General features: G+C 32.7%; 1 protein-coding gene and 1 long non-coding RNA gene across 2 annotated transcripts in view; both read right to left on the reverse strand.

Moving 5' to 3' along the window:
* The window catches only part of LOC139425904 (uncharacterized), an 11,605-nt gene extending 1,093 nt beyond the window's left edge, over nucleotides 1–10,512 (reverse strand). The window contains exons 1-2 of the long non-coding RNA XR_011636997.2: nucleotides 10,418–10,512; nucleotides 5,448–5,544 (exon numbers count right to left, since the gene is read on the reverse strand). This is a non-coding gene — a long non-coding RNA (uncharacterized LOC139425904). The remainder of the gene's footprint in view (nucleotides 1–5,447; nucleotides 5,545–10,417) is intronic.
* Nucleotides 10,513–28,575: 18,063 nt separating this feature from the next.
* Nucleotides 28,576–35,074, reverse strand: LOC147812063 (uncharacterized). The gene is made up of 3 exons (XM_087162316.1): nucleotides 34,838–35,074; nucleotides 31,460–31,580; nucleotides 28,576–28,713 (listed from the first exon to the last, which is right to left on the reverse strand). The coding sequence occupies exons 1-3, from the start codon at nucleotides 35,026–35,028 to the stop codon at nucleotides 28,576–28,578; spliced, it is 450 nt and encodes a 149-aa protein (XP_087018442.1). The 5' UTR covers nucleotides 35,029–35,074.
* Between the last annotated feature and the right edge of the window lie 37,015 nt (nucleotides 35,075–72,089).

The raw sequence follows: 72,089 nt of genomic DNA on the forward strand, positions 1-72,089 counted from the left end.
CAAAATGTGTTCTACGAGATTCTGAGAAAGTCTAGTGCTTCAAAACTCATTGTCTTAGAAACGTCCATGTCCCATTTTTGAGCGTAAGATTACCAACGTTCGACTCCATACCTTTTTAAATTTGAACCTAATCCAGAAGACAGGGGAACTCCTGAATCGAGTATTGGAAGAAATTTGCCTTTGTGGAGAACTTTTTGTTAGAGTTAACCCGCATTTGCGTTACACGGAGAGAAAAACCACGAAAACCTCCCACGGGTAATACGATGGTAAAGGAACTCGAACCCATGATCGGTCTACTTCTGACGATATTTTACGTCAGCACTGTAGTCAGTGCGAACCGGGTGTAGAATCCTTATTGACCAGCCATCACTGGGATTCGAACCTGGTGCATCTAATTGGTTGGTGAGCGCTCTATCCTCTGATCCTTCACGGTTCTTGAATATTAACTGTATTTTTATATTATATTTTATAGTGAGCCCAATTTTTGGGTTTACAACTAATACTGCTCAACTTCATTGGCTTGTAATTTTGAACCCAATCCAGAAGACAAGGAAACTCCTGGATCAAGTATTAGGAAAAATTTGTCTTCGTGGAGAACTTTTTCATGGAACTAACCCGCATTTATGCTGCATGGAGAGGAAGATCAAGAGAACCTCCCACGGTTAGCCTGACGTCAAGGAGACTCTAACCCCTGATCTGTTTACCACTGAGGATATTTCACGTCAGCATTGTGGTCGGTGCAAGCCAGAGGCGGAATTCGTATCGACCAACCATCGTTGAGATTCGAACCCGGATCACCTCATTGGAAGGTAAATGCTCTATCCCTCTAAGGCTCTTGAATACTAATTTCGTCAAACCAATACCTGCGCTGGTTTTGATATGTGAATGGATCAGTCGTCGTGCTAGTTATAAATGGGCTTTCCCAGAAATATCGCCATACTTTTTGGAAATGAACATTGTCCAGAATGTCCAAATACATGTCAGAGTTTATGTATCCCACCACAAGAAACTAAGCTAACCATGAGAAACTTCATGAGGTACTTTAACCAGGAGGTACTTTAGTGTTCAGCTATTTTAGCTAGATGGTGTACTTCTACCGAAGATGCTTAAAGTCACGGCCATGCACATCAGTGGCGTACGCAAGGGAGGGGTTTAGGGGTTTAAACACCCCCCTTTAGCTCGGACAAACTGGCAAAAATAAAAATTTTAGTAGAAATTATGCGAGCTATTATTTTGTAAGACTATATATTTTTATGTGCCTTATGCCTACTTTTTTTTCTCATGGTATTTCTCAGAATACAGAAAAAACATTTACTGTAATAGGGTTGTACTTTTCAAACCAAAATCACGTGATATATATATATATATATATATATATATATATATATATATATATATATATATATATATATATATATATATATATATATATATATATATATATATATATATATATATATATATATATATATATATATATATATATATCACGTGATTTTGGTTATATTGCTGTTATACTGTTATATTGCTGTTAATATATACTTGCTGTTCTTGGATCTTTAGGATGTCAAAAGGCAATTTTAAATTACTTTGAGAAAAAATCACGACCTTAAATTAGTGAGGTGACAGCATCTACTACCAATGTAAGTTTTTCTGTTGTAAAGAAATGTGATACTTCCGTTGAAGAAAACGTTTCTAGCATAACAAAATCTGATGAATGTGAAAGTGGCCCTCAAAGTGTTACTTTTCACCCATATGACATTGGACTTTTTTCAGAAGATATTACATTATGTTCTTAAACTTAAAAAATTAAATCAAAATTTAACTAAACAATGTTGGTTAAATGTTGTCAAAAAGTCAAAATTGTCCAGCTGTCTAAATTAGGGAAATAATAGTGCTTTATTACAGACTCGAATTTCTTTCAGTAGTTTCAGAAAATTATGAACACCCCCCTTGAAAAAATTCTGCGTACGCCCCTGATGCACATGGATACAAGCAGTTACTTCAGCACTGTATGGGATGGATGGCATTATGTGCGCAACGTACAGCATTAAAATCCCAAAAACTAATTAAAAACTGAGCAGGATATGAGTAATTAAGGTAGTTCTTTTATGCTGCGCATGCGCAAAATGTTTTTTATTTTTTTTGGTCTTAATTTTGTAATGAATTGTATTCGGCAGCTAATGAAAGAAACGTTTGAATTGAATATCTTAAAAAAGTTTCAATCAATTTTCAAAGTAAGGTTTTGTATTTTTTAAAATAAAGCTCGAAAAGATTAGCGATTTCACACAAATTTAATTTTGTTTCATAAAACAAAATTTAATAACTAATGATAATACCTTGCAATAATGTGTTGGTATAAGGAAATTAAACATGAGAAAGAAAACATACATTTGTGGGGACTAAAAACATACTTTAATTATTTTCATAACTTGTTTTTTTATTTTAATTTATTATTTTCTTTGCAGTTATCTGTCTGTTGATGTGTTAATTGAAAATTGTCAAAATTTCAATTCTCAAACACAGGGAAAAAATTTCTTGCACCTTTTAGAAACACATATTGGTGTCAAACCTCTATTAAAATTTAAATAAACTAACTAACCAGGAAGTGATCGAAATTTTGGTTGACGATAAATTCTATTTAGTGATAAAATAACAATGCATTTTTCTTGCAAAGTTTAAAAATAGAATAATGAATTACAGAAGAAAATTTTTAACAGCATTTAAAAAAAAAAAAATTTTTTTTTGTTAGTTTTAGTATCGATTATACTTAGGTTTTCTAATAATAAAGTAGGAGAACTACTGACCTGCGAAAATAAATCATAATGCAAATGTAAAATTATATGAAATATTCTATTTTGTATAAGCTTGAAGCTGCGGTACTATTCAAATTATTATTTCTGGAGTAACACCTAATAATGTGTAATACCTAACACCTAATAGCGCTATAAGTCGTGTTATGCATACGGAAAACTTCTAAAATTTCTATGTTGTATGGATAATACAATAATAAGTAGAATATTGTGTTAAAGAAATATTTTAACAGAAGTGTATGACAAGTCCCGTTATACATGCGGATAATATCTCAGTTGTATGGATAATACAATAATAAGTTGAATATTGTAATAAAGAATTATCTTAATCGAAGTGAATGAAAAGTCCCGTTATACATGCAGAAAACTTCTAATTACTTTGTATGGATAACGCAATAATAATTAGAATATTGTATTAATGAATTATTTTACTTTTGGTGACTTAAAAAAATAATGATTAGTAGTAATGAATGATTTAATTTTTTGAATTTTGTCTAGTTTTCGAACACTGAGTGACGCAAGCGCCACTTCAGTCGCCCTTAGCAGGAGCTTACCAGCATTACAAATTTGAAAAGTGAAGTAAGTTTTGTTACGACTTAGCATTGACTCAATTTGAAATTTCCTTTTTTTTTCAAGTAACTAAAAATTTCTTTGGTTAGAATTTCTCTCAGATAAACTGTTAAACATTTCTCGGAAAAAATGGTTAGATAAGAATTTATTTGTTACCTTATTGGAACAAAACACTTAAATAACCATATATAAAATGGTATTCAAAATATTAACTGCGAGTAAAACAGTTTATTAACTAATTTCGCCTAATACGGTCAAGCAACCAGATTTTTCTACTTAGTTTCTTCTCAATTCCTAACTAAAAATTTATTTGGTTAGAATTTCTCTCAGATAAACTGTTAAACATTTCTCGGAAAAAATGGTTAGATAAGAATTTATTTGTTACCTTATTGGAACAAAACACTTAAATAACCATATATAAAATGGTATTCAAAATATTAACTGCGAGTAAAACAGTTTATTAACTAGTTTCGCCTAATACGGTCAAGCAACCAGATTTTTCTACTTAGTTTCTTCTCAATTCCTAACTAAAAATTTATTTGGTTAGAATTTCTCTCAGATAAACTGTTAAACATTTCTCGGAAAAAATGGTTAGATAAGAATTTATTTGTTACCTTATTGGAACAAAACACTTAAATAACCATATATAAAATGGTATTCAAAATATTAACTGCGAGTAAAACAGTTTATTAACTAGTTTCGCCTAATACGGTCAAGCAACCAGATTTTTCTACTTAGTTTCTTCTCAATTCCTAACTAAAAATTTATTTGGTTAGAATTTCTCTCAGATAAACTGTTAAACATTTCTCGGAAAAAATGGTTAGATAAGAATTTATTTGTTACCTTATTGGAACAAAACACTTAAATAACCATATATAAAATGGTATTCAAAATATTAACTGCGAGTAAAACAGTTTATTAACTAGTTTCGCCTAATACGGTCAAGCAACCAGATTTTTCTACTTAGTTTCTTCTCAATTCCTAACTAAAAATTTATTTGGTTAGAATTTCTCTCAGATAAACTGTTAAACATTTCTCGGAAAAAATGGTTAGATAAGAATTTATTTGTTACCTTATTGGAACAAAACACTTAAATAACCATATATAAAATGGTATTCAAAATATTAACTGCGAGTAAAAACAGTTTATTAACTAGTTTCAGCTAATACGGTCAAACAATCAGATTTTTTACTTAGTTTCTTCTCAATTCCCAGTTTATTATGCCGAGAGGACTAATTTGTCAATCGCATTACCGACAGAACTGAGGTTTGAGTCCCTGCGTTGGCACCACAACATTTCCTCTATTTTCTGCAATAAATGAAAAATTTCTCGTGTCCTACATTACTTTTTTTATGGGTTTTGAAACCATGCTATTCGTAAATTGGTAAAAAAATTATTTAGTTTTGTTCCTAAGGCTTTTTAACAATACTAGTTGTAAACGGTTTTAAGACAGTAAATGAAATGATATTCAAACTATTAACTACGAGTAAAACCGTTTATTAACTAGTTTCAGCTAATACGGTCAAACAACCAGATTTTTTACTTAGTTTCTTCTCAATTCCCAGTTTATTATGCCGAGAGGACTAATTTGTCAATCGCATTACCGACAGAACTGAGGTTTGAGTCCCAGCGTTGACACCACAACATTTCCTCTATTTTCTGCAATAAATGAAAAATTTCTCGTGTCCTACATTACTTTTTTATGGGTTTTGAAACCATGCTGTTCGTAAATTGGTAAAAAAATTATTTAGTCTTGTTCTTATGGCTTTTTAACAATACTAGTTGTAAACGGTTTCAAGACAGTAAAGGTAAAAAAATGTTTTTTACTCTAAACTTTACTGTTAATTAGAAGAACAGATAGCTGCCATTTTTTTTACATCAATTTTAGAATAAAAATTCTAAGAGTGTGAAGTATATTCTATAACAGCTCTATTTAGAAACCTGTTATGTTATAGTATATCATTTACTTATTCCTAACTAGTAAATCTTTCAAAAAGATGTAGCTTTAGTACATGTACCACATTTAAACAAACATGAAAGCAAAAATAAATAAATTACTCATACGTTCGCAAATTTTCTCCTTGTGAGGTAAGGGAAACTTAAGAGGAATGCAATAGTTGGCCAATTTTAATGCATCCAAAACGCACTTGAACACGCATTCCTGTAACATAAACAAAACAGACTTGCATTGTTATTTGTTTATGGCATTTGAAAGTATCTACAACAGTTTCTAGTTTCTTTTAACTTACGGCAAAAATAATTACAGTTCATGCCCAAATTATTACACGCACTATAAGACTTTATGTGAAATCTTAATTATCAGGTAATACTATTCCGCTTTATTGTTTTTACACGACTGAAACCGGTTTGAACTTAAATACACAAGTGGGCGACCTTTGTGCTAAAATACAAACTAAGGTAGACAACGTTAAAGAGCACAAAAATATTATTAAAAGCAGACAGCTGTTTCGGATGCTCAAAGGGCAACCTTCATCAGTGCAACAGAAAACAATAAGAGAACAGAGTAAATATATATAGAAAGATGACGTCACGAGAGGGTTTAGACCAACGGCTAATAGGAGGGAAGGGTGAATGGAAGACGACGAATAGGAAGCAAGGAACAAAAATATTTTTATATAATATGTTTTCTGTTGCACTGATGAAGGTTGCCCTTTGAGCATCCGAAACAGCTGTCTGCCTTTAATAATATTTTTGTGCTCTTTAACGTTGTCTACCTTAGTTCGGTTTGTACTTGTTTACGTTCGTGTATCAATTTGTAAAATTAGAGGATATATAATATAAATTCCACAATTGGATAAATTAGACGACATATTATATAAATATAGAATATTTATTATATCAGGTATTATATTAGTGTATCATAACAATTGCACCAAATTATTAGACACACTGGAGTGTTTTAATAAATGCATGTTTTGCACGAGTTTCTATGCATTACTCATATATTTAAACATACATGAAATGGGGTTTTATAGAGGAGATTTTTTATATACTTTTCATTTACATTTATTTTCAATGTATTGCATTACAATGTTAACCAATTGATACACTAACGTAATCAAGTGCAAACTAGTTTCAGCCGCATAAAAACAATAAAGCTGTATAGTATCACCTGATAATTAAGATTTTACATCGAATCTGACAGTGCGTCGAATAATTTAGCCGGTAACTATACCGGTAACTATAGCGATTGGTAACTATACCGGTAGCTATAGCGTTTGGTAACTATACCGGTAACTATAGCGTTTGGTAACTATACTGGTTTTAACTTAAATTTTTTTAAAGGCTAGTTATCATTTTTCAATGCTATTTATTATATTATAGTTAAAAGATTACAAAAGTTCAGACGGCAAAAATCAGTTTTAGTAAAATAAAAACAAAGTTTCTTCTGAATTAGTAATCCAGTCAAAGCAGTCGATGGGAAAAATACTCCAAAGTTGTAATAAAACAATACTTAACGAACGAAAAATATTCTAGCGCTTGAGTGAATTAGTGAAAAAACACGTTATATCCTATTTAGAAAATTATAGCTTATTGGTTTATGCGTGTCGTCTTCAGTTTGGGATTGGCTAGATAATATTTTGTATGTTTGGATCAATTTTGCAGTTTCGTTGAGTGGCGATAACATTTATTAATTTATACTCAGATACTGTGAATGATAATAAACTGTAAATTTCCGCTTATTTAATTGCAATAATGATTTTATATAATTTTTTTAACATAATTAGGCAAGGCAGAAAAAATTGGTCACATGCTCTCGTAAAGTGATTCTGGGAAAGTGCTTCTTTCGCCCGTCATGAGCATGTTAAGGACCTAGACATTTTTTTTCTATGTTATTGACTGCATTTAATATATTTACAAAACTCCAAAAGCTCAGGGAGAAAAATGTTCATTTCGGGGAGCCGATCAAAATTGAAGAACTTGATTGCAATATGTTCCAGAGCATGAAGGAAGTTTGCCAGCATGTTAGTTAACAACCAATAACGGATTCGAGTCAAGAAATGTGCAAATCAAGCAGTAGCTGGCTTTGTGAAAATTTACAGGAGTTGCATTTAAGTGCGGATAAAATTGTTTTAGAACATCTTTTAAATTCTTTTTCAAATTAGACTTTGTTTCGATGGCTTACAGATGACGAATTGAACACTCTCAGCACTGGAGAGCAGTCGGATTCATTGGAACAAACAGTTTGTTGCTCTTTACTTCGGCGTCCACCATTCCGTTATTTTACAATTATGGAAACAATTCCAAACCAACCCGAAAACCTGCAGCAAGTCTTCAAAATCGAGAGCAAAGGTTACGACTGTCACGGAAGATCGATATACCTATCGGCCAAAAGTCTCCGGACAGCCAGTGGTATGAACTTGAGGCACATATTAAAAGAATGTTGATCCCCTTTTTGCATCGATGACATCTTGCACACTTCTGGAAAGACTTTCCACCAGTTTTTGATGGGAGTTGACTTCCGCCACAGCTGATGTGAGTGCCTGCAGTGAGGAGGGTCAATTTTACTGGCTACGTAATCTGTGTTCTAGCTCTATAAGATTTAGATTGGGACTCTGAGAAGGCCAGTTCAGTTTTTGAGCACGCATTTCGTCAAACTACGTCTGTGCTAGACTTTATGTGTGAATGGAACAGTTATCCTGCTGGAAGAAAAATGGTCCGAAATATTTGCATAGAGTTGGGAGTGCAGCATTGTCCAGAGTGCCCACATACATCCCAGAGTTCTGTTTCCAACCACAGGAACTAACTGACCCTGGCCAAAACACCAGAAGCACCCCCACACTATTATGTTTCCACTACCATAACAACCGAGTGTCTGGATACTAATGGCCTGATAGTGTATTACTGCTGTGGCCAAGTGGAATCGTAGAGCGACCTACGCAAGTGTGACTTCTATGGCTACAGCAGTCATTGATAAGACGATATCTTCCACTGACTGTGCACTATGGTTGCAGAAAGAAACTGTTAATTTTTCATGTGCCCATAGGATATTAGATTGAACAGATTATTAAGTAAGTCGTCCCGCAGTGGACTGATCGTTAAGACACGGTTCCCAGCAGATCACCATCACTGGCTACGGTCAGTGTGCGGGTGGGTGACCACTTGGATCAGTCTGCGTAGGGACCGAGGGTGCGCGGTATCGGTTCTCGTTAAACTGTGCTACCGTAAAGTGCTCGACTTCGCGCGCAGGTCGTCGGGCTACCGAAGCGGGGGTGCCATCCCCTCCGCAGAGGATCAAAATTGTGATGGCATGTCTTCGGATCATTCTCCGGGATGTTTCCCAGACCGTCGCCAATAGCCCATTGTGCAGTTCTAGTGCGACGTAAAGTAACAACAACAACAACAATTAAGTGAGTCATGGTAAATGCGTTTGGAAGCCGTCAGACAAGCGAAAGTTTACTAACAATTTGTACAAGAGACGGTAGTTTGTTACTGCGTCGCATGATGCTGGACATTCCATTGAAAAAGTAGTAAACTGTGATAAATGGCTTGTATGTTTTTAGTTTCAAAATAGAGATAATTATATTTACATAAGGAGATTTGCATAAATCGTGCAATAATTCTGTAATATTTCTGTACTATTTGATTTCTATACGCTTCGGTTTTGTTAAACCTAGTCTGAATTCAAATTAATAACTATCTGAATAGGTAGTAAACTGTGATAAATGGTTTGCATGTTTTTGGTTGTAAAATAAAGATAATTATATTTACATAAGCTGATTTGAATAAATCGTTCAATAATTCGATACTATTTGATTTCTATCCGCTTCGGTATTGTTAAAAATAGTTTGAATTCAAATTAATATAATATCTGAAAAAGTAGTAAACTGTGATAAATGGCTTGCATGTTTTTAGTTGTAAAATAAAGTTAATTATATTTACATAAGGAGATTTGCATCAATTGCTCAATAATTCGATACTATTTGATTTCTATCCCCATCGGTTTTGTTAAACCTAGTTTGGATTCATAATAATATACAATCTGCGCTGAAGTTTACAAAGAGATAGCTTATTGAGCATTTATGCACGCTTTAAAGAGCATAGTTTCATTTCAACTCTAATAAATGGGACCAGATGTACGTATTTGATAAACAAACTAATTTTATTAAAAAATATTGTATACATAGATCCAAAATGAATGATTCTTACTTTATATTGTATCGTAAAATTAAAGTTACAGACACTTATGTGTACCATACTTTCACTGATACTTATGTGTCAAAAAACGCATGATACACTTAAGTGTCAGTAAAAATAGTATACTGACACTTATGAATGATTCTTTCTTTATATTGCATCGTAAAATTATTTTTACTGACACTTATGTGTATTAACTTTACTGACACTTATGCGTTTAACTGTAATTATAAATTTTAGGGGTACTGAATAACAAAAGTGATGGAGACTACTTTACACCAATTATTCATGGTGTAGTTGTCGAAAGCCATTGAGGTAATTTGGTGCGATTGTTCTTCTTTTCCAGTGACGCCATCTATGGCCAAGAATTCAACTTCTGATCCACTCATATGTCACACCCGTTTACAAGGCGGAGAACGACCAAAACCAAAGAACGATCAATCTCCAATTCAGTAGACCCGCAGGTATTGATTTGTTAAAGGATTATGAAAGACTTACGTGCAGATTTAACGTGCACCAGTCTCATTTACTATAAGGGGAGTCCTCAACCGGATGGATTCGAACTCCCGTTCTCATGAACGTGAGTCCAGCATCCTGCCAACCAGGCTGTACCGGCCCTCTTAGTGAAGTGAAACATCTAAATCCAACAGTTATGTATAGCGTTTCATTACACCACTTTGGAGTAAGGAAGTTATCACCATTTATGTTGTTGAGATACACTAAAACTTTTTATAGGGTACATTTATCTCCGAACTTGGAAAGGAAAAACAGGTTACATAGTTAACCAAATTTCTAAAACTTGTTTCCATTTTCAAAAGTAGAAAAAAAGTCTTATAAATATATTATTTAAAAATTAGGGTTTAAAAATAATGTACCTGAAAATCAAGAGGACCAGTTCCATTTCTATGCATCCATGAAGATAAATAGTCCGTGCAATTTGTGTCATAGGGAGATGGTAACAGGCTGGTTTGAATCTTCGGGGAAAAAAATATTAGGAAAAATTTGCATGCAACAGTCAAAAATATTTTGTTAAAAATAATACTCGATCTAACACTAGCTCTGTTTCTAATGGCCAAGTGGGAATAGTAGTTATCGACAATGTCAACTTACATCTATGTAAAGGTACCTCAACATTGAATCGAGTTAACGTCTTATATACTAGTGAATTTTGGGATTATATTTTTGTTGTAGTAGACACACTACAGTACTCCTCCACCAGAATTATAGCAGTGATGGAATTTGATGAAGGGATACCACTGGTTGATTCATTGCTGCTTTGTGAGAAGCCGGGAGAGCTGTATTAAGATCACAGTACTTTGTGAATGCTGATCGTACTTTTGAGTGCTGAGCGTGAGAATTGTATGTATTTACGCTGGCTCATTGATTTTATCAGTAATTTCGGTCAGCATATTAGGTGGCTCACTACTGGCCGCTAAAATAACTTGCATGTTGAATGGGAGTCTATACATCCATAATGTCTTAAGAATGTTGTCCTTTAGGTTACCGACGGCTAAGTCTGGCATTTTAGACAACAATTGAGAAAATCTCATGTCACCTAACTGTAAATCTTGCAATAGCTGCTTGTTTTTAACTGTTTCGGATCACGTCCGGGCCACCAAGCTGGGTATAGTAGCTATCGACAATATCAACCTTCATTTATGAAAAGGTATCCCAACATAGAATCGAGTAAACATGTCTTATACAGTAGGGAGTTGGAATTGTATTTTTGTTGTGGTAGACACACTACGGCCATAACCGTATTTCTTTATACTGTCTTTTATACGGGCATCTGAAATTCATATGAATTTTTCTAAAAATTGTACTCCATCTACAATTAATCAACATTTTAACAACTATCATAATTTCGTTAACTAGTACCATTTTAAATGAGCAACTAAGCAACTAAATAGAAATTGCAACAATTCTGGGCTACAAATGATAGCTTTAACCATGCTCTGACAACTTCTACATTCTTGCTAAAAAGTCATGAAACTAATCCATTTTCGTTGATGATTCAAGAAAGGTTTAACCAAATCAGGGGAAATTAATGTATGACAAGAAGATTATGAAAATGAAACGCATTTTTTGTTCGATATATTACGAAAAGATGGGCTAAAATATCAGTGTATGTAATAGGGAGTTTCTAGGGATGTTAGTATTATTTTTAATAAATATTTATCATTACTAACTAAAACAAACAAATATGTTGATGGATATCCTTGTCTGATGCTCTATTAGAACTAAATACAACTGTCTGGTTCACAGTTGCCTACAATTACAAACATTGATGAGCTTTTGGGGCCACTGCTCGATAAACCCTTGCTGTTATTCCTTACTCTGGTGTTTTATATTATTACTTTATATCCGGCGTTGAACACCTGACCCTGTTTTGGGTTCACTACTACGATTGTTCAACTCCGTAGCCTTGTAATTTTGAACCAATTAAAAAGACAAGGAAACTCCTGAGTCAATACCCTCAAAGGTATAAGTTTTTGTATCGGAACATAGAGGACTTTGTAACTCGACTTCTATTTACCTCTTTTTTAATGTTGTATGCACACTTATTCCCACAGCACAAAATATCTCCTGAATGGAATGGATTTACTATCTATCATGAACTACGATTGGTTATTTTGAAGCAAATTACTAACTACCTCTTATATTTACCTCTTTTTTAATATTGTATAAACACTTATTCCCACAGCACAAAATATCTCCTGAATGGAATGGATTTACTATCTATCATGAACTACGATTGGTTATTTTGAAGCAAATTACTAACTACCTCTTCTATTTACCTCTTTCTTAATGTTGTATTCATACTTATTCCCACCGTACTAAATATCTCCTGAATGGAATGGATTTACTATCTATCATGAACTACGATTGGTTATTTTGAAGCAAATTACTAACTACCTCTTATATTTACCTCTTTCTTAATGTTGTATACATACTTATTCCCACCGTACAAAATATCTCCTGAATGGAATGGATTTACTATCTTCCTTCTATCATGAACTGCGATTACAAGTCCTGGTTTCAAAAGCGCATTCCAATAGTCTGCAACCTCGGTTAAAAGTATCATTTCTACCCCTAGATGGAAAAAAAAGTAATATATGAATAATACCATGACAATGCAACCGGTTTTCCAAAAACAACACTGAGACCAAAAATAAACATAGCCGGTTTTCCGAATATAACAATAACAAAAATAACAATAAAAGTAAACTCACCAACTTAATGGGTAACAAAATTAAAAGTGAAAAAATTCTAAAAAAAATATCAAACAGCAGCGGTTGCCATAGCAACGCCTGCAATGACGACCCATGCTCTCTGTATGCTATTACTCTTGTATGCTGTTGGAAAGTGTGATGACGTCCATATAACGTGTGCACGCCATCAGCCCCAAAGCAATATCCATTTTGCCAATGGATAATAACAATTTTCTTTTTTTTTGTTTCCTGTTGCATATTTTTTAACAGATCTTAGATTCTTTTGTACTGTTGATTTCAAATAAGCAATCGGTTCTCTCTCTCTCCAAGAAACAATTTCTTAAATGACATTTTTAGTGTATATTTTCTCTCTCTCTGTCTTCAATACTATAATGGTTAACCGTCAAGTAAAGTTTGGTTCCCATGTACTAACAATCAACAATGATTCGTGATAGTTCCAATGGCTGATGGTTTAATAGGAATTCTTATTGGTTCTCAAGAATATACCATCAAAACTATTTGATTTTTTATGTCAGACCATCAAAAATCAGTCCCAAAACCTACATAGGTGGTTCATGATCGTTCCAACATTCGAATTCTAAGGAACTATGATGGTTATTTCTGATGGTTCACCATGAGCAAACCATCAAAACAAGTTGCTATTTTTATGTTGGATCATCATGAATCAGTCCGAATTCCAACATTTAGGTGATGGTTATTTATATTGGTAACCATCAAAACTATAATGGTTCATGATGGAATTATTGATGGTTACCATTAAGATTATGTTGGTTCATCAATGGAAAACCATCAAGAGTTTTTACTAGGGTAACACCTCAGGAATTTTGTCGTAACATTTAAGTGACACCAAATGTTTATGAAATTTTTAAAACATGTACATTTCAACAAAAAATAGGTTAAAAATGTCATTAAAAAAGATTAAGAAAAAACTGTGGCTTTAGGAACAAAACTAATTTAAGGTGTGAAATTCCCATCTCAGCCGAATTAGGCAAGGTCGAGTCTTTGTATAAATGTAAACAAAACTTTTTTTCACTAGTGTAATCAACGATTTGGAAAATAAACTGTAAAAACGGAAACAGGTAAAAAGGATAGTTTGGCACATTTTGTTTAGTATATTTAATTTTTTTACTCCTCAAGTTTCGAAATAAGTTGCAAAAGTTTATCAAAATATAGTTCTATTTCTTGATAATTAAGTATAACCAGAATTTACAACGATATTCTTGCATTCCGGGGTCAAAATTAACTGACACCTTTACTTCTGTTATAGTGATCTGGCATGCAAACGGAAGACATTGCTTTATAGTTTTTCCATTTAGCAGCGCCATCTGTTAATGAATTTCGGTAACATAAATTCATTGTTTCCGGAATTGCTTCACGTGTCACTAATAAATCTATAATGGATTTGGTATACGAGTGATCTGAATCGACTAATCCATAATTGGCACTTTGCACCAATAGTCAAAGGTGCTCACATTTTCCAACGTGCTAACAAGAACGCCGCTACATCTTTTTCTTTTGGTAGTTTTCAAATATTTTGCTTTTCTGGGGAATAATTAATTTTATAATTAACGGGAAAGCATTCATTAAATATGCAGAGTGATCTTAATAGCTCTGGCAATTAGAAATCTTAGTGAAGTGGTGTCAAAACAAATTTTTAAATGACACTAAAAAGGAAATGTTTCCTTTTTTATGTGATTTTTTGTACAAATCTCAGACATTTTCGCATCGCATATTTAATATTTTCAATCGTTTTACATCTGCCCACAAGCTATTGTTTAAACAGTGACACTTAAATTTGATTAATTGAAAGTCATACAATTATAGCTAGTCAATATATTAAGTTATAATCCGGGATAGAACCTTAATTTGCACCAAAAAATATGCATATTTCAAAAAAATCGACAAGTTTTGAGCGATCTAAAATAGGCACTCATTCTCTAAACTCACCAGACGTTAAATAAAAAACGCAAAATGAAAAATGGACCGCAGTAACTTTTTCTAATAATGACACCTTCACGTTCTTGGACTCAATTTTAATAGTTTGAGGGAGTAACTTCAAATATGCTAATTAATTAGTGCAGACGATATTTAAAGTTACAAAATCAGATACAAAAAAGTTATTTCTCTGAATAAACATAATTTTGTCTTTCTTTTTTTATGAATTCAACATTCCGGGAAATATGGTCCCCATTTCGTTCGATCAGGAGAGTATAGTCTAAAGCTGGGACCCTTTAAATGTTAATTTTTGTTTACGTATTTCTCAATATCTCGACGAGAACTTTTAATTCGAATCTAAAACGTTTTGTACACAAGTGTAAAACTGTTTTATCCGAGAATAATTCCATGTAACTTTAAGTAAATATTTATTATTTTTTATTACTTTATTTAATAGAGTAGTCAAAAAAATGTTAGTAGCAAGATATGCAATTTTTTACAACATTTTAAGGAATATAATTTAACGCAGTAAAATAAAAATTTGAGCGAAATCGATTGAATAGTACCTGAGAAATCAAATTAGGAGAAATAGTATTTTTTAAATTCGTTTTTTTTCAGGAACTATTCGATCAATTTTGCTCAAATTTTGTATTTTGTTATTTGAAGTTTCGTTCTTTAAAACTATGTAAAAATCTATATACTTCACCATTCGAAAGTTTCTTGACTTTTCTTAAATAAAATGATAAGAATCCCTTAGGAAAATTTGCCATAGAGAAGCCTATGGTAATCTATGGCAACCTATGGCTACCATAGAAATTTGTATGGCAAGATGCCATACGCCTATGGTTACCATAGAGATTTGTATGGCACAACCCCACAAGCCTATGGCTACCATAGAAATTTATATGGCAAGATACCATAGACCAATGGTAACCATAAGGATTTGTATGGCAGTATACCATAGAGAAAAGCTGATCTAGATCTCCACCAACGAAACAATAACTTCTATGGAGTCCTCAAAAACATCTTCTAAAAGAAATAAATATCCATTATTTCACCCCGAAGTTAATTAAATTCAACATGTAATCCCGCAACGCATTCATGGTGAGTCTTTTCCGGGTTCCGGGTGGCCAATTTTCCTATTTTTGAGTGTTTGAAATCCAATGTTCCATTCTTTTAGGCTTAGAGTATCAGACCGCCATGTTAACGTGTCATCCACTTCAAGTGGAATCTTTCGCTAAATTTGGCGACTTATTTTAATATTTTTTCAATCTCATTCTTGGTCAAAAACATTTTATTGCAAACGACTATGCGATTATTTTTCTGAATTTATTAAGTTTTTAATTTCCGGCAGTCTGGTACTTTTATTATCTGAATCTTTTTAAAATATGGTATAAGTTTGGTTTAGGTTTTCGCTATGTTAAATTTTGCCATTTGTTGACTTTGTACACTTTAATTAATATCTTGCTGTTTATATTTTTATCTAAATTTTTTATATTTCTTTCCCCCAACTGTTTCTGATTAAACGACATCTTTCTTTTTATTTTATTCTCTCCCTCTGATTTTATATAAATTTTTAAAGTCACATAACTTTTCCTTTATTAATGGTGTTCTATTCCCCACAGCAACTTGTAAACTATCTTCATGATGAAAAACGCGGTTAAGTAATTATGATCAAGCGAGATCATCATTTCTTTAATAATTAAAATTTTTTAATTCTTTTAATTTGTTCGGTGATAATTTCATTTTATTACTGTCATATATCAATATCAAAGTCAGTGTTTACATTCTCATTAGTTTCTGATTTTAATTCCACTTAGGTTCTTGCAATCCTTTTTTACATTATCTTACATACGTTAGGGTTTTATATTTTTATTTTGTGTTTAATTTTTGCTTGCCATTAAATTGTTTTTATCGTGTCTCTGTGTTTTACTATCTTACAACTAATATTTCTTAACTATATTATATATATTTAACTATATTATAACATATATTTGTACAATGTTCTGTCACATATTTATACATAGCTTAGGCTCATCACTTAACTAGATTTGCTGGATTACTGGTTGACAATTATTTTGCCTCAATATTATCAACAGGACAGTCCCTGGCCATATCATCTTCTGCTGTTACCAAAAATGCTTTTAACGATTTAATCGTTCCTTAAGCTTACAACTTTTCGTCATAGCGATGCCCTATACCCAATGAATTTTTATTTACTATCCCTGACCAAGTGTAAATAGCAATTATTAATTTTACCAATTTTAATCATGTCTTAAACATGTTTTGTATTGACCAATGTCTCTATATTGCGTTCTCTTTTCTAACTGCTATTCTTAGCTTTTCATTGTCTAATACCATCTTTTTTATAGATAAAATTTTGTTCTCATGCCACCACTGGTAGCACCGTTACATATTCGGCTTTTGTCCCGTTTGGTCCATTTTAAACTAATTTCGCTTCGACCACCGGTCCCACTTTTTATCTTTTAAGCTTTCATAGTATTTTATTGTTTTAGTAGTCTGTTTAATTTTTAGCTTAGTATCACATATCAAAATTTAAAAAAATTTCATACTCGCTCGGACCATCGGACCATTATTTAAATTTGCTTTCTTTTAGGTTCCTCTAATATCTGACGCTTATCTAACTAATTATGATACCAATCAATTAAATTAACGTTTTTTATACTCGCTCCGACCTCCAGACTCACTTTCTATTTTCTTGTTTTTTACAGTTTTAACAAATATTGGTTGCCTGTACTCAATATATTTTGTTCCTAATCAACATAACCAATACTTTCCCCACTCGCTCCGACGGCCGGACCCATTTTCTAACGGTTAGTACTAACCATTTAAAATTTATTTGAATAAGAACAGCATTCAGAAAGGATTCTGCAAGTGAAACAAGAGAAGTTTATCAAAGAAATTTAAAAAAAAAAAGCTTTCTGGATATATATTTATTCTACAATTATTAAGTTTTGCATTTTTAATATCCATTGCGAATGATTCTTGTAAGTAACTATTTCTTGATGTATGATAAAATATCAACGAGAAATGTTGCCATAGCTGCATGGCAAAGGTGTACCATAGCCTATGGAAAAATATTTCGTCATAAGCTGTAGCACATCTAAGTTTTGTGGCAAACATTTGCCATATAAAAAAATGCCATAGGATATTCCTATGGGGTTTTGCCTATGGTAAAATTTTGCCATACACTTTTGCCATATACGTATGGCAAAATTTTGCCATATAAAAAAAATGCCATAGGATATTCCTATGGGGTTTTGCCTATGGCAAAATTTTGCCATACACTCTTGCCATATACGTATGGCAAATTTTCGCCATATAAAAAAATGCCATAGGATATTCCTAAGGGGTTTTGCCTATGGCAAAATTTTGCCATACATGTATGGCAAAAATTTGGCATAGGATATTCCTATGGGGTTTTGCCTATGGTAAAATTTTGCCATACACTTTTGCCATATATGTATGGCAAAATTTTGCCATACATGTATGGCAAAAGTGTATGGCAAAATTTTTGCCATGGGCAAAACCCCATAGGAATATCCTATGGCATTTTTTATGGCAAACCTATGGCAAATTTTCCTAAGGGAAAGATATTTAGTAAAAGTTATAATTTGCATGGAATTATCTTTGGATAAACGAAATTTATAATTGTGTGCAAAAATTGTTCAATTCACTTGAGAAGTTTTCGAGATCTGGAGGGAAAAAAAATTACGTAATGGAGTTCAAGCTTTAGACCGCTCAGGTAACTAAACTATTGCCACCATATTTCCCAGATTGAGGCTTTTAAGGGGCAGAATTCAGAATTCTTCGGAAATAAAGGTACGTTTATTCAGAGAAAATACGTTTTTGTGTTTGATTTCATAACTTAAGACATCGTCTACGGTAATTAATTAGCATATTTAAAATCATCCCCAGAACTACTAAGACTGATTCTTAGAGAATGAAAATCCCATCCTTAGATCAAAAGTTGTTTAGAGTAGTCTGTTTTTTTATTTTGCGCACTGAAGAAGAAAAAATAGATAATAACTGAATGATTACAATTGGTAAGTTGACTGACAAATTATGAAATCTGTTTTTATTAAGGATTTAATCTGTTTCCCTCCTTCAAGTCTGGCGAGAATGGGAGCTTACCCAAGTGAAAATTCTTGAGGGTTCCATCAAATCATTTTGATGATGGTTTATGTTATTTTCAGTGTGATTCAAGAGGATCCAACATCATTTGATGGTCACCATCATCCAACATTTTCCATTATGCGTTCACGGTTTTTGTTATGCCATGGTTTACTATCAAGAGAAGTTTGATTCTCATGGACCATCATGATGATCCTTAAAGGTATATGATGGATCCAGCTATACATTTCCATGAAGGGAAATTCTTGTTGGTTCTTAGGAATATACCATCAAAATAATTTGTTTTATACTGATCCATCATAAATCTGTCCGAATTTCTACAATGGCATGATGGTTGTTCGTCTTCATTGATTTCTACGAAACAATGAGGGAAATTTTTCATGGTTTAACATGAACAAACCATCAAAACAAGTTGCTATTCTTATACTGGACCAGCATAAATCAGACCGAATTCCTACATTGGGATGATGGTTACTTATGTTGGTTACCATCAAAGAATGTAATGGCTCATGATGGAATTATTGGTGGTTAACCAATAATTCCATCAAATCATTAATCAAGGGAAAACCATCAACAGTTTTTACTAGGGTATTTTTTTTAGCGCAAAAAACGTTTTTAATTACCGTCTGCATATATTTAAGCAAAAGAAGTTTTCTGTCATTAAGTATATCTTTTCACTTCGGTTTCTTTAGTTAATATATTTAATATCAAGTTAAAAATCTAAAATTTCTTTTTGAAAAAATAAAAAATAAACACGTTATTTTCGAGATTTGTACTTACTTGCAGACCTGAGTATATGTTTGCCCCGAGCGTTCGAATTTCCGACTGCAGAATTAAAAGTGTAGCAGCTGGTTGGACGAATATCAGTTACGCCACGTTGAAAGGTTTCAAACGCCCTTTTTTCTGGTTTTAAGAATCTAAAAAGGAAAAAAATGAATATGTCACCATCTAAGGGTTGTCCAGCGATTTACTTGGCAATAATGTGTTTTAAATATTTGGTGTATTAGATAAATTTTTAATTCATCTAACACAAGACAATAGAAGAAATCACCTATTGAATTATCACTAAAACCGTTTCTAAAGGTTAAAAATACTGAGTTTTTTAATTTGAAGAAGCTAAATACACCGAAAATCCATTACATTATGACCACTCTGGTAATAACATGTAGGACCACCTTTAGTCCTCAAAACTGCTATCACCCGCAGTGGCATTGATTCCACGAGGTGCTGATAGATAGTCTGAGGTATCTGGTACCAAGCGCTCACCAACTGGTCCTGCAATTCCCTCACATTGCGAGAGGATAGCGTGGTAGCACGAATTTGGTTTTCCAAGTTGGACCACATATGCTCTATTGGATTAAGGTCAGGTGAATTTGGGGGCCAAGGCATGACTTGAAAGTCACTGGAATGTTCCTCGAACCAATCCAAGACGATTTGACCCTTATGACATGGTGCATTATCCTCTTGGTAAACACCATCCCCTGTAGGAAAAACTACTGCCATGAATGGGTGAACCTGGTCTGCAATTATGTTCAAGTAGCTTACAGACGTCAGGGATTGTTCTATGCGGATTATGGTTCCTAATGGGCCCCATGAAAACATTGTTTCTGGGCGAGAAACCGCTAAAATTTGGGCGAGCCCATTGTTATAGATGGAGGGTGGTCATAATGCAATGGCTCTTCGTAGTAAAAAGAATTAAATAGGCTACCATTTAACACCTAGTTAAAAAGATATTTCTAACACAAATCATTTGTTGCAGTATTATTCATCCTCCAACTGTGTCCTGACGATCATCGAAGACGTGTATGGAGACGCACAGAACAGAGGGAGGATCCTGCCTTCACTATTGCATGCTGCACCGGCCCTCAACGAAGCATTATGGTCTGTGGTGTCATTTCCCTTGACAGCGGTACCCCTTTGGTCGTCATTAGAGGTACACGTACTGCACAGCGGTACGTCGACGACATCCTAATACCTGTTTTGGTATCGTTCCTTTTGCAGCGTCCTGGACTGGTTTTTCAGTAGGACAATGCCAGACCACATGCGGCACGTGTTGCTATGAACTGTCTGCAAGCTTGTCAAACTCTTCCTTGGCCTGCCAGATCACCAGATCTCTCTCCTATCGAGCATGTCTGGGAAGGCGATTGCATCTGGCGCGGAATGTTGATGACCTCGTTCGACAATTGGATCGAATTTGGCAGGAAATACCGCAAGAGACCATCCAGGAGCTTTATCGGTCTATGCCACGCCGTGTGGCAGCTTGTATCCAGGCTAGAGGCGGGTCAACACCTTATTGAACTTGTTACTGTAACTCTGCAGAAATTATTCAATTGTTCTGAAATTTTAATCATTTACTGTTTTGTACATTGTCTTCTTATCCACCAATTTTTGTTTCAATCGGATAAATCCTTCTTGGTGCGTCGATTTTTTTTGTTATAGAGTGTATTTGCATCATTTTGTCTCGTTGCAATACTGAAACCAATGAGCCAGGTTTTATAAAACAATTAGGGATGGTTATGTGCAAATGCTCTAAATACTGACAAATAGCTTTTTTTAGTGAAAATTATGCTTTGAGGTGCTTTTTGATAATTTTTTTCTCTGCCTATCAGCGTTGTAGACAACTGCACTATTGATGTTTCACATGTTTTGCAATGCTGCAGTGTCTCGTAAAATCTGATACTTCATAATAGAGCAAATTTAAATTTTTGCCTTTTCATTAAAATTAATTAAAAAAATATTTTCAATATTCTTCAAGTATGACGATTTATTTAAGAGATGTAATATTTAAACTGAAATGAAAAAAAAACCGGTAAAATCCTGCAGAAAATAATTAGTTTAAGCTGACTTTTAAATTTGTGGACTGATGAAATTTTTTGGTTGGATAACCTGTAAATTTCCTCCTTAACAACCTAATACTACTTACTCGCATGTTTCCTTTCCGTTTTTAATGCTTTGAATATACAAATAACTCAATACTAATAAAAAATACTCTCAGTGTGCGATAAAGTTTCTACAAAAGAAATATTAATAATAATTAAGAAAATATTTTTAGTGTTTCCTGGGAATGATAATTTATTTAAGCTGGTAAGAGATGTAATATTTCAACAAAAAGTTACAAAATGGTAATATGTTGAGCCAATGACAAAACAATCTGTTAAATTTCACTTGTAAATCAAATTTAAAGGTTGATCAATGAAATTTATAGGTTGAAAAACCCGCAAATTTCTTCTTTGACGACCCATTACTGTTCGCAAGTTTTGTTTTCGATTCTAACAATTGCAAAATAAGAATAAAACGTATTGGGAGTACAAATTAATTCAGTCCGTTTTTTTAAGATGGCTGTGGCTGTAAAGAATGTTTCATTGTGGCAGCTGGTTTCGGTGGTTTCAGAGAGGTTAAACATCTGTCAATAATATTCAGTTTATTTCGCTTTAAGTTTTACTTTGTTGAATATGCCAAATTTTGGGATAACTAAACATCACTTGCGGGAGGTTTTATGTTTCTGCGTTAATTGGAAGAAAAGTGCAACTGAAGCACATCGAACGCTTGTTGAAGTTTATGGTGACAATGCTCCAACTCATAAATCATGTAGGAAATGGTTTCGACGTTTCAAAAATGGTGAATTATGTTGTATACTATGAGCTGCTACAACCAGGCAATTCCGTTACGGGCGATCGGTATAGGCTATAATCCATTGGTTTGAGCTGTGCATTACGAGAAAAACGGCCGGAATGCGAGCAAAGACATGACAAAGTTATTCTTCTGTGTGATAACGGTCGACCTAATGTCGCAAAATTTGTAAAAAATTATTTGGAAACGCTCAGGTTGGATATTTTACCGCACCCTCTGTATTCGATGGACATTTCTCCTTCTGATTACTTCTTGTTCCGATGGATGCAGCATGATTTGGCAGGTCACCGGTTCACTTCTTTTGCAGAAATCGAAAATTACCTGATAACTTGGATCACCTCAAAAGACGAGAAATTTTTTCGAGATGGAATTCGAAAATTTCATGAAAGGTGAGGATAAGTAGCAGTCAGCGATGGACATTATTTTGATTAATAAGTTCATTCATTTTGTTCTGAAATAAATGCATTTACGACCACTAAAAACGGACAGAACTAATTTCTACTCCCAATACTTTTAGTATGAGATTAGGTTTTAGCTGCATTCGGCAGAAAAATAATTACAAAATAGGTTTAATATTTTTTAAAGATGGCAATGTGTAAGAGCAACTTTCCAAATTTAAAAATAAATAAATAATAAAAGAATAAAAATAAAATTAGTAATAAATTTACTAAAGAACAGACATATTTAAATATCTAATTTTAAGTAGATTTTAGTGTAATTAAAATGAGTAAAAATCTTACTAAAAATTTTTTTGAAGCTTTTAAATTATAAGAAAATCACAATATGTCAAAAATGTATTTCATGAATTTTTCGCTTATAAATATAAACAGTGTACGTTATCTTCACCTTTAATATATCACACCCCGGAAAGAAACGTGACACAAGTAAAAAAAACAGCAATTTTGAGGTTATGCCAATAAAAAATATTTATGTGCAAAGTGCCCCATTAAACTCAAAAAGTGTCTCAACTCTAGATTGTGCTATTTCAGAATAAGTTGATTTTTCTCAAATGCTATTTTTTAACTTTTCTTGCCGGGGAACAATATATGTTAGAATTTTTACCTTAATATAAGAAATTAATAATCAGAGATTAATATGTAATCAAGAAAAAAACAATCTAGTCATAAAAAAATTGAAGATTTATTCACGAGGAAATCAAAATTAAACTCATCAAAATTGATTGCCGGTAAACTTTCACACTCTCAATCTCAACAATTAATTAATTTTACATTTAATTTAATTAATTTTACTTACTTTTACATTTCATTTTTTGTAGACATATATGTAAAATATATAGACACATTATATAGAAACATATAGACACATTATAAAACATACTTCTGCATCAATGACTGTTTTATTACTTAAATTTACTGCGGTATAATCACGGATAAAGGTTTATTATTTTTGTAAAAACTTTTTAAAGTGATTCCATATGAGCTATGATAATTTTGCAGACAATAATCAAAAAGGTTTTTGAAAGAAATTTTCGAGAAATTACTTCAGTAGCAACGAAATAATTGAAGTACAATGTCAAAATTTATCTATGAAAAGGTACTCCAACATAGAATCGAGTAAATATGTCTTATATACCAGTTAATTGTAATTGTGTAGTGGTAGACACACTACATTGTGTAACCCACAAATTTCATTTTAGACGATCCGATATTACTTACTGACATTCTTTTCGTTCGTTTCCAATGATTTCGAAATATGAATAAAACATGGTCTCATTGTGAGATAAAGTTTCAGCTGCATTCCAGACTTCAACTAGGAAATGGTACCCCAACATACAATCGAGTAAACATGTCTTATATACTAGTGAATTGTAATTGTAATTTTGTATTGGTAGACGCACTACATTGTGTAACCCACAAATTTCATTTTAGACGATCCGATATTACTTACTGACATTCTTTTCGTTCGTTTCCAATGATTTCGAAATATGAATAAAACATGGTCTCATTGTGAGATAAAGTTTCAGCTGCATTCCAGACTTCAACTAGGAAATGGTACCCCAACATAGAATAGAGTAAACATGTCTTATATACTAGTGAATTGTAATTGTAATTTTGTATTGGTAGACACACTACATTGCGTAACCCACAAATTTCATTTTAGACGATCCGATATTACTTACTGACATTCTTTTCGTTCGTTTCCAATGATTTCGAAATATGAATAAAACATGGTCTCATTGTGAGATAAAGTTTCAGCTGCATTCCAGACTTCAACTAGGAAATGGTACCCCAACATAGAATCGAGTAAACATGTCTTATATACTAGTGAATTGTAATTGTAATTTTGTATTGGTAGACACACTACATTGTGTAACCCACAAATTTCATTTTAGACGATCCGATATTACTTACTGACATTCTTTTCGTTCGTTTCCAATGATTTCGAAACATGAATAAAACATGGTCTCACTGTGAGATAAAGTTTCAGCTGCATTCCAGACTTCAACTAGGAAATGGTACCCCAACATACAATCGAGTAAACATGTCTTATATACTAGTGAATTGTAATTGTAATTTTGTATTGGTAGACGCACTACATTGTGTAACCCACAAATTTCATTTTAGACGATCCGATATTACTTACTGACATTCTTTTCGTTCGTTTCCAATGATTTCGAAATATGAATAAAACATGGTCTCATTGTGAGATAAAGTTTCAGCTGCATTCCAGACTTCAACTAGGAAATGGTACCCCAACATAGAATAGAGTAAACATGTCTTATATACTAGTGAATTGTAATTGTAATTTTGTATTGGTAGACACACTACATTGCGTAACCCACAAATTTCATTTTAGACGATCCGATATTACTTACTGACATTCTTTTCGTTCGTTTCCAATGATTTCGAAATATGAATAAAACATGGTCTCATTGTGAGATAAAGTTTCAGCTGCATTCCAGACTTCAACTAGGAAATGGTACCCCAACATACAATCGAGTAAACATGTCTTATATACTAGTGAATTGTAATTGTAATTTTGTATTGGTAGACGCACTACATTGTGTAACCCACAAATTTCATTTTAGACGATCCGATATTACTTACTGACATTCTTTTCGTTCGTTTCCAATGATTTCGAAATATGAATAAAACATGGTCTCATTGTGAGATAAAGTTTCAGCTGCATTCCAGACTTCAACTAGGAAATGGTACCCCAACATAGAATAGAGTAAACATGTCTTATATACTAGTGAATTGTAATTGTAATTTTGTATTGGTAGACACACTACATTGCGTAACCCACAAATTTCATTTTAGACGATCCGATATTACTTACTGACATTCTTTTCGTTCGTTTCCAATGATTTCGAAATATGAATAAAACATGGTCTCATTGTGAGATAAAGTTTCAGCTGCATTCCAGACTTCAACTAGGAAATGGTACCCCAACATAGAATAGAGTAAACATGTCTTATATACTAGTGAATTGTAATTGTAATTTTGTATTGGTAGACACACTACATTGTGTAACCCACAAATTTCATTTTAGACGATCCGATATTACTTACTGACATTCTTTTCGTTCGTTTCCAATGATTTCGAAATATGAATAAAACATGGTCTCATTGTGAGATAAAGTTTCAGCTGCATTCCAGACTTCAACTAGGAAATGGTACCCCAACATACAATCGAGTAAACATGTCTTATATACTAGTGAATTGTAATTGTAATTTTGTATTGGTAGACGCACTACATTGTGTAACCCACAAATTTCATTTTAGACGATCCGATATTACTTACTGACATTCTTTTCGTTCGTTTCCAATGATTTCGAAATATGAATAAAACATGGTCTCATTGTGAGATAAAGTTTCAGCTGCATTCCAGACTTCAACTAGGAAATGGTACCCCAACATACAATCGAGTAAACATGTCTTATATACTAGTGAATTGTAATTGTAATTTTGTATTGGTAGACGCACTACATTGTGTAACCCACAAATTTCATTTTAGACGATCCGATATTACTTACTGACATTCTTTTCGTTCGTTTCCAATGATTTCGAAATATGAATAAAACATGGTCTCATTGTGAGATAAAGTTTCAGCTGCATTCCAGACTTCAACTAGGAAATGGTACCCCAACATAGAATAGAGTAAACATGTCTTATATACTAGTGAATTGTAATTGTAATTTTGTATTGGTAGACGCACTACATTGTGTAACCCACAAATTTCATTTTAGACGATCCGATATTACTTACTGACATTCTTTTCGTTCGTTTCCAATGATTTCGAAATATGAATAAAACATGGTCTCATTGTGAGATAAAGTTTCAGCTGCATTCCAGACTTCAACTAGGAAATGGTACCCCAACATACAATCGAGTAAACATGTCTTATATACTAGTGAATTGTAATTGTAATTTTGTATTGGTAGACGCACTACATTGTGTAACCCACAAATTTCATTTTAGACGATCCGATATTACTTACTGACATTCTTTTCGTTCGTTTCCAATGATTTCGAAATATGAATAAAACATGGTCTCATTGTGAGATAAAGTTTCAGCTGCATTCCAGACTTCAACTAGGAAATGGTACCCCAACATAGAATAGAGTAAACATGTCTTATATACTAGTGAATTGTAATTGTAATTTTGTATTGGTAGACGCACTACATTGTGTAACCCACAAATTTCATTTTAGACGATCCGATATTACTTACTGACATTCTTTTCGTTCGTTTCCAATGATTTCGAAATATGAATAAAACATGGTCTCATTGTGAGATAAAGTTTCAGCTGCATTCCAGACTTCAACTAGGAAATGGTACCCCAACATACAATCGAGTAAACATGTCTTATATACTAGTGAATTGTAATTGTAATTTTGTATTGGTAGACGCACTACATTGTGTAACCCACAAATTTCATTTTAGACGATCCGATATTACTTACTGACATTCTTTTCGTTCGTTTCCAATGATTTCGAAATATGAATAAAACATGGTCTCATTGTGAGATAAAGTTTCAGCTGCATTCCAGACTTCAACTAGGAAATGGTACCCCAACATACAATCGAGTAAACATGTCTTATATACTAGTGAATTGTAATTGTAATTTTGTATTGGTAGACGCACTACATTGTGTAACCCACAAATTTCATTTTAGACGATCCGATATTACTTACTGACATTCTTTTCGTTCGTTTCCAATGATTTCGAAATATGAATAAAACATGGTCTCATTGTGAGATAAAGTTTCAGCTGCATTCCAGACTTCAACTAGGAAATGGTACCCCAACATAGAATAGAGTAAACATGTCTTATATACTAGTGAATTGTAATTGTAATTTTGTATTGGTAGACACACTACATTGTGTAACCCACAAATTTCATTTTAGACGATCCGATATTACTTACTGACATTCTTTTCGTTCGTTTCCAATGATTTCGAAATATGAATAAAACATGGTCTCATTGTGAGATAAAGTTTCAGCTGCATTCCAGACTTCAACTAGGAAATGGTACCCCAACATAGAATAGAGTAAACATGTCTTATATACTAGTGAATTGTAATTGTAATTTTGTATTGGTAGACACACTACATTGCGTAACCCACAAATTTCATTTTAGACGATCCGATATTACTTACTGACATTCTTTTCGTTCGTTTCCAATGATTTCGAAATATGAATAAAACATGGTCTCATTGTGAGATAAAGTTTCAGCTGCATTCCAGACTTCAACTAGGAAATGGTACCCCAACATACAATCGAGTAAACATGTCTTATATACTAGTGAATTGTAATTGTAATTTTGTATTGGTAGACGCACTACATTGTGTAACCCACAAATTTCATTTTAGACGATCCGATATTACTTACTGACATTCTTTTCGTTCGTTTCCAATGATTTCGAAATATGAATAAAACATGGTCTCATTGTGAGATAAAGTTTCAGCTGCATTCCAGACTTCAACTAGGAAATGGTACCCCAACATAGAATAGAGTAAACATGTCTTATATACTAGTGAATTGTAATTGTAATTTTGTATTGGTAGACACACTACATTGCGTAACCCACAAATTTCATTTTAGACGATCCGATATTACTTACTGACATTCTTTTCGTTCGTTTCCAATGATTTCGAAACATGAATAAAACATGGTCTCACTGTGAGATAAAGTTTCAGCTACATTCCAGACTTCTTCAGTTTTGAGTTTTTCCATTATTTCGGGAGAAAGACAATACTATTTTTTAAAAAAAAGAAATAATTTAAAAAGAGATGCATCAGATTTTTAAATTTCATGAGACATATAGATACAATAACGCAAAGAATTATTTTAAGAATTTATTATTCCGATAATATTTGAAGTAGGAATTGTAAATCTGTACTCAGCATTCAAAAATCTACCTAACAATGTTATTTTCATTTTTTATTTTGTAGAACTCATTAGAAGAAATTTGAGTCCGCTGAACAGACCCTTTGCTAAATATTTTATCTCAGTATAAATATTTTTTTAAAAAAAATACTCATTACTCATTTAAATAAAAAGAAAAGCATTTTGAATATTTTTGGTATTTTTCTAATATAATTTTATACATGACGTCGGTGATCTCGTTATTATTAGCATATTTTATTTCATGACGATAATAGCCATATTATCGTATAGTGGTAATATTAAACTCATCATGGATTTTTGGTCATTACCATCACATCTTAATTATCGCTGCAAAACTGATGATTGTTTCAAGGAAATAAAAAAATCACCTGGACAAAAATTTATTTCATTAATTATGAAAAAGGGCCCCAATTCAAAATAATAATCATATTAAAGAAGAGAAATCCCTTAAAAGGATCAAGTTTAAACCAGTGGCGGATTCGGCGATGGGGGGGGATGTCATAACCCTCCCCCACAAATTGAAAAAATAAATTAAAAATAATAATTTTTTCAATAGTTTGCAAGAGAAATGAAATATTTCAAAAATTATTTCAGGGGAGCATATACAACTATGTAGGTTGGAAAAGCGATTTTTTTTCAATCTAATTATGTTCTTCACTGCTTCAAGACTTGTACACGGGACTTGAAGTGCCCAACGATCTTTCCAAGATCATTATTGCCTGTGACATCGATTTGTACCCATCAATCAATATGTTGTTAAGAATTTTAATAACTCTGCCAGTTAGTGCAGCAACAGCAGGACGTTCCTTTTCAACTCTTCGACATCTCAAAACTTGGCTTAGAGTAACTCAAAATCAAGAACGATTAAATGGAGTTGCAGTATTAAACATTCATCGAGAAATTGATTTGGATGTTGAAAAAATCATTGACAGATTTGCCAAAGTTTCTAAAAAAACTCAATGCATTTATTATTCAAAGATTTTGAATACCTGAATTGTTTTTGTATTATTTTATCGTTCATTAAAAAAAATGAGAAGACTAGCATTAAAAACAATAGTTTTTTTTTTTAAAAATATTCAAAAAAAAAAATTATATTTTTTAAAAAATAATTGTGAGGGATCCTCCCCAGAAAAAATTTCTGAATCCGCCCCTGGATTAAACACTCTCCTATATCGAGAGTTTTTACAGCATGAATCATATTTTTAAGGGTTGAGACTAGCGAGGCCCGCATGCCACAAATCTGAAATTGAAATTAAATATTTGTTAGCAACGGAGAAGCATGGATAGGAGATCCAAAATTGGCTAATTATCAAAATATAACATAGCCAAAACAAAGCCAACCCCGCATAATCAATATTGGATTTGAAAATACTTTGGTGATCACGAATCGCCAACAAAACTGCTGAAATTAAAATAACCCTGTAACTGAAACGCTTCCTCGGGGTATTCATCCACTTTTCTTTCGAGGTTAATATCTTCCTTACGTGTACTATGCATGATTCTTTATCGCCTTACGGGATCATCGCCAACAAAATCAATTATTTTCATGTTACTGTGAATGACCGAAATCGGTGGTTGTTGACTTTCACCGGTGAATGTTGACAATCAAATTAGTCGCTTTGGTGAATGTCCGAAATATTTATTACATCCGATTTGATATTAATTTATTCGTGGATATAATTACATTTATTCGATATTTTAATACTTACTGACGATAGATTAGAACAAACATCAGTGTTTGGTGTGTCGAGCAAATATATACCGGGCAATGGCACTTGACTTTAAAAAAACATCAGTGTAGGGTAAACCGGGCGAATGTATACCGGGCAGTGGCACTTGACCTTAAAAACATCAGTGGGGTATCAAAAAGGGTATCTTCGGTCTATTGAGAGAGAGAGAGAGAGAAAGACGCAAAGAGACAAAGAGAGAGAGAGACAGAGACAGAGAGAGACAGAGAGGGAGAGAGAGAGACAAAGAGACAGAGAGGGAGAGAGAGAGACAGACAGACAGAGAGAGACAGACAGAGACAGAGAGAGACAGACAGACAGAGAGAGACAGGCAGACAGAGAGAGACAGACAGACAGACAGAGAGAGAGAGAGACAGACAGTCAGAGACAGACAGTCAGAGACGACAGAGACAGACAGACAGACACAGACAGACAGAGAGAGAGAGAGACCATAAATAAATGTCCTACATTCTGATGATGGTTACTTAAGTTCGATACCTTCAAAAAATTAAATGGTTCATGATGGAATTATTGATGGTTACCATAAAAATTATGTTGGTTAATCAATGAAAAAACATCAAAAACTTTGACTTGAGCATGGAAGTCAGCACCTATGACCTCCTATCTAAAACTGGTTCAAAGTCTCCCCAGATGTGCACAGACTGCTATCGATGCACAATGGGAACAAACATCATACTATTATATAACTCAGATACTCTTAACCACTGGATTTCTTAATATATTTTTGGCATGCTAGTTTAATAAGTGAACTTAAATATCGCCAGCTATGAACATTAGCTTTAACAAGATACTTCCATTTTAAAATATTTTCATTTTAAGGAATAAATAAGCTTATAAATATTTACCGCTTTAAATTTTTTAAAAGTGTCTTTGCATAGTTTGGGAAATTTTTTACAGGCAGCGTCTGCTTGAGGACCATAATTAAGGTAGCTGTCATTCATCTTGCATACTTCACTGTTCCGAAGCCTTTAAGAAATAGAAATAATAAAACAAAGCTCAAAAGATTAATATTGACAAACTAATATTATTTTTAAAGTCAGACATTCATTTTGATAATGCAGAGGACAGCAACCCAAATTAAAAAATTTAAGAGAGACATACAGCTGTTCTTTGATAACAAAAAATGCGTCGTTCAGTGCCAAAGTGATTGTTTATTGCTTTCTCTTCTCGTTTGGACAATTAAGGCTTGCTTATACGATCCAAGTTCTAGGACAAAGATAGATTGAAATTATTGGAAATTCGTTCTGCTTGAAGTTTGGCCACGTCCCTGGATGATAGTAGAGTATGTTCTACTTTCCACCCAAGTTTTTTCTCCCTTAGCCAATCAGCTTCTTAAGTTTTGTGACGTCAACAAGCAGGCATCAGATTACGTCAATTTACTGTCCGTTTTCATATATTTTAGTCCAAATAAAATTATCTGTTAGGGTCTATTTGTGTAATCAGGATTTCATTTGAATTTATTTAGTAATTTTGAATTCATTTCAGTATGATTTTACAGTGTTGAATATGAGCAATACGCATGCGCTGGTTTTTCATCCGACCAATCAGTGACATTCAAGAACTTAGATAGTGTCGACGAATCATCCAATTTCTTGGAGAGAGAAGTTCCTTCAAGTTCTAGGATTCAAGAATTTAAGTCGTGTAAACAGGCCATTAGAGTCTCGCGAAAATTTCAATTTTCCAAGCAGAATTGGAAAATTTAAATTAACCAATTTCCACCATCATAGAATTAAAATAACAAATATCCTTTGATAAAGGTTTTTTTAAATTCGATGAAAATCATTGAATTTAAATGCCATCGTTAAAATTCGTATTTTTAAGAATGAAAGAAGGTTGAACTCCGACCCACCTCAGGGAGGTATACGGAGATAAAAGTAAAATTATTACAATAAAATTTCTCTAAAAACTAAAGTTACAGTAAAATTTCGCCAAATGACAGTGGTGGTGATCAGTTAAAAGTGGATTAACAATAAAGTTTGACAATTAAAAACATGTGTTAAAGGCAATGAAACCCAATAGCGTAAATGTCGAGAATTAAATGATTATAATAATAAGGAAACAAGAGATAAAAAATCTCAAAACTAAAATCAATGAAAGCTAAAAGTCCAAATAGTAAATGTCTAAAAATAAAAGTCTGACTAGAAGTCTATGAAGTCAAAAATCAAAAGTAGATAAAAATTCAAAAGGTAAGGCTAAAAGTTGATTAGTAAAAATTGACGATGACATGCTCTATTGTTGGTTCATGACTGGGGTCATTTGATCTGGGGCTAGAATGTCCTCGAGGGTTTGTTTAATAATTTGAATCACAATTTTCCTGCAGGTCAATATAGCGAAGAATTGATGTTCCTCTTCGCAATTATTCATGTGGGTTCCACGAAGTGCCCGGAATCTTGGACAGTGCTTAAGTAGAATATTTTTAAGAATGAAAAAGAAATCACTTATTAAGTTTAACATAGCTGTTTCCATGCAATTATCCAACTCCGATAAGTCCGTGGTACGCAACGAATCAGATCGTTTTTTGACTTTAGTATGAATGCGCCTTAAAAATTCATCCCTCTACTCTCTTTTACGCTTTCATTTAATGTCTTATAACTTGGCAACTTAGTAACGAAAATAATTTTTTTAATAATTTATCATAATTGGCAAGTTATCTTTTTATTTATTTCTCTATTTTGTAAGCTTTGTTTTGTTTTTATTATGTTATTTTTACTTCATTTGAGATTATGTTAACGAATTAAATCGGTTTCATTATTAGTTTCATTTTTCTTTTTGTGTTTTTCAAACCTTTTTAACAATACATTTTTTTCCGGCGATAACAAAAGAGTAATGTTAGAAATACAAAGAAGACACGGAAAAAAATAAAAAGTTTTTAAAGAGAAGAGGAAATATTATCGATAAACAAAATATTAAAAAATAATATGTAAACATTTAGACGAAAAAAATAGTGTTAAATAATAAAGTTAGATATATAACAATAATATCAGAAACAACTCTTTTATGTGGTTATAAACGGGTGAGCGAATGACATGATATCTTCCCCTTATTTTGTTTTCAGGCTTTTCTATTTTTTTATCTTTTGTCTTGCTTAATTTTTTAAAAAAAATTCTTGAAATATAAAGTATAATTCATTTACTAATAATTTTTCTTGTCCTCCTTAAAAATTCATATATTTTCCAGGTTTTCTTTATATTTTACTTGCAGCTTATGCTTAGCAAATAAAACTTATTTTCTTATTTTTCTTCGTTAATCTCTCTTTTCTGATTTTCTTCTTTTGTCTTTATTACGTAATGCAGGTATATATATATATATATATATATATATATATATATATATATATATATAAATACATAACGTAATAAAGACAGAAAAAGAATACAAGAAAAGAGAGATTTACGAAGAAAAATAAGAAAATAAGTTTTATTTGCTAAGCATAAGCTAGTTATAAATGTGGAGAAAACAAGAGAAAAATTACAGAACAATGAAAAAAGGGGAAAAAAGAAAAATAGTAATAAAAATAAAAATAACAAAAAAAACGGGGGGGGGGGGAAATGGACAAAAAATTTCTTTAAAAAACCAGAAAATAATAATAGTCCGTGTTTTTAAAAAAAATTTTGTCCATTTCCCCCCCCCGGTTTTTTATTATTTGTTATTTGTATTATTATTTTTCTTTTTTCTCATTGTTCTGTAATTTTTCCCTTGCTTTCTCTACATTTTGAACTTGTTTTATGAGTTCTATTTACGTGCAGCGTATGCGCAGTGAATAAAACTTATTGCTTTTCGTAATTTTCTTCGTGTTTTCCTTTATTATGCTATATATATATATATATATGCTATATATTTATATATATATGCTATATATATATATATATATATATATATATATATATATATATATATATATATATATATATATATATATATATATATGCTATATATATATATATATATATATATATATATATATATATATACACACACACACATATATATATATATATATATATATATATATATATATATATCTATATGTGTCTGTATATGTATATATAATTTTAAAATTAGCTTTTTCTCTCCTTATACATGATTAAAATTGTCCATGCATCGTACATAGTTGGCACCACAACGAAAGCATCAATCTGTCAAAAGCTTGAGTGGCAGTTTCGCTGTCATGGCGTGGCACTAAATATTTGGTAAAAGCAATAGGAAAGATTAGAAACACTTACGAATCGACATTGCAGAATGAAATTGCCGGTAACTCCACGTAGTTTGGATTAGTAGAGAGTTCCTTCTGTTCAGTTTCATATGACAGATAAATCATCGAAAATTGGTACATTTGATACAGGAAACCGACCAAACATGACACAAATATGACGAGTGTGAAAAATCTTCTTTTCAGAGATGATGTCGTTGCCATTTCAGCGAAACTTGAAATATATGATTCCACAAACACATATTTAATCTTTTCTTTTAAAGAGGCCATATTTATGTACTTTTTTTTAATGGTTATTATTCAATATCTGAAAGACAAAACACATGAATGATAAAAATGAAGACTTGTGTTACAAAAATATGTTCAATTTTGCTTTTTAAGTTTCGTAGTTAATTTATTTTGGAAATTATTTCAATGCTTTGTTTTAAATAAGGAGCAATAAAATGATGCTTAAAAAATGTAAACAGGACCAGACACCAGTCCTTGGTCAAATTATTAGACGCATTATAAGATTCTGCTGCATCTTTTCTTTCATTTCGGGCTCAATTCGTCCCCTGACTCAAATTTACCACGTTTGTATTAACTTGCCTTCGTGTATGTCTCTACGGGTGGAATTTTGTAATCGATTTCAAACTTCCCGACTTCAAATTTGGCACATAGTTCAGACTTGGATAACAATGCATGAAAATGAAGAGAATACATATAAAGCAAAATAAATCTAAAATAATGAAAAATTAATATTTTCGCGATTGTCTTTTGTTGTCGATTCGATTATTTCAAATTAGTGTCACTTGTCAGTTGAAAAGTTTTGTGCACAGTGATTAAAAAAAGTGGGATTTTGGAAGTGAGTACAAAAAAAAATTAAAATAAAAAGTAATATTTTAAAAAACCACGTTTTTGTAGAGGAGAATAATTTGAAAAACGAAAAACGAGAGGCCTCATGAAATACATAACAGCATATATACACATACATATGCACATTTTCTTACTCATACACATGCACAGCCACATACACAAACATATTCCACATCCACATTCAGATACAATTACAGATATACATACACTAATATAACATTACTGTCATATATTTCATGCTCCCCACGTTTCTCGTTTTTCAAATTTTTATTTTTTAATTATTATTCTCCACTACAAAAACGTGATTTTTAAAAATATTATTTTTTATTTTGATTTTTTTTCCTTTTTATGCGTCGTACGCTAGCTTCAAAAACTTTCAATTTTCGTGAAATTTCGAGATTTGAAAATATTTTAGCATTCACGAGGGCCTTTACTTCAGCTTTCTAACGCGGGAGAAAGATCGCTCCTTTTGTTCCAATTGTTTAGTTACAAGCATTGTTCACAAAATAAACAAATAAGTGAGTAGTATTAAACTGCGAAACAGACACACACACACGCACAGCGCTTAAAGCAACAGAAACGTGTCCGCGACTGACGGACGCAAAAATGCTACCTGAAACCGGTTTGCATTTGTTTACGTTAGTGTATCAATTGGTTAACATTGTAATGCAATACGCTAAAAATAAATACAAATAGGAAGTATATATAAAAAATCTCCAGAACAAAAACCCATTACATGTATGTTAAAATAAAAAATTATTGAATACAAAACTCGTGTAAAACATGTAGTTATTGAAAAACTTCAGTGAGTCTAATAATGTGAAGAAGGACTGTAACTTAGGCAAAAGCGTTAGGGGAACCGAAGAACAAGGGAGGAAAATTCAGGTTTATGATTTATTTAAAAATAATAATAATAGAAAATAAGATTTTTAATTTGAATAATTTTAAGCTTTTTCAACCTATGGACTACATATTTTTCCTCTTTATTACACAATATTTTTTCAAGATAATTCGTCTCGTCAAGGTTTTTAAAATTGCGTGAATATATTTCTATAATAGTAATTTGCTTTACCTTCAGATTGAGTTAGGACTTTTCAATGTATAAAAGCTTTTAAAAACCATTTCATTATAGACACTCTGCGCACTACCTAATTTAATGAATGGCACTGTAACCTTCTAGTAAATAATAACTAGAAGACCTAATTTTTGGGTTTACGACCACTATTGTTCAACTCCGCAGCCTTGTAATTTTGAACCCAATCCAGAAGACAAAGGAACTTCTGGATCGATTATTGGAAGCAATTTGCCTTTTTGGAAGAACCCATGCTATCCCACTATTGTTCATAAAACATTAACCCATGATCCGTCAACCACTCAGGATATTTTTCGTTAGTTCTGTGATCGGTGCAAGCCTGATGCGTAATTCATATCGACCTGCCATCGCTGGGATTCAAACCCTCATTGGAAAGTAAACGCTCTAACCCCTGAGCCATCGTGGTTCTTGCTGCAGACATTGTGCAGGTACGGTCTGACTCTAAGAGAAAGAGATGTGTTTAATACGAAGATTCCGGGGTTTTAAAGCATTGCAAACGCCTTCAACGAAACATATTTAATAGCAAAACAAGGAATGGTGTTCATGTTATAACGCGGTAGAGGAAATTGGATGCAATTAATCCTTCTACGTTACTGGTAAGAGCGCCATCTGGTGGATTTTAGAAATTATTAACATTGAGAAATATTATTTACAATCTGATCAACCTACTGATCAGGGTGCGTATTATCATGCGTGTATTCTCATGACCTTATGCAATATCTACTGGACAACCTCTAAGAAAGAGGAGAGATAAGGTTGCAGGCAGACAGTTTCTTGCGCTTGCTTTTTCTGTGGTTTTTAGTTTTAAGACAATTAAAAACCAAATTATTAATAACATTCGACACGATCTTTGGACAGTTAGTTAGTTAATTAAGTATTATTGGCGCAAAAGCCATTTTTGGCCATACCGCACCGACAACTTGTTTTATAAGAAACATTCTGCTATAAGTTAAAGCTAAATTGATTTGTAAAAACCAATGTCCCTTAGATAATTAAAAATGTTTTTGTGGGGTTTATCTCCAATTAATAAAATCAATGTTGGATTAAAGCAACCAAAGTGGCGTTGTCTCTGTGTTTTAAATTCGTTACACTTTGTTAAAATATGTTTAATTGTGAGCTGTTCTCTACAATGACAACATTCGGGTGCAGTTTCGCTTAATAAAAGATGTTTATGGGTTAATCGAGAGTGGCCAAGGCGCAAGCGATTTAATATTACTTCCTGCTTTCGACTAATGTTCGACTAACTTTTATAAGATTTAATAGAAGGTTTAATGTCATGCAATTTATTATTTATTTCATTTTCCCAATCATTTTGCCAGTGTAAATATTGTTTATTATCAATTGCATTTTTGATATCTGTGTAGGTAAGGGGGTTGTTTGTTACATTGTTTGTTGACTTAGCACACTTTATCTGCTGTTGCATTACCCGAAATGCCAGCATGGCCTGGCACCCAACAAAAAATTATGGCATATTCTTTTAGGAGTAAATTGCTGTATAGGTTTAAAATATTATTTATAATAGAATGTGTATTCAGTTCTCTATTTTGTAGGGCAACTATGACACTTTTTGAATCTGAATATATTATCCATTTTTTCAACCTTTGAGAAGAAATAAATTGAAGAGCCAGATAAACCGCATGGCATTCACATGTAAATACGGAGCATTTTGAATGTAATTTTTCAGATATTGTGGATATAGGGGTAACAACAGCGCTTGCAACATGGTCAAGGCTTTTAGAGCCATCTGTAAAAATGGAATTAAAATTACTATATTGTTCTTGGTGTGAATTAAAAAGCTGTAAGTAAATGTCAGCAGCAGTTTGTGTTTTTGTCAGATTGTTAAAAATATCAATAGTTTAGAGAGAAATGACGTCCCAAGGAGGTCTTAATTCGCTCGCAGGTAAAATATTATAGTCTTCTAGGTTTAGGTCAGATAAAAGCTTTCTTACTCTCAAACCAAAAGTCGGTATTGCAGAGGGTCTGTTACTAAATAATCTTTCATAAAATGGAGTTGTAACATTTGAAAACATGGAATGTATATGATGGATTTTGACATGAAAATAGTATCTCAATGTTAACTTATTGCGTCGTTCAGCAAGAGTTGGTTCATGATATAAAACGTTGAGACTTTTTATGAATGATGTGCGAAATGCTCCTGTTGCTATACGCATGCCGGAATTATGGATGGTGTCAAGATATTTAAGAACAGATTTTCTTGCTGATCCGTAGACAACGCAACCATAGTCGAGTTTAGATCAAATGGTACACCTATAAATTTTGAGCATGGCATCTGTATCTGCACCCCAAGAGGTGTTTGTCAAAACTTTAAGTAAATTTAATTTCAGTCCACGGGTTTTTCTTAAGTGCTTAATATGAGATGTAAAAGTGAGTTAAGAGTCTAAGATCAAGCCAAGAAATTTTGTTTCGCTTAAAACGGGAATGCGGAAGTTTTTGAGATACAGTTCAGGATCGGGGTGGATCCCTCTTCGTCCACAGAAGTGTATACTCGTTGTCTTAGTTGTAGAAAAATTAAAACCATTTAACTCAGTCCATTGGGATAATTTATTAATAGCGAGCTGCAATTGTCTTTCGATAGTGTGCATCTGAGATGCCTTATAAGAGATCCGCAGATCATCAACAAATAGCCTGCCGTCCACTGTAGATGGTAATGTGGTTAAAATATCATTTATTTTTATAAGAAATAAGGTTACACTAATGACACTACCTTGAGGAACACCTTCCTCTTGATTAAAAGTGTCAGATAAAGTGTTATTCATTCTAACTTGAAATGTCCTGTTGAGTTTTGAATAAAATAAAACATATTTCCATTAATGTCATAATTTAAAAGGTCCCTTAAAATGCCGTATCTCCACGTTCGATCATACGCTTTCTCAATATCAAAAAATATCGTCACAAGATATTGCCTTTTTAAAAACGCTTCACGTATATCAGTTTCTAAGAGCATTAGATTGTCAACAGTTGAATTACACTTGCGAAATCTGCTTTGTCTCTTAGATAAAATACAACGAGATTCCAATAAATATATTAATCTTGCGTTTATTATTCTCTTTAGAAGTTTGCAAAGACAACTGGTGCGAGCGATTGATCGGTAATTGGTAGGATGTATAGGGTCCTTACCTGGTTTAGGAATGGCAGCTATATATGATTTTCTCCATATTGATGGGAATTGTCTATTCAGCCAAACTCTATTAAACAGTTTTAAAATTATTTCCAAATGGGTGTCAGAGAGGTGTTTAAACATACTATTGTGAATTTTGTCAGGCCCTGGAGATGTTTCTTTACATTTATTAATAGCAGATTTTAATTCAGTTATTGTTAGAGGAGAATTGTAATCATTGTGAGGTTCAACAGAGGGTCTAAGTACATTTTTTCAGTTTGAGTTTTGCATTTTTGGAAAGTTGGAGAGTAATTTTCTGTACTAGAGGCTCGGGAAAAGTTTTCGGCTAGGGTATTTGCTATTTCTTTAATTTCTGTTAATTTATTTCCATTTACTTCAAGATGCGTAATAGGTAAGGAGTTGTAATGACCAGATATTTTTTTATTTTTGCTAAATTTCTTTTGCTTTCGTATTGTTATTTATGGTACTTATATACTTAATCCAAGATTCTCTTTGGCTTTGCCTTCCAGTTTTCCTTGCAAATGCACGGGATTTTTTAAACAGGATTAAATTTTCAACAGTTGGGTGTCGACGGAATATTCTCCAGACTCGTCTTTGAGCTTTATGAGTTTGTCTGCATTCTTCGTTCCACCATGGTTTTGGGTATTTAGGTAAATTAGTTGAGGTACGTGGAATGGAATTTTCAGATGCGTTTATGAGAGTACTTGTAATATGTTGTGCAGCTTCTTCAATATTACCATTATCAACAATTTCTTCATTGAATGTTAGTGACTCTTGAAAAAGTGACCAATTTGCTAAAATGTGTTAGCAGTCTAGGAAAATGTACTGTATTAGTATTCCCAGGTTTAAAAATATTGATGATTAGAGGAAAATGGTCGCTATGATAAAGGTCATTCCAAACAAAAAATTGCAACAGGGTATAAATGCGTGGTGAACACAGTGTCAAATCAATGGTATGGAATGTACGAGATGGAAAGTGGAAATGTGTTTTTTCATCCGTATTTAGTAAACAGAGTTGGTGGTCGTCTATTAATGTATCAATTTGATTCCCACGAGAATTTGTAGTATCACTGCCCCAAGTTGTGCTATGTCCATTTAGATCACCTGTGATTATAAACGGTTCTGGTAATTCTGCTATTAGGTTGTTAAGATCTGATTGCGATATTGATTGATTTGGTGGAAGGTACAGGCTGCATATTGTGATGAGTTTTGATTGAAATGTAACTTGTGCTGCTACTGCTTGCAAGGTAGTTGTTAATGGAACAGTCGAAAATGGATAACTTTTTGAAATCAAGAGAGATACACCTCCGCATGCTTTATTTCCATTAATAAAGTAGTTTCTTAGGTGCGAATATTTTTGTATATTGGCCTTGTGGTTATGTTTCAAAAATGTTTCCTGAAGTGCGAAACAAACGGGGTTATGTTTTTCAATATTTTTGATATCTGGCAAATTAACATAAAACCCGCGACAATTCCAAGATATAAGTCTATCGGCCATTTTTAATTTTTATGTTTTTTGGTTTAAGGTTTTCTGGAGTTTTCATCCCTTTTTCTATTTGCATTTGAGAAGCATCTGAGCAATTTTCGTCGTCTGTAACCATTGTATCTGATGAAAACTGATCTTGTTGGTTATTTGATAATTTTTTCCGGTTTTTATTGAAACGATTTTGTCTGCTTTTAGATATGTATTTGGGTTTACTTACCAATGGGGATTGAGTTAATTTTTTGTGAAGAACATTGACAATTTGTGGGGTTATTTTCAGGTATTGACTGTTTTTACTAATATTTTTAGATAATAACTGATCAGAAGTTGACAGGATTGCGACTTTGGATTGCTGTGAAGGTTGTGCAGATTTTGATTTCAACGCATTGGTTGTCTGAGAAGGGGTTGTTGTCAGAGCTTTTGGACATTTGGGTGATATGCTACGTTTTGTATTCCGAAGCTCAGATTCATTATTTTCAGTCTGTATACCAATGGATTTAGTTGCTTTTGGAGTTTTGACCAATGAAGCATCTGAAACATTAAGTCTAGGTTATGAGTTTAAAAATTTGCTCTTGGCCTCAAAATATGACAAGTTTTGCATTACTTTTATATTTAGTATTTGTTTTTCTTGTTTCCATCTAGGGCATTGACGAGAATTTGCAGAGTGAGATTCGGAACAGTTAGTACATTTTTCTGGCTGATTACAGGTTTTAAAAGTGTGACCGGTTTCACTGCAGCGAGAGCAAGTCTCTTTTCCTCTGCAGTTGTTTGTAGAATGGCCAAATTTTTGACATTTGAAGCATCGGAGTGGATTGGGAATGTATGGGCGAATTTTACAGTTTCGGTACCCTGCTTTAATGTCATCAGGTAGTATAGAAGTGTTGAATGTTAAGATTATGTGTTGAGTGGTAACTATTTCTGGACCTTTTTTTATGGTTATGTGCCGTGCATCTATAACTCCTTGACTGGAGAGACCTTCGATTATTTCAGAAATTGGGAGTGATTGTAACGTCTTATCAGAGATCACGCCTTTAGATATATTTAGAGTGTTGTGAGAGGTTACTGAGATTTTAACGTTTCCGAGTTCAGATAATTTCAAAAGTGAAGCTGTTTGTTTGTTGGAATTTGTTTCGATTAACAAATCTCCTGATGGCATCTGTTTTACATTTTTAGGATTACCAATATTTGCTTCAAGTGTTTTTTGATCTAAAAATGGTGATATAGACGAAAGTTTCTTTTCTGTAGAGCTTAAGATCAGAAATTTTGCTGTAGTGGGGTCGTAATTTGTGCATTTAGAGAGATTGAAACTAGGAGAGAAAATTGTCCCGCTTTTGTTTCGGTGTGCGGAACTGAACACCATCTGTTCATTTTCAGCCATAGAAAAAAATAATCAACTTCCACTATCAACTGCACCACCCACCACGGAGTTCAACTTAGGGGATGTAAGTGACAGTAAAAAATCTGTTACTTAACACCGATGCTGGCCAATAGCTATACGCCCGAAAGTCACCCCTGAAGCTGCCTCCACCCTTAACGAGGTGCTCAGTAAGTGACCCCGGGCTTGACCCTAGCCATCAGATGACGTTTGTGACACGCTGATTGATGCATACGGGCCACTATGCACCTCCCGTTTACCTGGAGCAGGGGCCAAAGTAGTGTGTTGGGGTACCAAGATGCCCCTCAACTACCAGGATCCCCCTTTCCAGGGACACGGGTCTCCACGCACGGCAAACACGCGGGTGGTTTTCTTCCCATCAGAGTTTGATATAAAACCGAAATCAAGACGAAAAGCCCTTTACTAATCAATTTGGCAACCACGACAAGAGTGAAATTTTTTTATAAATAAATATAATACAAATGAAGAAGTGAAACATAATTAATAAATATACATATGTATATATAAACGTAACAAAAATAATCAAAAATATAAAAGCTCAAATAATTGCTCTCTAGGTCAATGTAATAAATAATGAAAGTTAGAAACTCAAAACAGGATCGTCGCAGGAGAGATATAGAAAAATGCTCAGGTCCAGCTGGGTGCCCCGGTGCGCCACGCCCGTCTCACAAGAGTGTGCCCCTGGGGGCGATCTTTGGACAGAGGATAACAGAATCACTCCCCGATTTTGAGCAGAATTATTACAAACCAATCCTATGTGGTGTCGTCTCCTTGTTGTAGAGGATAAGCTCTAAGTAAAGAGTGTCTCGAAAGCATCAGTAACTTGAAAATAAAATTATAAAACTTTTATTATCGAGTATTATATACATTTATTATTCACTATACTTTTACTATCCTCTTTTACCCATTGGCAAAATGAATGTTGCTTTGGGTTTGATGGCTTGGGCACCTTATTTGGACGTCATCACACTTTTTAACTGTCCTCAAGAGTTATAGTAAACAGTGCGCATGCGTCGTTATTGCTTGCTTTGCTATGGTGAGCGCTGCTGTTTGATATTTTTTTTTAGAATTCTCTTTTAATTTTGTTATGCATTAAGTTGATGAGTATATTTTTGAGATATGGGATCAGAGACATCCCATAAATAGTTCTTGAATTGTGATCATATGATACTCACTTTTTCTTATTTTTTTTTTTTTTTTTTTTTGAAGAGGATTTTAGTTCAGTTTTTTTAGTCCTCAGCACGGCTCCTCTTTAATATATAATAACTCTCGGGAGGGGGGGGGGCAGATTTTCCATGCTACTGATTTGCTAAAGCTCAGAGTTTTCCTTAAAAAGCAACAGATGGCAAATCACAATTTCTGAAGGAAAAGAAATAGACATTAACCGTTCTTCTCTCAGGGGTAAGTGAACGAAGCGAACAGGGGAAGGAGCTTCCTAGATTTTTAAAAAGATTCCAGACAGTTAAATAATTCAGGTGCATTTAAATTTTATTTTTTTTTTAGTTTCGCTTTTCAGTGTTTGATTATTTTTTATTAATGTTACAATGTTCTGTTGCAATGAACGCAAAAGAAAAGAAATTAAAAAAAAATACAAATGCCAACATAATTACTAAAAATATAAACCAAAAATATATTTTCTATGTTACAATGATCCATTCCAATGAACACAAAAGAAAAGAAATTTAAGAAAAAATACAAATGCTAACAAAATTACTGAAAATATAAAGCAAAAATATTTAAAGCTAAAATTTATTTTCATTGTTACAATGTTCTGTTGCAATGAACGCAAAAGAAAAGAAATTAAAAAAAAATACAAATGCTAACATAATTACTAAAAATATAAACCAAAAGTTTATTTTCTATGTTACAATGTTATGTTGCAATGAACACAAAAGAAAAGAAATTTAAAAAAGATACAAATGCTAACAAAATTACTAAAAATATAAACCAAAAATTTATTTTCATTGTTACAATGTTCTGTTGCAATGAACGCAAAAGAAAAGAAATTAAAAAAAAATACAAATGCTAACATAATTACTAAAAATATAAACCAAAAATTCATTTTCTATGTTACAATGATATGTTGCAATGAACACAAAAGAAAAGAAATTTAAAAAAGATACAAATGCTAACAAAATTACTAAAAATATAAACCAAAAATTTATTTTCATTGTTACAATGTTCTGTTACAATGAACGCAAAAGAAAAGAAATTTAAAAAAGATACAAATGCTAACAAAATTACTGAAAACATAAACCAAAAATATTTAAAGCTAAAATTTATTTTCATTGTTACAATGCTCTGTTGCAATGAACGCCAAAGAAAAGAAATTTAAAAAAATCCAAATGCTAACATGATTACTCAAAATATAAACCAAAAATTCATTTTCAATGTTACAATGTTATGTTGCAATGAACGCAAAAGAAAAGAAATTTAAAAAAGATACAAATGCTAACAAAATTAATAAAAATATAAACCAAAAATTTATTTTCATTGTTACAATGTTCTGTTACAATGAACGCAAAAGAAAAGAAATTTAAGAAAAAATACAAATGCTAACAAAATTACTGAAAATATAAACCAAAAATATTTAAAACTAAAATTTATTTTCATTGTTACGATGCTCTGTTGCAATGAACACAAAAGAAAAAAATTTTAAAAAAATCCAAATGATAACATAATTACGAAAAATATAAACCAAAAATTTTTATTCTATGTTACAATGTTATGTTGCAATGAACACAAAAGAAGAGAAATTTAAAAAAGATACAAATGCTAACATAATTACTAAAAATATAAACCAAAAATTCATTTTCTATGTTACAATGATATGTAGCAATGAACACAAAAGAAAAGAAATTTAAAAAAGATACAAATGCTAACAAAATTACTAAAAATATAAAACTAAAATTTATTTTCATTGTTACAATGTTCTGTTACAATGAACACAAAAGAAAAGAAATTTAAGAAAAAATACAAATGCTAACAAAATTACTGAAAATATAAACCAAAAATATTTAAAGCTAAAATTTATTTTCATTGTTACAATGTTCTGTTGCAATGAACGCCAAAGAAAAGAAATTTAAAAAAAATCCAAATGCTAACATGATTACTCAAAATATAAACCAAAAATTCATTTTCAATGTTACAATGTTATGTTGCAATGAACACAAAAGAAATTTAAAAAAGATACAAATGCTAACAAAATTACTAAAAATATAAACCAAGAATTTATTTTCATTGTTACAATGAACGCAAAAGAAAAGAAATTTAAGAAAAAATTCAAATCCTAACAAAATTACTGAAAATATAAACCAAAAATATTTAAAACTAAAATTCATTTTAAGTGGAAAAAAATAATAATAATATAATGCAAACCAATATAACGTACTTTAACACTTACCACAAACAGTCATCGCAATATTTAACCTATGATGTTTCTTTCTTGGAAAAAAAAAGGCATGATGAACATTTCATGAGCTTTATTCATGCAAAAAGTACTTTTTAAAATAAATTTATTTAAATGATTTTTTGCTTTAAATGATGTTTCGAATTGCCTTTGAAAATATGAAAGAAAGAAATCATTCAAAAAGCTAAATAAAAGTGAAAGCCTTTTACTTAAATTGGTTCCTTTGATGAAATAACGGGAACACAAATATATTATAAATGTGCATGTTATAGACTAAAAGTATTAACAAAGAATAGTTTTGTTATAAAATATAATAATAACACAGTGCTGGCCAATACAACATGATTTAAATAGTTACCACCATTAGGCTTTGCATTTTGATGGACTTTTAATGTATTATGATAATTTCTTATTGTGCGAAAATCAATGGTTGTTTATTATTTTAATATCTTTTTATCGCTTATATTGGCAATGATTTTAAATACTATTAAATGTAGTCATTTAAAAAAAATGTGCATAAAATCACGTTTCGCGAAAAGTAATGGTTATTCGATAGAATTCTTAAGTTTTCTTAATATATATTTTTCTTAATATACTTTTTTTAATATATATTTTAATCAATTTAGCTTAATGGAAATTCTATTAAATTTTTTTATTTCAAATTTTTGGTACAAAAATTACAGTCCTATTCCAAATTATTAGACTCACTATAAGATTGTACGTAAAATTTTAATTATCAGGTGATACTATAAAGCTTTATTGTTTTAATGCGACTGAAACCGGTTTGCACTTGTTTACGCTTGTGCATCAATTGCTTAACATTGTAATGCAATGAGTTAAAAAGTAATATAATTCGGAAGTATATAAAAAAAAATATCTGGAATAAAAACCCATTACATGTATGTTTAAATATAAAGGTATTGCACATAAACTCGTGCAAAACATATAATTATTGAAACACTACAGTGCGTCTAATAATTTGTCTAATTATTATAATATATTAATCTATCGGAAGTAATAAATATTATATATTTATATAATATATCGTCTAATTTATCCAATCATCGAATTCATATTATATATCTCCTAATTTGACCAATTGGTGCAAGAACGTAAACAAGTGCAAACCGGTTTCAGCTGCGTAAAAACAATAAAGTTGTATAGTATCACCTGATAACTAACATTTTACATACAATCTCATGGTGCGTCTATTAATTTGGTAATGGACTGAATAAAAGTAGCGTCTCTTAATCTAAAATATAATGAAATGTTGCATTTGAAGATATAAAAAGTGTTAAATGGTTTTATCATCTAAAACCATGTCTATTTCACTTTGTTCTGAAACTTTCAAGCTCGACTACTTGATATTAGATGATAAAGGAAAGGAAGATTTGGAACAGAATTTTAAAATATGTAATAAGGGAGGGAAAAATGATATAAGATTTCATCTGGAAATTTTTGCCGAATAACAATGCAAGTTTTAATCATATTCTAAATTTTCATTTTTTATAGTCAATGGAAATGTCGACCAATCTGATTAATGGACGAATCCGATAAATCGACCAATCCGATGAGTTTCCGATGAATAGAATACAACAGACATAAAGCATAAGAAACTTTAAAAGCAACGTCTTTAAAGTAAACTGAAAAATAATCTATATCTATTGTTCATAAAACATTAATGCATATAATATTACAAATCCGATGAAATTTCTTTTCTTCTATCGTCGACAACAAAAAGACGAATAAAATTTTATTATAAGTGAAACGTGATAGTCGGTTTAATTCCTCGGGTAATTTTCTCTGAAAATTTTTCCGAATAACAATACAAGTTTTAATCATATCCTAAATTTTCACTTTTTATAGTTAAAAGAAATGTCGACCAATCTGATTAATGGATGAATCCGATAAATCGACCAATCCGATGAGTTTCCGATAAGTAGAATACAACAGAAATAAAGCATAAGGAACTTTAAAAACAACGTCTTTAAAATAAACTGAAAATAATCTATATCTATTGTTCATAAAACATTAATACATATAATATTACAAATCCGATGAAATTTCTTTTCTTCAATCGTCGACAACAAAAAGACGAACAAAATTAAACTATAAGTCAAACGTGATAGTCGGTTTAATTACTCGGGTAATTTACTCTGGAAATTTTTGCCGAATAACAATACAAGTTTTAATCATATCCTAAATTTTAATTTTTATAGTCAATGGAAATGTCGACCAATCTGATTAATGGACAAATCCGATAAATCGACCAATCCAATGAGTTTCCGATGAATAGAATTCAACAAACATAAAGCATAAGAAACTTTAAAAACAACGTCTTTAAAATAAACTGAAAAATAATCTATATCTATTGTTCATAAAACATTAATGCATATAATATTACAAATCCGATGAAATTTCTTTTCTTCAACCGTCGAACACAAAAAGACGAATAAAATTGAGCTATAAGTGAAACGTGATAGTCGGTTTAATTACTCGGGTAATTTACTCTGGAAATTTTTGCCGAATAACAATACAAGTTTTAATCATATCCTAAATTTTAATTTTTATAGTCAATGGAAATGTCGACCAATCTGATTAATGGACAAATCCGATAAATCGACCAATCCAATGAGTTTCCGATGAATAGAATTCAACAAACATAAAGCATAAGAAACTTTAAAAACAACGTCTTTAAAATAAACTGAAAAATAATCTATATCTATTGTTCATAAAACATTAATGCATATAATATTACAAATCCGATGAAATTTCTTTTCTTCAACCGTCGAACACAAAAAGACGAACAAAATTGAGCTATAAGTGAAACGTGATAGTCGGTTTAATTACTCGGGTAATTTACTCTGGAAATTTTTGCCGAATAACAATACAAGTTTTAATCATATCCTTAATTTTAATTTTTTACAGTCAATGGAAATGTCGACCAATCTGATTAATGGACGAAACCGATAAATCGACCAATCCGATGAGTTTCAGATAAATAGAATACAACTGACATAAGGCATAGGAAACTTTAAAAACAACGTCTTTAAAATAAACTGAAAAATAATCTATATCTACAGTTCATAAAACATTAATGCATATAATATTACAAATCCGATGAAATTTCTTTTCTTCAATCGTCGACAACAAAATGGCGAATAAAATTGAGCTATAACTGAAACGTGATAGTGGGCTTAAATGATGCAAGTATTGTAAATACATTTTACAATACCTGAAAAGAAATTTTGCTGCTATCGGAAAATATTCTTCTTTTCCCTTCCTTTCATGGTGTTTCTCTTTTCTTTCATCCTCTTCTATTTCGAGATTCATCTGATTCCATTCCACTTCTCGTTCCATTCGAAACCCTATCAAAGAGAAAACACATACCTTGCATTACACATCAATGTTAAATGATATAACATCGCTTGAATGATGCAAGTATTGTAAATACATTTTACAATACCTGAAAAGAAGTTTTTCTGCAATCGGAAAACATTATTCTTTTTGCTTCCTTTCATGGTCATTCTCTTTTCTTTCATCCACTTCTATTTCGAGATTCCTCTCATTACATCTGATTCCATTCCACTTCTCGTTCCATTACGCACCTTATCAAAGAGAAAACACATACCTTGCATTATGCATCAATGCTAAATGATATAACATCGCTTGAATGATGCAAGTATTGTAAATACATTTTACAATACCAGAAAAGAAATTTTTCTGCAATCGGAAAACATTATTCTTTTTGCTTCCTTTCATGGTCATTCTCTTTTCTTTCATCCACTTCTATTTCGAGATTCCTCTCATTACATCTGATTCCATTCCCCTTCTCGTTCCATTCCGCACCTTATCAAAGAGAAAACACATACCTTGCATTATGCATCAATGCTAAATGATATAACATCGCTTGAATGATGCAAGTATTGTAAATACATTTTACAATACCTGAAAAGAAATTTTACAGCAATCGGAAAACATTATTCTTTTTGCTTCCTTTCATGGTCATTCTCTTTTCTTTCATCCACTTCTATTTCGAGATTCCTCTCATTACATCTGATTCCATTCCCCTTCTCGTTCCATTCCGCACCTTATCAAAGAGAAAACACATACCTTGCATTATGCATCAATGCTAAATGATATAACATCGCTTGAATGATGCAAGTATTGTAAATACATTTTACAATACCTGAAAAGAAATTTTTCTGCAATCGGAAAACATTATTCTTTTTGCTTCCTTTCATGGTCATTCTCTTTTCTTTCATCCACTTCTATTTCGAGATTCCTCTCATTACATCTGATTCCATTCCCCTTCTCGTTCCATTCCGCACCTTATCAAAGAGAAAACACATACCTTGCATTATGCATCAATGCTAAATGATATAACATCGCTTGAATGATGCAAGTATTGTAAATACATTTTACAATACCTGAAAAGAAATTTTACAGCAATCGGAAAACATTATTCTTTTTGCTTCCTTTCATGGTCATTCTCTTTTCTTTCATCCACTTCTATTTCGAGATTCCTCTCATTACATCTGATTCCATTCCCCTTCTCGTTCCATTCCGCACCTTATCAAAGAGAAAACACATACCTTGCATTATGCATCAATGCTAAATGATATAACATCGCTGGAATGATGCAAGTATTGTAAATACATTTTACAATACCTGAAAAGAAATTTTTCTGCAATCGGAAAACATTATTCTTTTTGCTTCCTTTCATGGTCATTCTCTTTTCTTTCATCCACTTCTATTTCGAGATTCCTCTCATTACATCTGATTCCATTCCCCTTCTCGTTCCATTCCGCACCTTATCAAAGAGAAAACACATACCTTGCATTATGCATCAATGCTAAATGATATAACATCGCTTGAATGATGCAAGTATTGTAAATACATTTTACAATACCTGAAAAGAAATTTTTCTGCAATCGGAAAACATTATTCTTTTTGCTTCCTTTCATGGTCATTCTCTTTTCTTTCATCCACTTCTATTTCGAGATTCCTCTCATTACATCTGATTCCATTCCCCTTCTCGTTCCATTCCGCACCTTATCAAAGAGAAAACACATACCTTGCATTATGCATCAATGCTAAATGATATAACATCGCTTGAATGATGCAAGTATTGTAAATACATTTTACAATACCTGAAAAGAAATTTTTCTGCAATCGGAAAACATTATTCTTTTTGCTTCCTTTCATGGTCATTCTCTTTTCTTTCATCCACTTCTATTTCGAGATTCCTCTCATTACATCTGATTCCATTCCCCTTCTCGTTCCATTCCGCACCTTATCAAAGAGAAAACACATACCTTGCATTATGCATCAATGCTAAATGATATAACATCGCTTGAATGATGCAAGTATTGTAAATACATTTTACAATACCTGAAAAGAAATTTTACAGCAATCGGAAAACATTATTCTTTTTGCTTCCTTTCATGGTCATTCTCTTTTCTTTCATCCACTTCTATTTCGAGATTCCTCTCATTACATCTGATTCCATTCCCCTTCTCGTTCCATTCCGCACCTTATCAAAGAGAAAACACATACCTTGCATTATGCATCAATGCTAAATGATATAACATCGCTTGAATGATGCAAGTATTGTAAATACATTTTACAATACCTGAAAAGAAATTTTACAGCAATTGGAAAACTTTCTTCTTCTCCCTTCCTTTGATGGTCATTCTCTTTTCTTTCATCCACTTCTATTTCGAGATTCCTCTCATTACATCTGATTCCATTCCACTTCTCGTTCCATTCCGCACCTTATCAAAGAGAAAACACATACCTTGCATTACACATCAATGCTAAATGATATAACATGGGTAGAATGATGCAAGTATTGTAAATACATTTTACAATACCTGAAAAGAAATTTTACAGCAATCGGAAAACTTTCTTCTTCTCCCTTCCTTTGATGGTCATTCTCTTTTCTTTCATCCACTTCTATTTCGAGATTCCTCTCATTACATCTGATTCTATTCCACTTCTCGTTCCATTCCGCACCTTATCAAAGAGAAAACACATACCTTGCATTATGCATCAATGCTAAATGATATAACATCGCTTGAATGATGCAAGTATTGTAAATACATTTTACAATACCTGAAAAGAAATTTTACAGCAATTGGAAAACTTTCTTCTTCTCCCTTCCTTTGATGGTCATTCTCTTTTCTTTCATCCACTTCTATTTCGAGATTCCTCTCATTACATCTGATTCCATTCCACTTCTCGTTCCATTCCGCACCTTATCAAAGAGAAAACACATACCATGCATTATGCATCAATGCTAAATGATATAACATCGCTTGAATGATGCAAGTATTGTAAATACATTTTACAATACCTGAAAAGAAATTTTACAGCAATCGGAAAACTTTCTTCTTCTCCCTTCCTTTGATGGTCATTCTCTTTTCTTTCATCCACTTCTATTTCGAGATTCCTCTCATTACATCTGATTCCATTCCACTTCTCGTTCCATTCCGCACCTTATCAAAGAGAACACACATACCTTGCATTATGCATCAATGCTAAATGATATAACATCGCTTGAATGATGCAAGTATTGTAAATACATTTTACAATACCTGAAAAGAAATTTTACAGCAATTGGAAAACTTTCTTCTTCTCCCTTCCTTTGATGGTGATTCTCTTTTCTTTCATCCACTTTTATTTCGAGATTCCTCTCATTACATCTGATTCCATTCCACTTCTCGTTACATTCCGCACCTTATCAAAGAGAAAACACATACCATGCATTATGCATCAATGCTAAATGATATAACATCGCTTGAATGATTCAAGTATTGTAAATACATTTTACAATACCTGAAAAGAAATTTTACAGCGATTGGAAAACTTTCTTCTTCTCCTTTCCTTTGATGGTCATTCTCTTTTCTTTCATCCACTTCTATTTCGAGATTCCTCTCATTACATCTGATTCCATTCCACTTCTCGTTCCATTCCGCACCTTATCAAAGAGAAAACACATACCTTGCATTATGCATCAATGCTAAATGATATAACATCGCTTGAATGATGCAAGTATTGTAAATACATTTTACAATACCTGAAAAGAAATTTTACAGCAATCGGAAAACTTTCTTCTTCTCCCTTCCTTTGATGGTCATTCTCTTTTCTTTCATTCACTTCTATTTCGAGATTCCTCTCATTACATCTGATTCCATTCCACTTCTCGTTCCATTCCGAACCCTATCAAAGAGAAAACACATACCTTGCATTATGCATCAATGCTAAATGATATAACATCGCTTGAATGATGCAAGTATTGTAAATACATTTTACAATACCTGAAAAGAAATTTTACAGCAATCGGAAAACTTTCTTCTTCTCCCTTCCTTTGATGGTCATTCTCTTTTCTTTCATCCACTTCTATTTCGAGATTCCTCTCATTACATCTGATTCCATTCCACTTCTCGTTCCATTCCGCACCTTATCAAAGAGAAAACACATACCTTGCATTATGCTTCAATGCTAAATGATATAACATCGCTTGAATGATGCAAGTATTGTAAATACATTTTACAATACCTGAAAAGAAATTTTACATCAATCGGAAAACTTTCTTCTTCTCCCTTCCTTTGATGGTCATTCTCTTTTCTTTCATCCACTTCTATTTCAAGATTCCTCTCATTACATCTGATTCCATTCCACTTCTCGTTCCATTCCGCACCTTATCAAAGAAAAAACACATACCTTGCATTATGCATAAATGCTAAATGATATAACATCGCTTGAATGATGCAAGTATTGTAAATACATTTTACAATACCTGAAAAGAAATTTTACAGCAATTGGAAAACTTTCTTCTTCTCCCTTCCTTTGATGGTGATTCTCTTTTCTTTCATCCACTTTTATTTCGAGATTCCTCTCATTACATCTGATTCCATTCCACTTCTCGTTCCATTCCGCACCTTATCAAAGAGAAAACACATACCATGCATTATACATCAATGCTAAATGATATAACATCGCTTGAATGATGCAAGTATTGTAAATACATTTTACAATACCTGAAAAGAAATTTTACAGCAATCGGAAAACTTTCTTCTTCTACCTTCCTTTGATGGTCATTCTCTTTTCTTTCATCCACTTCTATTTCGAGATTCCTCTCATTACATCTGATTCCATTCCACTTCTCGTTCCATTCCGAACCCTATCAAAGAGAAAACACATACCTTGCATTATGCATCAATGCTAAATGATATAACATCGCTTGAATGATGCAAGTATTGTAAATACATTTTACAATACCTGAAAAGAAATTTTACAGCAATCGGAAAACTTTCTTCTTCTCCCTTCCTTTGATGGTCATTCTCTTTTCTTTCATCCACTTCTATTTCGAGATTCCTCTCATTACATCTGATTCCATTCCACTTCTCGTTCCATTCCGCACCTTATCAAAGAGAAAACACATACCTTGCATTATGCATCAATGCTAAATGATATAACATCGCTTGAATGATTCAAGTATTGTAAATACATTTTACAATACCTGAAAAGAAATTTTACAGCAATTGGAAAACTTTCTTCTTCTCCCTTCCTTTGATGGTCATTCTCTTTTCTTTCATCCACTTCTATTTCGAGATTCCTCTCATTACATCTGATTCCATTCCACTTCTCGTTCCATTCCGCACCTTATCAAAGAGAAAACACATACCTTGCATTATGCATCAATGCTAAATGATATAACATCGCTTGAATGATGCAAGTATTGTAAATACATTTTACAATACCTGAAAAGAAATTTTACAGCAATCGGAAAACTTTCTTCTTCTCCCTTCCTTTGATGGTCATTCTCTTTTCTTTCATCCACTTCTATTTCGAGATTCCTCTCATTACATCTGATTCCATTCCACTTCTCGTTCCATTCCGAACCCTATCAAAGAGAAAACACATACCTTGCATTATGCATCAATGCTAAATGATATAACATCGCTTGAATGATGCAAGTATTGTAAATACATTTTACAATACCTGAAAAGAAATTTTACAGCAATCGGAAAACTTTCTTCTTCTCCCTTCCTTTGATGGTCATTCTCTTTTCTTTCATCCACTTCTATTTCGAGATTCCTCTCATTACATCTGATTCCACTCCACTTCTCGTTCCATTCCGCACCTTTTCAAAGAGAAAACACATACCTTGCATTATGCTTCAATGCTAAATGATATAACATCGCTTGAATGATGCAAGTATTGTAACTACATTTTACAATACCTGAAAAGAAATTTTACATCAATCGGAAAACTTTCTTCTTCTCCCTTCCTTTGATGGTCATTCTCTTTTCTTTCATCCACTTCTATTTCGAGATTCCTCTCATTACATCTGATTCCATTCCACTTCTCGTTCCATTCCGCACCTTATCAAAGAGAAAACACATACCTTGCATTATGCATCAATGCTAAATGATATAACATCGCTTGAATGATGCAAGTATTGTAAATACATTTTACAATACCTGAAAAGAAATTTTACAGCAATCGGAAAGCTTTCTTCTTCTCCCTTCCTTTGATGGTCATTCTCTTTTCTTTCATCCACTTCTATTTCGAGATTCCTCTCATTACATCTGATTCCATTCCACTTCTCGTTCCATTCCGCACCTTATCAAAGAGAAAACACATACCTTGCATTATGCATCAATGCTAAATGATATAACATCGCTTGAATGATGCAAGAATTGTAAATACATTTTACAATACCTGAAAAGAAATTTTACAGCAATCGGAAAACTTTCTTCTTCTCCCTTCCTTTGATGGTCACTCTCTTTTCTTTCATCCACTTCCATTTCGAGATTCCTCTCATTACATCTGATTCCATTCCACTTCTCGATCCATTCCGCACCTTATCAAAGAGAAAACACATACCTTGCATTACACATCAATGCTAAATGATATAACATCGCTAGAATGATGCAAGTATTGTAAATACATTTTACAATAAATGAAAAGAAATTTTACAGCAATCGGAAAACTTTCTTCTTCTCCCTTCCTTTGATGGTCATTCTCTTTTCTTTCATCCACCTCTATTTCGAGATTCCTCTCATTACATCTGATTCCATTCCACTTCTCGTTCCATTCCGCACCTTATCAAAGAGAAAACACATACCTTGCATTATGCATCAATGCTAAATGATATAACATCGCTTGAATGATGCAAGTATTGTAAATACATTTTACAATACCTGAAAAGAAATTTTACAGCAATCGGAAAGCTTTCTTCTTCTCCCTTCCTTTGATGGTCATTCTCTTTTCTTTCATCCACTTCTATTTCGAGATTCCTCTCATTACATCTGATTCCATTCCACTTCTCGTTCCATTCCGCACCTTATCAAAGAGAAAACACATACCTTGCATTATGCATCAATGCTAAATGATATAACATCGCTTGAATGATGCAAGAATTGTAAATACATTTTACAATACCTGAAAAGAAATTTTACAGCAATCGGAAAACTTTCTTCTTCTCCCTTCCTTTGATGGTCATTCTCTTTTCTTTCATCCACTTCCATTTCGAGATTCCTCTCATTACATCTGATTCCATTCCACTTCTCGTTCCATTCCGCACCTTATCAAAGAGAAAACACATACCTTGCATTACACATCAATGCTAAATGATATAACATCGCTAGAATGATGCAAGTATTGTAAATACATTTTACAATAAATGAAAAGAAATTTTACAGCAATCGGAAAACTTTCTTCTTCTCCCTTCCTTTGATGGTCATTCTCTTTTCTTTCATCCACTTCTATTTCGAGATTCCTCTCATTACATCTGATTCCATTCCCTTTCTCGTTCCATTCCGCACCTTATCAAAGAGAAAACACATATCTTGCATTATGCATCAATGCTAAATGATATAATATCGCTTGAATGATGCAAGTATTGTAAATACATTTTACAATACCTGAAAAGAAATTTTAAAGCAATCGGAAAACTTTCTTCTTCTCCCTTCCTTTGATGGTCATTCTCTTTTCTTTCATCCACTTCTATTTCGAGATTCCTCTGATTACATCTGATTCCATTCCACTTCTCGTTCCATTCCGCACCTTATCAAAGAGAAAACACATACCTTGCATTACACATCAATGCTAAATGATATAACATGGGTAGAATGATGCAAGTATTGTAAATACATTTTACAATACCTGAAAAGAAATTTTTCAGCAATCGGAAAACTTTCTTCTTCTCCCTTCCTTTGATGGTCATTCTCTTTTCATTCATCCACTTCCATTTCGAGATTCCTCTCATTACATCTGATTCCATTCCACTTCTCGTTCCATTCCGCACCTTATCAAAGAGAAAACTCATACCTTGCATTACACATCAATGCTAAATGATATAACATCGCTTGAATGATGCAAGTATTGTAAATACATTTTACAATACCTGAAAAAAAATTTTACAACAATCGGAAAACTTTCTTCTTCTCCCTTCCTTTGATGGTCATTCTCTTTTCTTTCATCCACTTCTATTTCGAGATTCCTCTCATTACATCTGATTCCATTCCACTTCTCGTTCCATTCCGCACCTTATCAAAGAGAAAACACATACCTTGCATTATGCATCAATGCTAAATGATATAACATCGCTTGAATGATGCAAGTATTGTAAATACATTTTACAATACCTGAAAAGAAATTTTACAGCAATCGGAAAACTTTCTTCTTCTCCCTTCCTTTGATGGTCATTCTCTTTTCTTTCATCCACTTCTATTTCGAGATTCCTCTCATTACATCTGCTTCCATTCCACTTCTCGTTCCATTCCGCACCTTATCAAAGAGAAAACACATACCTTGCATTACACATCAATGCTAAATGATATAACATCGCTTGAATGATGCAAGTATTGTAAATACATTTTACAATACCTGAAAAGAAATTTTACAGCAATCGGAAAACTTTCTTCTTTTCCCTTCCTTTGATGGTGTTTCTCTTTTCTTTCATCCACTTCCATTTCGAGATTCCTCTCATTACATCTGATTCCATTCCACTTCTCGTTCCATTCCGCACCTTATTAAAGAGAAAACACATACCTTGCATTACACATCAATGCTAAATGATATAACATCGCTTGAATGATGCAAGTATTGTAAATACATTTTACAATACCTGAAAAGAAATTTTACAGCAATCGGAAAACTTTCTTCTTCTCCCTTCCTTTGATGGTCATTCTCTTTTCTTTCATCCACTTCTATTTCGAGATTCCTCTCATTACATCTGCTTCCATTCCACTTCTCGTTCCATTCCGCACCTTATCAAAGAGAAAACACATACCTTGCATTACACATCAATGCTAAATGATATAACATCGCTTGAATGATGCAAGTATTGTAAATACATTTTACAATACCTGAAAAGAAATTTTACAGCAATCGGAAAACTTTCTTCTTTTCCCTTCCTTTGATGGTGTTTCTCTTTTCTTTCATCCACTTCTATTTCGAGATTCCTCTCATTACATCTGATTTCATTCCACTTCTCGTTCCATTCCGCACCTTATCAAAGAGAAAACACATACCTTGCATTACACATCAATGCTAAATGATATAACATGGCTTGAATGATGCAAGTATTGTAAATACATTTTACAATACCTGAAAAGAAATTTTACAGCAATCGGAAAACTTTCTTCTTTTCTCTTCCTTTGATGGTGTTTCTTTTTTCTTTCATCCACTTCTATTTCGAGATTCCTCTCATTACATCTGATTTCATTCCACTTCTCGTTCCATTCCGAGCCCTATCATAGCGAAATTACATACCTTGCATTACACATCAATGTTAAATGATATAACATGACTTAAATGATGCAAGTATTGTAAATACATTTTACAATACCTGAAAAGAAATTTTACAGCAATCGGAAAACTTTCTTCTTCTCTCTTCCTTTGATGGTGTTTCTCTTTTCTTTCATCCACTTCTATTTCGAGATTCCTCTCATTACATCTGATTTCATTCCACTTCTCGTTCCATTCCGAACCCTATCAAAGAGAAAACACATACCTTGCATTACACATCAATGCTAAATGATATAACATGGCTTGAATGATGCAAGTATTGTAAATACATTTTACAATACCTGAAAAGAAATTTTACAGCAATCGGAAAACTTTCTTCTTTTCTCTTCCTTTGATGGTGTTTCTTTTTTCTTTCATCCACTTCTATTTCGAGATTCCTCTCATTACATCTGATTTCATTCCACTTCTCGTTCCATTCCGAGCCCTATCATAGCGAAATTACATACCTTGCATTACACATCAATGTTAAATGATATAACATGACTTAAATGATGCAAGTATTGTAAATACATTTTACAATACCTGAAAAGAAATTTTACAGCAATCGGAAAACTTTCTTCTTCTCTCTTCCTTTGATGGTGTATCTCTTTTCTTTCATCCACTTCTATTTCGAGATTCCTCTCATTACATCTGATTCCATTCCACTTCTCGTTCCATTCCGAACCCTATCAAAGAGAAAACACATACCTTGCATTACACATCAATGCTAAATGATATAACATGGCTTGAATGATGCAAGTATTGTAAATACATTTTACAATACCTGAAAAGAAATTTTACAGCAATCGGAAAACTTTCTTCTTTTCTCTTCCTTTGATGGTGTTTCTTTTTTCTTTCATCCACTTCTATTTCGAGATTCCTCTCATTACATCTGATTTCATTCCACTTCTCGTTCCATTCCGAGCCCTATCATAGCGAAATTACATACCTTGCATTACACATCAATGTTAAATGATATAACATGACTTAAATGATGCAAGTATTGTAAATACATTTTACAATACCTGAAAAGAAATTTTACAGCAATCGGAAAACTTTCTTCTTCTCTCTTCCTTTGATGGTGTTTCTCTTTTCTTTCATCCACTTCTATTTCGAGATTCCTCTCATTACATCTGATTCCATTCCACTTCTCGTTCCATTCCGCACCTTATCAAAGAGAAAACACATACCTTGCATTACACATCAATGTTAAATGATATAACATGACTTAAATGATGCAAGTATTGTAAATACATTTTACAATACCTGAAAAGAAATTTTACAGCAATCGGAAAACTTTCTTCTTCTCTCTTCCTTTGATGGTGTTTCTCTTTTCTTTCATCCACTTCTATTTCGAGATTCCTCTCATTACATCTGATTTCATTCCACTTCTCGTTCCATTCCGAACCCTATCAAAGAGAAAACACATACCTTGCATTACACATCAATGCTAAATGATATAACATGGCTTGAATGATGCAAGTATTGTAAATACATTTTACAATACCTGAAAAGAAATTTTACAGCAATCGGAAAACTTTCTTCTTTTCTCTTCCTTTGATGGTGTTTCTTTTTTCTTTCATCCACTTCTATTTCGAGATTCCTCTCATTACATCTGATTTCATTCCACTTCTCGTTCCATTCCGAGCCCTATCATAGCGAAATTACATACCTTGCATTACACATCAATGTTAAATGATATAACATGACTTAAATGATGCAAGTATTGTAAATACATTTTACAATACCTGAAAAGAAATTTTACAGCAATCGGAAAACTTTCTTCTTCTCTCTTCCTTTGATGGTGTATCTCTTTTCTTTCATCCACTTCTATTTCGAGATTCCTCTCATTACATCTGATTCCATTCCACTTCTCGTTCCATTCCGAACCCTATCAAAGAGAAAACACATACCTTGCATTACACATCAATGCTAAATGATATAACATGGCTTGAATGATGCAAGTATTGTAAATACATTTTACAATACCTGAAAAGAAATTTTACAGCAATCGGAAAACTTTCTTCTTTTCTCTTCCTTTGATGGTGTTTCTTTTTTCTTTCATCCACTTCTATTTCGAGATTCCTCTCATTACATCTGATTTCATTCCACTTCTCGTTCCATTCCGAGCCCTATCATAGCGAAATTACATACCTTGCATTACACATCAATGTTAAATGATATAACATGACTTAAATGATGCAAGTATTGTAAATACATTTTACAATACCTGAAAAGAAATTTTACAGCAATCGGAAAACTTTCTTCTTCTCTCTTCCTTTGATGGTGTTTCTCTTTTCTTTCATCCACTTCTATTTCGAGATTCCTCTCATTACATCTGATTCCATTCCACTTCTCGTTCCATTCCGCACCTTATCAAAGAGAAAACACATACCTTGCATTACACATCAATGCTAAATGATATAACATCGCTAGAATGATGCAAGTATTGTAAATACATTTTACAATAAATGAAAAGAAATTTTACAGCAATCGGAAAACTTTCTTCTTCTCCCTTCCTTTGATGGTCATTCTCTTTTCTTTCATCCACTTCTATTTCGAGATTCCTCTCATTACATCTGATTCCATTCCCTTTCTCGTTCCATTCCGCACCTTATCAAAGAGAAAACACATATCTTGCATTATGCATCAATGCTAAATGATATAATATCGCTTGAATGATGCAAGTATTGTAAATACATTTTACAATACCTGAAAAGAAATTTTAAAGCAATCGGAAAACTTTCTTCTTCTCCCTTCCTTTGATGGTCATTCTCTTTTCTTTCATCCACTTCTATTTCGAGATTCCTCTGATTACATCTGATTCCATTCCACTTCTCGTTCCATTCCGCACCTTATCAAAGAGAAAACACATACCTTGCATTACACATCAATGCTAAATGATATAACATGGGTAGAATGATGCAAGTATTGTAAATACATTTTACAATACCTGAAAAGAAATTTTTCAGCAATCGGAAAACTTTCTTCTTCTCCCTTCCTTTGATGGTCATTCTCTTTTCATTCATCCACTTCCATTTCGAGATTCCTCTCATTACATCTGATTCCATTCCACTTCTCGTTCCATTCCGCACCTTATCAAAGAGAAAACTCATACCTTGCATTACACATCAATGCTAAATGATATAACATCGCTTGAATGATGCAAGTATTGTAAATACATTTTACAATACCTGAAAAGAAATTTTACAACAATCGGAAAACTTTCTTCTTCTCCCTTCCTTTGATGGTCATTCTCTTTTCTTTCATCCACTTCTATTTCGAGATTCCTCTCATTACATCTGATTCCATTCCACTTCTCGTTCCATTCCGCACCTTATCAAAGAGAAAACACATACCTTGCATTATGCATCAATGCTAAATGATATAACATCGCTTGAATGATGCAAGTATTGTAAATACATTTTACAATACCTGAAAAGAAATTTTACAGCAATCGGAAAACTTTCTTCTTCTCCCTTCCTTTGATGGTCATTCTCTTTTCTTTCATCCACTTCTATTTCGAGATTCCTCTCATTACATCTGCTTCCATTCCACTTCTCGTTCCATTCCGCACCTTATCAAAGAGAAAACACATACCTTGCATTACACATCAATGCTAAATGATATAACATGGGTAGAATGATGCAAGTATTGTAAATACATTTTACAATACCTGAAAAGAAATTTTTCAGCAATCGGAAAACTTTCTTCTTCTACCTTCCTTTGATGGTCATTCTCTTTTCATTCATCCACTTCCATTTCGAGATTCCTCTCATTACATCTGATTCCATTCCACTTCTCGTTCCATTCCGCACCTTATCAAAGAGAAAACTCATACCTTGCATTACACATCAATGCTAAATGATATAACATCGCTTGAATGATGCAAGTATTGTAAATACATTTTACAATACCTGAAAAGAAATTTTACAACAATCGGAAAACTTTCTTCTTCTCCCTTCCTTTGATGGTCATTCTCTTTTCTTTCATCCACTTCTATTTCGAGATTCCTCTCATTACATCTGATTCCATTCCACTTCTCGTTCCATTCCGCACCTTATCAAAGAGAAAACACATACCTTGCATTATGCATCAATGCTAAATGATATAACATCGCTTGAATGATGCAAGTATTGTAAATACATTTTACAATACCTGAAAAGAAATTTTACAGCAATCGGAAAACTTTCTTCTTCTCCCTTCCTTTGATGGTCATTCTCTTTTCTTTCATCCACTTCTATTTCGAGATTCCTCTCATTACATCTGCTTCCATTCCACTTCTCGTTCCATTCCGCACCTTATCAAAGAGAAAACACATACCTTGCATTACACATCAATGCTAAATGATATAACATCGCTTGAATGATGCAAGTATTGTAAATACATTTTACAATACCTGAAAAGAAATTTTACAGCAATCGGAAAACTTTCTTCTTTTCCCTTCCTTTGATGGTGTTTCTCTTTTCTTTCATCCACTTCCATTTCGAGATTCCTCTCATTACATCTGATTCCATTCCACTTCTCGTTCCATTCCGCACCTTATCAAAGAGAAAACACATACCTTGCATTATGCATCAATGCTAAATGATATAACATCGCTTGAATGATGCAAGTATTGTAAATACATTTTACAATACCTGAAAAGAAATTTTACAGCAATCGGAAAACTTTCTTCTTCTCCCTTCCTTTGATGGTCATTCTCTTTTCTTTCATCCACTTCTATTTCGAGATTCCTCTCATTACATCTGCTTCCATTCCACTTCTCGTTCCATTCCGCACCTTATCAAAGAGAAAACACATACCTTGCATTACACATCAATGCTAAATGATATAACATCGCTTGAATGATGCAAGTATTGTAAATACATTTTACAATACCTGAAAAGAAATTTTACAGCAATCGGAAAACTTTCTTCTTTTCCCTTCCTTTGATGGTGTTTCTCTTTTCTTTCATCCACTTCTATTTCGAGATTCCTCTCATTCCATCTGATTTCATTCCACTTCTCGTTCCATTCCGCACCTTATCAAAGAGAAAACACATACCTTGCATTACACATCAATGCTAAATGATATAACATGGCTTGAATGATGCAAGTATTGTAAATACATTTTACAATACCTGAAAAGAAATTTTACAGCAATCGGAAAACTTTCTTCTTTTCTCTTCCTTTGATGGTGTTTCTTTTTTCTTTCATCCACTTCTATTTCGAGATTCCTCTCATTACATCTGATTTCATTCCACTTCTCGTTCCATTCCGAGCCCTATCATAGCGAAATTACATACCTTGCATTACACATCAATGTTAAATGATATAACATGACTTAAATGATGCAAGTATTGTAAATACATTTTACAATACCTGAAAAGAAATTTTACAGCAATCGGAAAACTTTCTTCTTCTCTCTTCCTTTGATGGTGTTTCTCTTTTCTTTCATCCACTTCTATTTCGAGATTCCTCTCATTACATCTGATTTCATTCCACTTCTCGTTCCATTCCGAACCCTATCAAAGAGAAAACACATACCTTGCATTACACATCAATGCTAAATGATATAACATGGCTTGAATGATGCAAGTATTGTAAATACATTTTACAATACCTGAAAAGAAATTTTACAGCAATCGGAAAACTTTCTTCTTTTCTCTTCCTTTGATGGTGTTTCTTTTTTCTTTCATCCACTTCTATTTCGAGATTCCTCTCATTACATCTGATTTCATTCCACTTCTCGTTCCATTCCGAGCCCTATCATAGCGAAATTACATACCTTGCATTACACATCAATGTTAAATGATATAACATGACTTAAATGATGCAAGTATTGTAAATACATTTTACAATACCTGAAAAGAAATTTTACAGCAATCGGAAAACTTTCTTCTTCTCTCTTCCTTTGATGGTGTATCTCTTTTCTTTCATCCACTTCTATTTCGAGATTCCTCTCATTACATCTGATTCCATTCCACTTCTCGTTCCATTCCGAACCCTATCAAAGAGAAAACACATACCTTGCATTACACATCAATGCTAAATGATATAACATGGCTTGAATGATGCAAGTATTGTAAATACATTTTACAATACCTGAAAAGAAATTTTACAGCAATCGGAAAACTTTCTTCTTTTCTCTTCCTTTGATGGTGTTTCTTTTTTCTTTCATCCACTTCTATTTCGAGATTCCTCTCATTACATCTGATTTCATTCCACTTCTCGTTCCATTCCGAGCCCTATCATAGCGAAATTACATACCTTGCATTACACATCAATGTTAAATGATATAACATGACTTAAATGATGCAAGTATTGTAAATACATTTTACAATACCTGAAAAGAAATTTTACAGCAATCGGAAAACTTTCTTCTTCTCTCTTCCTTTGATGGTGTTTCTCTTTTCTTTCATCCACTTCTATTTCGAGATTCCTCTCATTACATCTGATTCCATTCCACTTCTCGTTCCATTCCGCACCTTATCAAAGAGAAAACACATACCTTGCATTACACATCAATGCTAAATGATATAACATCGCTAGAATGATGCAAGTATTGTAAATACATTTTACAATAAATGAAAAGAAATTTTACAGCAATCGGAAAACTTTCTTCTTCTCCCTTCCTTTGATGGTCATTCTCTTTTCTTTCATCCACTTCTATTTCGAGATTCCTCTCATTACATCTGATTCCATTCCCTTTCTCGTTCCATTCCGCACCTTATCAAAGAGAAAACACATATCTTGCATTATGCATCAATGCTAAATGATATAATATCGCTTGAATGATGCAAGTATTGTAAATACATTTTACAATACCTGAAAAGAAATTTTAAAGCAATCGGAAAACTTTCTTCTTCTCCCTTCCTTTGATGGTCATTCTCTTTTCTTTCATCCACTTCTATTTCGAGATTCCTCTGATTACATCTGATTCCATTCCACTTCTCGTTCCATTCCGCACCTTATCAAAGAGAAAACACATACCTTGCATTACACATCAATGCTAAATGATATAACATGGGTAGAATGATGCAAGTATTGTAAATACATTTTACAATACCTGAAAAGAAATTTTTCAGCAATCGGAAAACTTTCTTCTTCTCCCTTCCTTTGATGGTCATTCTCTTTTCATTCATCCACTTCCATTTCGAGATTCCTCTCATTACATCTGATTCCATTCCACTTCTCGTTCCATTCCGCACCTTATCAAAGAGAAAACTCATACCTTGCATTACACATCAATGCTAAATGATATAACATCGCTTGAATGATGCAAGTATTGTAAATACATTTTACAATACCTGAAAAGAAATTTTACAACAATCGGAAAACTTTCTTCTTCTCCCTTCCTTTGATGGTCATTCTCTTTTCTTTCATCCACTTCTATTTCGAGATTCCTCTCATTACATCTGATTCCATTCCACTTCTCGTTCCATTCCGCACCTTATCAAAGAGAAAACACATACCTTGCATTATGCATCAATGCTAAATGATATAACATCGCTTGAATGATGCAAGTATTGTAAATACATTTTACAATACCTGAAAAGAAATTTTACAGCAATCGGAAAACTTTCTTCTTCTCCCTTCCTTTGATGGTCATTCTCTTTTCTTTCATCCACTTCTATTTCGAGATTCCTCTCATTACATCTGCTTCCATTCCACTTCTCGTTCCATTCCGCACCTTATCAAAGAGAAAACACATACCTTGCATTACACATCAATGCTAAATGATATAACATCGCTTGAATGATGCAAGTATTGTAAATACATTTTACAATACCTGAAAAGAAATTTTACAGCAATCGGAAAACTTTCTTCTTTTCCCTTCCTTTGATGGTGTTTCTCTTTTCTTTCATCCACTTCCATTTCGAGATTCCTCTCATTACATCTGATTTCATTCCACTTCTCGTTCCATTCCGCACCTTATCAAAGAGAAAACACATACCTTGCATTACACATCAATGCTAAATGATATAACATGGCTTGAATGATGCAAGTATTGTAAATACATTTTACAATACCTGAAAAGAAATTTTACAGCAATCGGAAAACTTTCTTCTTTTCTCTTCCTTTGATGGTGTTTCTTTTTTCTTTCATCCACTTCTATTTCGAGATTCCTCTCATTACATCTGATTTCATTCCACTTCTCGTTCCATTCCGAGCCCTATCATAGCGAAATTACATACCTTGCATTACACATCAATGTTAAATGATATAACATGACTTAAATGATGCAAGTATTGTAAATACATTTTACAATACCTGAAAAGAAATTTTACAGCAATCGGAAAACTTTCTTCTTCTCTCTTCCTTTGATGGTGTTTCTCTTTTCTTTCATCCACTTCTATTTCGAGATTCCTCTCATTACATCTGATTTCATTCCACTTCTCGTTCCATTCCGAACCCTATCAAAGAGAAAACACATACCTTGCATTACACATCAATGCTAAATGATATAACATGGCTTGAATGATGCAAGTATTGTAAATACATTTTACAATACCTGAAAAGAAATTTTACAGCAATCGGAAAACTTTCTTCTTTTCTCTTCCTTTGATGGTGTTTCTTTTTTCTTTCATCCACTTCTATTTCGAGATTCCTCTCATTACATCTGATTTCATTCCACTTCTCGTTCCATTCCGAGCCCTATCATAGCGAAATTACATACCTTGCATTACACATCAATGTTAAATGATATAACATGACTTAAATGATGCAAGTATTGTAAATACATTTTACAATACCTGAAAAGAAATTTTACAGCAATCGGAAAACTTTCTTCTTCTCTCTTCCTTTGATGGTGTATCTCTTTTCTTTCATCCACTTCTATTTCGAGATTCCTCTCATTACATCTGATTCCATTCCACTTCTCGTTCCATTCCGAACCCTATCAAAGAGAAAACACATACCTTGCATTACACATCAATGCTAAATGATATAACATGGCTTGAATGATGCAAGTATTGTAAATACATTTTACAATACCTGAAAAGAAATTTTACAGCAATCGGAAAACTTTCTTCTTTTCTCTTCCTTTGATGGTGTTTCTTTTTTCTTTCATCCACTTCTATTTCGAGATTCCTCTCATTACATCTGATTTCATTCCACTTCTCGTTCCATTCCGAGCCCTATCATAGCGAAATTACATACCTTGCATTACACATCAATGTTAAATGATATAACATGACTTAAATGATGCAAGTATTGTAAATACATTTTACAATACCTGAAAAGAAATTTTACAGCAATCGGAAAACTTTCTTCTTCTCTCTTCCTTTGATGGTGTTTCTCTTTTCTTTCATCCACTTCTATTTCGAGATTCCTCTCATTACATCTGCTTCCATTCCACTTCTCGTTCCATTCCGCACCTTATCAAAGAGAAAACACATACCTTGCATTACACATCAATGCTAAATGATATAACATCGCTTGAATGATGCAAGTATTGTAAATACATTTTACAATACCTGAAAAGAAATTTTACAGCAATCGGAAAACTTTCTTCTTTTCCCTTCCTTTGATGGTGTTTCTCTTTTCTTTCATCCACTTCCATTTCGAGATTCCTCTCATTACATCTGATTCCATTCCACTTCTCGTTCCATTCCGCACCTTATCAAAGAGAAAACACATACCTTGCATTACACATCAATGTTAAATGATATAACATGGCTTGAATGATGCAAGTTTTGTAAATACATTTTACAATACCTGAAAAGAAATTTTACAGCAATCGGAAAACTTTCTTCTTTTCTCTTCCTTTGATGGTGTTTCTTTTTTCTTTCATCCACTTCTATTTCGAGATTCCTCTCATTACATCTGATTTCATTCCACTTCTCGTTCCATTCCGAGCCCTATCATAGCGAAATTACATACCTTGCATTACACATCAATGTTAAATGATATAACATGACTTAAATGATGCAAGTATTGTAAATACATTTTACAATACCTGAAAAGAAATTTTACAGCAATCGGAAAACTTTCTTCTTCTCTCTTCCTTTGATGGTGTTTCTCTTTTCTTTCATCCACTTCTATTTCGAGATTCCTCTCATTACATCTGATTTCATTCCACTTCTCGTTCCATTCCGAACCCTATCAAAGAGAAAACACATACCTTGCATTACACATCAATGCTAAATGATATAACATGGCTTGAATGATGCAAGTATTGTAAATACATTTTACAATACCTGAAAAGAAATTTTACAGCAATCGGAAAACTTTCTTCTTTTCTCTTCCTTTGATGGTGTTTCTTTTTTCTTTCATCCACTTCTATTTCGAGATTCCTCTCATTACATCTGATTTCATTCCACTTCTCGTTCCATTCCGAGCCCTATCATAGCGAAATTACATACCTTGCATTACACATCAATGTTAAATGATATAACATGACTTAAATGATGCAAGTATTGTAAATACATTTTACAATACCTGAAAAGAAATTTTACAGCAATCGGAAAACTTTCTTCTTCTCTCTTCCTTTGATGGTGTATCTCTTTTCTTTCATCCACTTCTATTTCGAGATTCCTCTCATTACATCTGATTCCATTCCACTTCTCGTTCCATTCCGAACCCTATCAAAGAGAAAACACATACCTTGCATTACACATCAATGCTAAATGATATAACATGGCTTGAATGATGCAAGTATTGTAAATACATTTTACAATACCTGAAAAGAAATTTTACAGCAATCGGAAAACTTTCTTCTTTTCTCTTCCTTTGATGGTGTTTCTTTTTTCTTTCATCCACTTCTATTTCGAGATTCCTCTCATTACATCTGATTTCATTCCACTTCTCGTTCCATTCCGAGCCCTATCATAGCGAAATTACATACCTTGCATTACACATCAATGTTAAATGATATAACATGACTTAAATGATGCAAGTATTGTAAATACATTTTACAATACCTGAAAAGAAATTTTACAGCAATCGGAAAACTTTCTTCTTCTCTCTTCCTTTGATGGTGTTTCTCTTTTCTTTCATCCACTTCTATTTCGAGATTCCTCTCATTACATCTGCTTCCATTCCACTTCTCGTTCCATTCCGCACCTTATCAAAGAGAAAACACATACCTTGCATTACACATCAATGCTAAATGATATAACATCGCTTGAATGATGCAAGTATTGTAAATACATTTTACAATACCTGAAAAGAAATTTTACAGCAATCGGAAAACTTTCTTCTTTTCCCTTCCTTTGATGGTGTTTCTCTTTTCTTTCATCCACTTCCATTTCGAGATTCCTCTCATTACATCTGATTCCATTCCACTTCTCGTTCCATTCCGCACCTTATCAAAGAGAAAACACATACCTTGCATTACACATCAATGTTAAATGATATAACATGGCTTGAATGATGCAAGTTTTGTAAATACATTTTACAATACCTGAAAAGAAATTTTACAGCAATCGGAAAACTTTCTTCTTTTCTCTTCCTTTGATGGTGTTTCTTTTTTCTTTCATCCACTTCTATTTCGAGATTCCTCTCATTACATCTGATTTCATTCCACTTCTCGTTCCATTCCGAGCCCTATCATAGCGAAATTACATACCTTGCATTACACATCAATGTTAAATGATATAACATGACTTAAATGATGCAAGTATTGTAAATACATTTTACAATACCTGAAAAGAAATTTTACAGCAATCGGAAAACTTTCTTCTTCTCTCTTCCTTTGATGGTGTTTCTCTTTTCTTTCATCCACTTCTATTTCGAGATTCCTCTCATTACATCTGATTTCATTCCACTTCTCGTTCCATTCCGAACCCTATCAAAGAGAAAACACATACCTTGCATTACACATCAATATTAAATGATATAGCATGGCTTGAAAGATGCAAGTATTGTAAATACATTTTACAATACCTGAAAAGAAATTTTACAGCAATCTGAAATCTTTCTTTTTCTCCCTTCCTTTGATGGTGTTTCTCTTTTCTTTCATCCACTTCTGTTTCGTTATTCCTTTCACTACATCTGATTCCATTCCACTTCTCGTTCCATTCCGAACCCTATAAAAGAGAAAACACATACCTTGCATTACACATCAATGTTTAATGATATAACATGGCTTGAATGATGCAAGTATTGTAAATACATTTTACAATACCTGAAAAGAAATTTTACAGCAATCGGAAATTTTTCTTCTTCTCCCTTCCTTTGATGGTGTTTCTCTTTTCTTTCATCCACTTCTATTTCGAAATTCCTCTCATTACATCTGATTCCATTCCACTTCTCGTTCCATTCCGAACCCTATCAAAGAGAAAACACATACCTTGCATTACACATCAATGTTAAATGATATAACATGGCTTTAATGATGCAAGTATTGTAAATACATTTTACAATACCTGAAAAGAAATTTTACAGCAATCGGAAAACTTTCTTCTTCTCCCTTCCTTTGATGGTGTTTCTCTTTTCTTTCATCCACTTCTATTTCGAGATTCCTCTAATTACATCTGATTCCATTCCACTTCTCGTTCCATTCCGAACCCTATCAAAAAGAAAACACATACCTTGCATTAGACATCAATGTTAAATGATATATCATGGCTTGAATGATGCAAGTATTGTAAATACATTTTACAATACCTGAAAAGAAATTTTACAGCAATCGGAAAACTTTCTTCTTCTCTCTTCCTTTGATGGTGTTTCTCTTTTCTTTCATCCACTTCTATTTCGAGATTCCTCTCATTACATCTGATTCCATTCTACTTTTCGTTCCATTCCGAACCCTATCAAAGAGAAAACACATACCTTGCATTACACATCAATATTAAATGATATAACATGGCTTGAATGATGCAAGTATTGTAAATACATTTTACAATACCTGAAAAGAAAATTTGCTGCTATCGGAAAATATTCTTCTTTTCCCTTCCTTTCATGGTGTTTCTCTTTTCTTTCATCCACTTCTATTTCGAGATTCATCTAATTCCATTCCACTTCTCGTTCCAGTCTGAACCCTATCAAAGAGAAAACACATACCTTGCATTACACATCAATGTTAAATGATATAACATGGCTTGAATGATGCAAGTATTGTAAATACATTTCACAATACCTGAAAAGAAATTTTACATCA

Source organism: Parasteatoda tepidariorum, chromosome 4 (genome assembly GCF_982258835.1).
Source record: "Parasteatoda tepidariorum strain Cologne lab strain chromosome 4, Ptep-v5.0, whole genome shotgun sequence".
NCBI classification, from domain to species: Eukaryota; Metazoa; Arthropoda; class Arachnida; order Araneae; family Theridiidae; genus Parasteatoda; species Parasteatoda tepidariorum.

What these genes read in the sequence shown, in the direction of transcription:
- LOC147812063 (XM_087162316.1), bottom strand. Translation starts at nt 35,028, where the DNA reads ATGGCAACGACATCATCTCTGAAAAGAAGATTTTTCACACTCGTCATA. An exon ending in TCATTCTGCAATGTCGATTC is followed by an intron (nt 31,581 to 34,837) that starts GTAAGTGTTTCT and finishes TATTTCTTAAAG; the next exon opens with GCTTCGGAACAGTGAAGTAT. An exon ending in CTTTTAAAAAATTTAAAGCG is followed by an intron (nt 28,714 to 31,459) that starts GTAAATATTTAT and finishes TTTAAAAAATAG; the next exon opens with TATTGTCTTTCTCCCGAAAT.